This window comes from Aquarana catesbeiana, linkage group LG01, assembly GCF_042186555.1.
Source record: "Aquarana catesbeiana isolate 2022-GZ linkage group LG01, ASM4218655v1, whole genome shotgun sequence".
NCBI classification, from domain to species: Eukaryota; Metazoa; Chordata; class Amphibia; order Anura; family Ranidae; genus Aquarana; species Aquarana catesbeiana.
This window is the reverse complement of record NC_133324.1, coordinates 784611938-784684026: the sequence shown is the minus strand read 5'-3', so window position 1 is coordinate 784684026 and position 72089 is coordinate 784611938.

The window sequence follows — 72089 nt, the reverse complement described above, 5'->3', positions numbered from 1 at the left end:
AGTTCCTAAAAGCACATGGAGCAGCACGAACGTAATAAACATAAAGAATAGGAACACAGCACAACTACTTACTTTTTTGCAGCACTCTCCGGATCTTTCTGTACTGCTCATGTTCTCGTAATTTCAGGTCCGACCACCGCTTCCTGAGCTGATCTTTCGATCGTCGTACCCCGAATTTCCGGTGCAGACTGCTGACCACTTTCGCCATGATCTTGGCCTTTCGGACATTGGGGTTGGGGTGAGGCCCATACTTTCCATCATAGTCGGCCTTCTTCAGGATGTCCACCATTTCCAACATCTCCCCAAAGGACATATTTGAGTCCTTAAATCTCTTTCTGGATCGGGACGTTTCAGGCTCCGGCCTTTCCTCCTCCTCCTCCTCCTCGTTGCTCCAATTATCACGATCATGCTGTCTATCCACCATGTGCTCTTCCCCCACTGCGCCGAACGAAAAGGGACGGGGAATAGACTAGAAAGAACGTCAGGGGCGGGCGGAGTTATACGCATGCGCAGTGTGTATAAAGCGTAACACACGTGCGTCTTACGTACAATCTGTGAGCGGAGGAAGGAGCATCGGAGACGCCGATCGTGATAACGAAGGTAAGATCTAAACTTGGGCCTATACTGCTTCGAAATGGAAGCCTATATTGTAACAAGATTAGGGGAGTTTGGCCTTACATTAGGGTTTGTCTTGTGTTGTGTCTTGCAGAGAAAATGGATGGGTTCAACGACCACAATTTCCTGCCCCTGTTCATAGACAAGTACAGGGAGCTGCCCTGTCTGTGGCAAGTGAGACACCCCCACTATAACCACAAACAGAAGAGGCAGGCAGCGCTGAAGAAACTGCTGGAGTTGGTGAAGCCGGTGGTCCCCACAGCAACCATCCCTTATTTAAAAGCTAAAATTGGTGGCCTGAGGAGCACTTATCTAAGGGAGCGCAAGAAGGTCACAGATTCCCAGAGATCCGGAGCTGCAGCAGATGACGTTTATGTCCCCAGGCTGTGGTACTATGAGAGACTGCGATTTCTGTCAGACCACACTGAAGTCAGGGAATCCCTCTCCACTCTTCCTTCCACGCTTCCTTCCACCCCAGCTGAGGCTTCCGATGTCCAACCTGGGACTTCCAGCCAGGAAGAAGTGGAGGAGCCCAGCTGGAGTCAGGTATAGCATTCTTCTACAGATTTCTGGTCAATAAATAAATGATGTTTACTAGATTTTATTATTGATCACTAATTGCTGATTGAAAAAAGTGTTTTACATATCAATAGACAGTAGTGGGCACCCAAAATTGGGACAAGAATGAAAAATGCTGGGCTCAAAATGATAGTCAGTTATATTTGTTAACATTCAATTTTCAGCAGTCAGGAGGTGAAAATTGTGTGTGATTGATGAAAAAATAAATAAAACTATGTCCCTTTTTCATACACAGGAAGACCTCAGCCAGGAGGAGGTTGTGGAATATGGCAGTCAGGAGGAGGCGGGGATTAGTTGCAGCCAGGAGGAGGCGGGGCTAAGTGTCAGCCAGGAGAAGCCTGGGACAAGTCGCAGCCTGACTGAGTCTCAGGTCCCTCCTCTCCGCCTGCCACATAAACGAGCCAGGAAGACGACTCTGAGTCCCGTGCAGGATTCAGCATTCAGGCTGATCCAGGAGGCTTCTGCGTCCCTCAGAGCCTTACCAACTCCTGAAGAGGCCTTTGCCTGCATGGCTGCCACCAAATTGCAGGGCATGCAGGAGGGCCAACGCAGGCTCTCTGAGGACCTTATTTATAAAGTCCTACGTAAGGGGGTGAGTTGGGAACTAACACCCAAGATGGATGTCATTGAGATGGACGATCCTCCTCCTCCTCCTGCTGCCACAACTCCACCACCAGAGCCACCACGTGGAAGGAGGCGTGGAAAGAAGACCAGAGAGTGATGACCCTGGGTTCAGTCTGGTCTGACAGAAGATGCAGTCTCTCGTATGACCACAGCCTGGGGACACAGATGTCATCTGCTGCTTTCCGGATCTCTGGGACTTCTGGACCACACTGCCCTCCCTTAGATAAGGACTCCTCAGGCCACCAATTTGGCTTTTAAATAATTGATGTCTGCCCTGGGGGTACAAGGCTTCACCCACTTCTGCAGTTTCTCCAGCGTTGCCTCCCTCTTTGTTTATAGTTGTGAGCCCTTAATAAATTTTTTGAGGAAATTCTACTCTCCTGTGTGTGTTTTCCTTGTCAAAAGAAGTTTATTGAGTATACAATGTTATAAAGATACATAAAGTAAGTTTACAAGGATCTATAAAGTAAGCTCATTGTTTTACAGTAGGGTTTATATAGGTAAATATCATGAAATTTCAAATATTAAACATTGGGTTCACGTAAACCTAAATTAAAGATATATATCATTTCCTTTTTACTTTTGTAGGTATTTAAATTATTTATACCTACTATACATATTGTTTACAAGTAGAGTGTATATAGGTCAAATAAATTCTGATAATGAGCTTTAATCATAAGGTGGAGGAAAGGAAAGAGAAAGAAGAAAAAGGGTTGAAAGGTAGAGGTATGGTCCACAAGGTTGTCCCGCTCGTCAGTGTATTCCTGTGTGTGTTTTCATCCAAAAAGGACAGTTTGTTGGTGAGGATTCAGGTACATTTCTAACATAAAATGTGAAATTAACAAGAGACAACAACACCAAACAATCTCCTACAGATTAAATAGAACAACATATCAATGGTGTTGTGGGAACTTGTCACAAAAAACACACTCAAACATTTTCGGGAGTACAAATCAAAATCGCAAAAATAAAAAAAATAAAATAGAAACACAAAAAAAGAATCTACATTAAAGCCCAAAAATATATAAAAAATATACAAAAATATGTTGTCAGATGTGAGAAATCAAAATATATTGAGGGAATCCCGATAAATAGTAACGAAAGAAGTTTGTGAGAAGTGTGTGTGAATATGAGCAGCAAAACTACTTAATTCTTGTCACAATATAAAGAAGAAGAGAGTGCGCTGTATTAAACCATTTTTAACATTGCAGCGTGACAAAAGTGCTGTATCCATTGCGAACGCTAAGTTTACCAGAATGAGCTGTCCCGTCTCGGAATTTCTTCTGAGCATGCATGGCACTTTGTGCGTCGGAACAGGCCACACACGGTCGGAATTGACGCGATCGGATTTTGTTGTCGGAAAATTTTATCTCCTGCTGTCCAACTTTGTGTGTCGGAAAATCCGATGGAAAATGTCCGATGGAGCCCACACACGGTCGGAATTTCCGACAACACGCTCCGATCGGACATTTTCCATCGGAAAATCCGACCGTGTGTACGGGGCATTATAGCAGCACCATCTTGAATTTAAACGCATTGTATGGTGTGCCCCCCAAATATGTTCTTGTATATTGTAATAGGCCCTGACCAGGTTTTTTTGGGCTGGAGCACCCCTCCCCCTCCTTATTACCTCTTATTAGTGGCCACCAGTGTTTAGGATGTATCCCCTTCAGTTCTCCCACATAGAGGAGTTCAGCTCCCATGGTTGAGACAAAGGATCTTCCATTCTATTACTAGTGTAGGACCCACTAATTCGGGGTACTTTGTCGCAGTAAGTGGGCTTAGCACTATATGACCATATAGTGTGACCAAACCCCTGTATTTTTTTAATATGTTCAGGTGTTTTTAACTAGCCCTGCAGGAAATGTCATTCTTGTATGTGTGTGCTGTAAAATATTTTGTACTGTTTGTAGGTCTTATAGCAGCACCATATTGAATTTAAACGCATTGTATGGTGTGCCCCCCAAATATGTTCCTGTTGACTCATCAGGCGTATGCCTAGTTGGGTTCAACTTGTCTGGTAAGCCTCTTTCCTTTTGGTGGTGGATTATCAACAGACAACTAGTTCACAGATTTATCTCGCAAGTCACTTTATATATTGGAGTCACTTTAGGGACTTTTATTCTAATATATATATGCACTGTTGGTTTATGTAAACATCATCATTATTGCTGTTTGTATATTAGAGTAATATTGTATGTATTTTATCTTGATTTATGCACATCAGTAATGGTTTGTTACTAGTTTGATCCCGTCAGGGGAATCTCACTTTCACCTTTACTTTTAGCGCTGCACTTTACCACTTTCCCATTTGTTCACATATTCACAGATTTCTGTTGCGCTGGCAGCTATTATTTATCACTTTAAGACAGACATTTTTTTTCTTTTCTTTTTTCCACATACTTGCAATTTGTTACCTGGATGCCACTCCCCATTGTTCTGGAGGAAGTGTGGGACCTATTAGCCACATATGGTGGTACTGCCCAAAAATGTCAACCTTCTGGAAAGAGATATCGGATCTTATCTCGTCTACCACAGGGATAACCTGCCTGATGCCTCCTGAAACAGGCCTTTTTGGCATTGGCCTAGATAAATGGCTGAGCAAATTCTATGTCTTCATCACCCATGTTTTAATTGCAGCCAGAAGAGCCCTGGCGAGTGCCTGGAGGTCAGATACGTCTCCATCTTCCATTAAAGCCATCAACTTTCTAAACACACATGCTACTCTTGAACAAATTTGTGCACGACTTCAAGGCAAAAATACATTATTCCAACAAAAATGGGCATGCTGAACTATGGACAACAGGAACACGGTCAAACCATGACCAATAACAGTTCAGACTTCCAACATCCAAAGTCCATACTTGACACCTTCCTTATTTTCTGTCTGGGAACCACTAATCCTCCCCTGATATACATTACCAGTTCCTTTTCTTTCTAAGATGCAGTTTTGTCTTTTATTTGATATCTGTCTTTGTAATTTTAAGTAACATACATATGCTGAGTTATAGCATAAATGTTTCTCCCTTTCCTAAGCTTATGTTCACTTCTAATTCAATAATTTTTATTAAGTTTCCATAAAGAAGAAGTACAGAAAAATAGAAAGACAATAAAAATTCCTATAATGCATTAGAACATATAATAGAAAGTTGTTTGAGTGGTTACAATGAAACAACAGAAGTCACGCTTTAAACTTTGACAGTAAGTATAGTATTATTCGTACTGGATTGGTACGGGTATTGACTCCTCACCCAGACACCCCATCTGGGAGCAAGCTGTGTCTTAGGGTGGGAGGCAGCACGGCCAACCTTTACTTTATTTGTTTGTTTAAACAATAGTCTATTATCGATTTTTGCAGTTATGGAAAACATGAGATTCAATCAAACAGTGCAATTAATAGAAACGTTAAACAATGTATGTCATTTGTCGCTATTAACCAGTGTTAACATGGATCAACTATAGAGTTAGACTGGTAACTCCTAAGGAGTAACATTATAACATTCCTTGAGCCTTATATAGCAGCGTAATTTTCCAGATCCTGAAATGAGAGTAATGCTTAATGTGTAGTAACTCTCTTTCTGTGCACCCCAACTGGGAGCATTCTGTGTCCAGGAGGAAGGTCTGCCTGCTAATTCCTCATCTTTGTAGGGTGAGCTACAGACAAATTATTATAGGACCACAACAGGGGAGTGACTACAGTTGCATGGTATACTATTGTGTGTACGCTTTTGTGCTCTCTGGATGAGAGGGACCTATGGTACTCCTAGGTCATATCATTGAAAATATTATAGTCAGGTTTCATATCCAGTTTCTGGATATGTTAGCTACTCTTAAGGCACTTTACCCATGGTTGCCATAGAGCTAAAGTTTTGGTGTGCATACCTCTGCTGAAGGACAATGATATTTCATATGAAGAGTGTGTGTTTACTGTTTCTAATGTACCTTTGACAGTAGGGGCTTGGTTAGATTTCCACAATTTTTTTATGTTTAGTTTTGCTGCTAGGAGAAGATGAGTTGTTATAAGTCTGCATTGGAGTGGTATATTGCCTATTGTAAGGTTTAGTAAGGCGAGTGCTGAGGCCTGTGGTATATTAGTTTTTGTGATATCTCCCACTATTTTGAAGATGTGTGCTCAAAAGGGTTGTAGTACAGGGCAAGTCCAAAATATATGGATTACCTCTCCTTTTGCTCCATTGCACCTCCAACACGAGTCAGAATTTTGGGGTCCAAATGTGGCTAACTTGTCGGGAGTCAGGTACCATCTTAATGAGATTTTATGATACATCTCCCATAGAGCAGTGCAGTGTACTTGAATAATGACCCAATTGCTTCTGTCCTTTGTTGGTCTGAATAGGTTTTGCCCAGGTTTTTTGGAGTGTATTGTAGAGCAGGGATATACCTTTTTGTTTAGGTATTGAATCGGTGAGGTAACTCCAGGCTTTAGTGGGAACGTGATACATTTGGTCAGCTCGATATCTTAAGCAGTGAGATATGCGGATGTAGTTAAAGTGTTCCGAGGCTGGGAGGTGTTGTTCTTGGCACAGTTGGTTAAAAGGTTTCTGTTTCTTCTGTGTTATTCCAAGATCTGGTGTTAGTGTGTTTATGGTCTCTATTGGGGTAGGTGGGGAAATAGAATCCCCTGTGGGTTTTGTAGACTTGGTTAATCTAAGCCATGCATTAGCTGATGCTCTCATTGCTGGAGGGTATGCTGCAGGGAACTAGATAGGATTTCTAGTGCAAGTGGAAGAGTATATGTGGTTGGGAGCGCTGAAACTATATATACAGTGGGCTAAATAGCATCTAGATATTTATGCTCAAACAGACTGAATGTGAACACTGCAGTGTACCATACACAAAAAAATATAAAATAAAAATATATGTATCAAACTTGCATATTACAAGAGAATGACTACCATCCAATCTCTGCATAAATGTCGGCAGCTGATGGTGAAGCTCATGCCAGTTTCCACACATAGAGCGGGGCTTTCATATTAGACGAGCGGTATAGCCTCAGTGGCAGGCGAGGGCACTTCCTAATGTAAGAAGCCATTTGGCTCTTTTGTTTTTAATCATTTCAATAAATGGGATTACACTATTTTGGACTTTCTTGTATCCTTCTATATATTGCCTGACGTTCTACTGGGGGAGGGGAAGAGGTTACCCACAAGGCTTATCCACATCATGGTAGCAAGCCATTTCTTGCTAAAAGCTATAATTGACCTCTTTTTAATTAAAAAGGTCAACATCTTCTGGTAAGCGGACATCCACTTACAGAGCACATCGGGTGTGTTATGCAGCTGGTGAAGGTCGTTTATTAACACAGAGGAAGACTCACCTATGTTCACTATTTTCATCTTGTGTTATTCTGATACAGCAGAAGATTAATGTATATCGATGTGCACCATTTTTAATTGCATGTGGACTTTATTTTAGTATTTTTTCAGCATTAGAATTTTCTTATTGTATTTCACAAAGATAATATTGTGCTATTTATGCAGAGATTGGATGGTAGTAGTTCTCTTGTAATATGCAAGTTTGATACATATTTTTTTTGTGTATGGTACACTGCAATGTTCACATTCAGTCTGTTTGAGCATAAATATCTAGATGCTATTTAGCCCACTGTACATATAGTTTCAGCGCTCCCCACCACATATACTCTTCCATATCAGGATACTATTGAGGATTCAATGTATCCCCAAAGAGTTTTAGGAATAGGTTGGAATCAGTCATGTATTTGGGCTAGAATCAAGGCGGTGTAATAGTCCTCAAAGTCAATATACCCTGTACCTCCAGCTAGCTTATTTTTTGTAAGGTATGAGTGTGCGCAACAAGGTTTTTTCCCCTGCCATAAGAATTTGTTCAGTGTGGTCTGGAGATTTTTGAAATACTGTTTAGTAATAACTGTGAGGATGGTAAAGCAGTTGGGGCAAGTAGAGCATTTTAAATGCAGCCAATCTCCCTGACCATGATAGTAGGATTGTAGGTTGGAGTGGAGCCTTTCAGCGATTGGTTTGGAGTTAGCCCTAAAGAGATTTTTCATTGATTTGGTAAGTTGAGTACCTAAGTAAGATATACTACTATCTGCCCATATATAAGGAAAATTATCTTTTGGTAAGAGTTTGGTTGGGGCATCTAGACCTAAATCTAGTATGAAAGACTTAGTTTCATTTACTTCATAATATGACATTTTGCTGAACCAGTTTAAAGTTTTTTGTATTCCCACCAGGGAACAGGCCGGATTGGTGTTCATGAGAATTACGTCGTCCACAAATAAGCTAATTTTGTGGGACTGTTGGCCTAGTTGGAAACCCGAGATTAGAGGGTTGGCTATGATGTGGGCTGCTAGGGGTTCCATGAGTAGGTTAAAAATAAGAGGTGAAAGTGGGCATCCCTGTCTCCTTCCATTGCTAATTTTGAATGGTTGCGAAAGCATGTCAGAGGAGTATACTCTCACTGAAGGGGTGGTATAAAGGGCAAGTATCGCCGTTAATATTTTGCCTTGGAATCCAAATTTATGGAGGACCTGGTATAGGTATGATCAGTGAATCCTGTGGAACGCCTTCTCCGCGTCCAGTGATAGTAGGAGAGAAGGCGTTCCGGTGGATTCCGCATGGTGGATAATATCAATGAGTCTTCTAGTGGCATCCGATGCCTGGTGTCCTTTTGTGAATCCTGTTTGATCATTGTGGATGAGGGATGGTAGTATATCATGTAGTCCTGTTGCTATAATTTTGCATACATTTTTATGTCTAGATTTAGAAGGGAAATGGGCCTAAAATTTTGGGGGGAGGTCGGCTTCTTCCCTGGTTTTGAGAGTGTTATTATTGTTGCTTGGAGCATTTCAAATGGAAAAGAGGAGGAGGAAGCAGTGTTGTTGAAAATTGTGCTCATATGCAGGGCTAAGATGTGTAAAAATTGCTTGTAGTATTCTCCTGTCAAGCCATCAGGGCCAGGAGATTTGCCTGCAGGTAGTTGTGTTATACGAGATGGTATTTCTTGGGTCGTGAAGGGTGTAAAAAAAAAAAGTATTCTTTTCCTGTTTGGTAGTTATCTTGGGAAGGTTAACATGGTTGAGAAAGGTATCGATATCTTCTAGGGAAGGTTGATGTGTGGATTAGTCTTGACTGAGATTGTTTAGATCGCTGTAGTATGCACTGAATGTGTCTGCTATGTGTTGAGGTTCTATTACTTTGTCTTTTGAGTGGGGGTGATAAAGGTAAGCTATTCTGGTCTTAGTGCGATAACCCTTAATGAGGCATGCTAGTGCTTTCCCTGCTTTGTTAGATGTAGCGTATGATACTGCTTTTATTTTACGTTGCAATTTGTCAAATGATTCTAGGAGAAGTAACCGTAGTTCCTGTCTCAGGTTCAAGATCTTTATTGAGTGGGTATCTTAGGGTTTAATTTTGTTCTGTTTTTCCAGGTCAGTGATCAGGGACATAAGTGAGTCAATATGCTGCATCCTCTCTCTCTTTTTACGTGCTCCCAACTGTATCAGAACCCCTCTGATATATGCCTTGTGCATATTACACACCGTGGTGGAATCGGACACAGATCCCATGTTGTGTGAGAAAAAATCTGTCAGGTGTTTTGTAATATCTGTGGCGTAAGACGGTTGTTGCAGAAGGTAATTATTTACTCGCCACATGAATGTTGGGGGATTTAATGATGCATCTGCAATGGAGATGCTAATAGGTGTGTGGTCCAACCAAGTCACGGTGTGGATATCAGATGATTGGATTTTTTGTAAGAGCCATTTGTCAACCAGAAAGAAACAAAGGTTCTTAGGGGCATATATATTTAGTAAGGTGTACTTTGTGTTGTTGACAGAGCAGATTAATATTGCGTATCGACCGTTAGGATCCAGTGCCGAGTGGTGGAGTTGGAAGGCGATGGAGTCTCTAATGGCAATCAATACTCCATGTTGTTTAGAAAAGAAGGAGGCTTGGTAAATGTGCGGGAAGCTCTTGTTTGAGCATTTGGGTGAGGCTGTGGAGGAGAAATGTGTCTCTTGTACACATTGCATTTGTGGTCTTGGGCAGTCTTCCAAAGAGAGTGACATTTTGCGGGGTGGTTAAGGCCATGTGCGTTGATTGACAATAAATTGGGGTTTAGTCACTCATGGTTTGGCGACAAATCTGTAGGAAGTCCGGTTGTGGAAAGGAGGTTGTCTTTTGAGATGAGGTGGATTAGCTTTACGCTTCTGTGGTTTCGGACATCTTAGCTGAAATGTTGTATCTAGAAAAAAAAAAACTGTGTGACAAGCAAAAATAAAGAAAAAATAAAGAACAAGTTGCCGACGACGATTTGTAAATGTAGTGTGGGAATCAACAGAGAAAATAGTCTGAAATCAGCAAATTCTCTGTGGGGGTAAACAGCCAGGTGCAACAATAGGTTGTGTGAGCCTGAGGCCGGAGAGAACATTCCTGTCAAGATTACAAGCCCTTTGGGCATTAATGTCAGCCTTGTTTACCTTGTTGTTTTTCAGATTACCTTTCCCTTTGCTGTAGTGGGCGCTTCGTCACTGAGAATGGGTTGTTGTCTTGTGGAGGATCTACTACAATTCCCCATGTAAGGAGTAGTTTCATCCCTCCGGTTAGGGTGGAAATAGTGTGAGAGTTCCCATTCCTGGTGACTAGCATGGTCGCAGGGTACCTCCACTTGTATTGAATCTTGTGGTTATTCATTGCTTTCATCACTGGGTTCAGGTGACATTGCAATTGGAGGGTGTATTTGGAGAGCTCAGGGAAAAGTTGGATCCCTTCAAATGGAGCTGGGAGAGCAGGTTTGTGTCTGGCTGTTAGGAGTTTTTCCTTAGCGTGGAAAAAGTTAACTCTCATAAGAATATCCTTGGGTACAGACGCAGCCAGATGGGGTGGTGTCAGGTCACCTGACACCAGGTGACAGATGCACTTTGTAGGAGTCAGGAGTGCACCGCTAAAGTAGTGGACCCTAGGACTGACTGCTGCAGATGGAACCCTGGGAGGTTCAGGAAGCATGTCTACTAGATCACTAACACAGATCCCAGTGGGAGCTAGAGCATAGATTCCCCAGGGCGCGGAGTCTAAGAGCCAGCGGGTGTTCACCAGAGACTCTAGTGGTAAGGATGGACTGTGCTGCAGTCTGGCTCCAGGTCGCGGCCCCCAGGGTTTCACAGCTCATGCTCACGGTAGACTACAGGAGATAGAGGAAGGAAGCAGCAGGCTGGAACAACAAGGATAGTAAGGGGATAAGCCAAAGGGTCAGGGTCACGAGCAGACAGGAATAGTGGAGAACACACCAAGGGTCAGGGTCACAAGCAACAGGGATAGTCGAGAACAGACCAAGATCGTTAACTGGAATCAGACGTAGGAGACACAGCAAGTACACACGAAAGCTAACACACAATGGTTGATCAGCAAGGTTGGCTTGCAATGCACAGGTTAATAGTGTTCCTAATTAGAGGCTGAGGAGGAGCTATGTTGAGGGAAGATTACATATGCAGTCAGGTGAGAGTGGCTGGCCTCTTACGGAACACTTGGAGAGAGGTAAGCTGACAGACACACATTATTGCATAACCATGATAGTACCCCCCTCTTACGAGGCCTCCCCCTCCCCCGCCTGGACCCAGGCTTAAAGAGAAACTCCATATGAAACCTCCTCAACAGATGAGGCGCAAAGATCTCAGATGCAGTGATCCAAGACCTCTCCTCAGGACGAAAGCCTTTCCAATGTACGAGGTACTGAAGAATGCCTCTACGGAGCCGGGAATCCAGAACTTGACTAACCTCGTACTTTAGGTTACCCTCAGAGACTGAAACCGAGGTAGGGAGAGGACGAGAGAACTTATTGAGGACTAAAGGCTTCTTAGGAATGGGTAAGGGCATGAGAAGACCATCAGGAGTCTGAGCAGGGTCCCCCAGACCCTTAAAGATGAGCTGGACATCCAGCACAGGACCATCAGACTGGGCAGAGGTCAGTGGACCCCTGAGGCCATGTTGATTAGAAGGTGCTGAATAAGAAGAAGCAGAAGCTCACTGGGCATAGGCTGGGCTGGCATAACTGGTGCAGAGTCCGACTGAATAGCATCGCCAGGTACAGCAACTACCACAATCACATCGCAGGGTGGAGCGACTGTGGAACTGGGGGACGAGTTAACCTGGGTGTACGTCCAAGGGAGTTTAGGGACAGGCAAAGGTAAGAGATAATGCAAACTGGAATGAATGATCAGCTCAGGTGCATAGGTGGGCTCCTCATCCAGAGTGCCACATGACCTAGAGAGTGTATCAGTCCGACTATTGCATGACACATCCCAGAAATCACTATATACAGCGGGAAGAGCAAAAGATACTGAGATGGTGGCAACAGGAAGTTTCTCTTTTGGGGCAACCTTGAGTAGGCAAGAAGAGGAACAGGAGGAACCCCAAGCTGGGATCTGTCCAGCAGTCCAGTCAACGTGTAGAGAATGGAGCTGTAACCAAGGAAGACCTAATATGATAGGAGGTGAAGCCTTAGGTAAGACAAGGAACGATATCCACTCCTGGTGGAGTGTCCCTATCGACATCTTAACAGGGAGGGTCTGGAAGCAGATAGGGCCCCCTGGGAGAACGGTGCCATCAATCGCCAAGACCACCAATGGTGTTGTGAGGGGTAAAAGGGTAAGTCTCATGGAAGATGCAGTTCCCCAGTACATTAAATTGCCAGCGCTCCGTAATCCAGATATGCCAAGACCGAATGAGAGGAAGCACTGACATGAAGGAACACAGAATGGAGCAGACGAGAAGGTGAAGGTGACATTTCAGGGTCTAATACTCCACCTTCCAGATGTATTAGCCCCGAGCGTTTTTCCAGACGAAGAGAATAAGTGTCACGAAAATGACCTTTGACCCCACACTAGTGGCACAGGCCCAGAGTTCTGTGCCTAGCGCGTTCTTCAGGAGATAACTTAGTCCAGCCCAGCTGCATAGGTTCCTCAGCAGGCAGGGGGTGTTCCTCGGGTCGAAGAGAAGGGACAGGGAGCTCAGGCTGCCTAAAGAACAGGGAGTGCTGGCATCTTTTTTCCAGGACCCTCTCCTGAAAGCGAATATCGATCTGGTTACACAAGGTGATGACACCGTCCAGATCAGCAGGGAGGGATCTTCCTGCTAATTCATCCTTCACTCTATCAGAGAGGCCATGTAAAAAGGTTGCAACTAGGGCCTCATTATTCCAGCTCAGCTCAGCAGTCAAAGTATGAAAATGAAGAGCATACTGTCCCACAGAAGCGGACTCTTGACAGAGACGTAAAAGAGTGCTGGCATCTGAGGAGACACGGTTCCTCGAAGATATTCCAAAAAAGTTTCAAGAAATCAGACAGGCTAGAAATCACTGGATCATTCAATTCCCACAGAGGAGCAGCCCAGGCTAACGCCTCGCCGGACAGGAGGGATATAATATAAACTACCTTCACCCGATCCGACAAGAAGTTTTGGGGCTGGAGTTCAAAATGAATTGTGCACTGGCTAAGGAACCCCCTGCAGGCCTTGCAGTCCCCAGAGAAACGGCCCGGAGCTGGCAGTTGTAATGAATGTGTGGCTGCGACTGGTGCAATAGGTGCAGCAGCAGATAGGTTGTTGAACCAGGGGTCCTAATGAGGCCTGGATCTGTTCAAAACAGGAGGCCAAATCCTGAAGGAATTGCATCACCTGGGTCTGATTAGATTCCTGGGTCTCATGTCTGCGGACTATGCCTTGCAATGGATCAGCTGCAGTCTGGCTCCAGGTCGCGGCCCCCAGGATCTCACAGCTCATGCTCACGTAAGACTACATGAGATAGAGGAAGGAAGCAGCAGGCTGGAACAACAAGGATAGTAAAGGGATAAGCCAAAGGGTCAGGGTCATGAGCAGACAGGAATAGTGGAGAACACGCCAAGGATCAGGGTCACAGGCAAACAGGGATAGTCGAGAACAGGCCAAGATCATTAACTGGAATCAGACTTAGAAGACACAGCCAGTACACATGAAAGCTAACACACAATGGTTGATCAGCAAAGTTGGCTTGCAATGCACAGGTTAATATATTAGATTGTAAACTCTTCTGAGCAGGGCCCTCTTAATCCTCTTGTACTTTATTGTATTATAACTGTATTGTCTCCCTTTTATATTGTAAAGCGCTGCGTAAACTGTTGGAGCTATATAAATCCTGTATAATAATAATAGTAATAATAATATAGTGTTCCTAATTAGAGGCTGAGGAGGAGCTATGCTGAGGGAAGATTATATAATGCAGTCAGGTGAGAGTGGCTGGCCTCTAAAGGAACACATGGAGGTAAGCTGACAGACACACATTACTGCATAACCATGACAGGTGGTTTGGCAATTCTGTGAATCCTGTCTATAGTGATTTCAAGCAGGGTAGCATCAGTCATAATAGCACACATGAGGTCTTGGGAGAATTTAAAGAGAGCTGTTGGTGAAACAGATTCAGGGACCCCCCTTTAGTTTAATGTTGTTACGACGGGATCTGTCCTCTAAATCTGCCAATTTAGATTTGATCCAGTGTTGCTCATCCTTCACATCTTCATATGCATCTACAAGATCATTAATAATGGTAGTGCTGTCCTCCATTTTGGACTCAATGTAAGTAATTCTGTCTCCCATGGTATGCATGTCTGAGGAGAATTTTGAGATTAAGGAGGAGAGATCTGTCACTAGGGAGGATTGAAGAGATAAGAGCATATCCTTTAGCGTTGTGTCTAATACAGGCTGTTCTGTGGTAGGAAATGCTGCTATGGATGATTGAAGGGCCTGATTAGCCTGGAGGGGGTTAAGTAGCTGGGCCATAGCTTGTTTGAAGGATGGAGGGGTATCCATTCTCATCCTAGTCTTTGCAGAGCTGCCTGAAGTCGAGTTACCTTCTGCCTGGTCACTGGAGGATAGCAGGGGCTGGATGCCGTCAGTATCGTCATGGATGACGTCCGGGAGGTCTATATATGCATTACTCTTGGCGTCCGTGCCGGTGCCATTTTGATTCCCACTGACTTGCGGTGCTGGCTTGAAGAAGAAGGCCGTGAGCTTCTTCAGCATGTATTCGCCTTTCGGCTAGCTGGATATCGCTCTCAGAATCTCCAGCACTGTGTGGGATGTGGATGGCTGTGTTCAGGCTGCGGATGCTGTGCTATGTCACTCCGTAGTTCCCTCTGGCCAGCGGAGCACTCGTACTAGGTGGCCATTCACAAGCACCGTCAAACCATGCCCCCCTTATGTTCACTTCTAAAATGTTGAATCAATGTCTCCCTTTGCCTGATCCAATCTCCAATTGATGGTCGATGGCATAAAGTGCACAGAGATATGTATTTTTCTGTTTGATACTATTTGTATTAAAATGATCTCTACAGATTTAGCAAACCACCTGTCTGAATTCTTTAAATATAATACAGGGACGATGTCCGACCACGGTGTGCTATGGAATGCACACAAGGCCTTTATTAGAGGCATCATCATTCAAATGAGTTCACGTAGGAAGAGGGAAAGGACGCAGCGTATAAACTTGCTCTTATCCCAAATCACGGATCTGGAGAAACAAGATAAAGCTAACCCCTAAGAGACACGCTCAAACAAAATTATGTCCCTTTGACAGGAACTACGGATACTTCTCCTGGACTTATTTGACAAAATGCAATGCAAATTAAAGGCCATAACATACGCTACATCCAACAAAGCAGGGAAACTATTAGCCCGCCGTATCAAAGGATACCGCACCAAAACCAAGATAGCATATCTGTTCCACCCTCATACCAAAACCAAACTGACAGATCCACAAAGCATAGCCGACGCTTTTAGCACATATTACAGTGACTTATATAACCTAAATCAAGACCATGCAACACATCAACCCATTTTAACAGAAATTATCTCCTTCCTAGACCAGAAAACGCCCCCTTTATGGGCCAAGAAATTCAGGCCACCATCACAAGCATCCCAACAGGAAAATCACCAGGACCTGATGGTCTAACAGGAGAATACTATAAACAATTCTCCCACATACTGTCTCCCCACATGAGCAAGATGTATAATAATGCTGCTTCCTTTTCTGCACTCCCATCCGAAATGTTGCAGGCAACGATAATAACTCTTCCTAAACCAGGGAAGGAGCCGACCTCCCCCTAAAATTTTAGGCCAATTCCCTTCTAAACCTAGATGTGAAAATATACGCCAAAGCATTAGCATCCCAACTTCTTGATATACTACCTTCCTTAATTCACAATGACCAATCAGGGTTCACCAAAGGACGAAAAGCATCAGATGCCACTGGAAGGCTTATCAATCTAATACACCACTCGGAATCCAATGGAACGCCTTCTCTGCTCCTCTCTTTGGACGCGGAGAAGGCGTTTGATAGGATCTATTGGGTTCCGAGGCAGGATTTTACATGCGATCCTAGCCCTTTATACTGCCCCTACAGCAAAAGTACTTGCATCCGATATGCTCTCACAACCTTTCAAAGATTAGCAACGGCACCATACAAGGGTGTCCACTTTCACCCCTAATTTTCAACCTCCTCATGGAACCACTAGCAACCCATATTAGGTCTAATCCTTTAATCTCTGGATTCGAAATAGGGGAATGTCCCACAAAATTAGTCTATTCGCAGATGATGTAATCCTCATGGTTACAAACCCAGCTTCTTCCCTGGTAGAAATACAGAAGACCTTACACTGGTTTGGTAAAATATCATACTACAAGTTCAATGAGGAAAGTCATTCGTACTAGACTTAGGTCTTGATGCCACAACTAGAAACATGATACAAGCACAATTTCCATATGTATGGGCAGACAACAGCATATCATACCTAGGCACACAGCCCACCGGGTCAGTGAGAGGTCTTTTTGCAGCTAACTACAAACCACTGGCCATTAAAATATACTCTGATCTACAATCTCTCGCTAAACATGAACTATCATGGTCAGGGAGACTGGCAACTATCAAAATTATATACTTACCCCAACTGCTATATCTATTTAGAACGGTCCCCATACCTATTGCAAAAAAATACTTCAAATCTCTCCAGACCATACTGAATACATTCATATGGCAAGGGAAAAAACTCAGATGCACGCGCTTACACCTTAAACATAGATCTGTAGGAGGAGCGGGTTATATTGATTTTGAAGACTACTACCTAGCCTCGGTTCTAGCCCAAACACAAGACTGGCTCCTCCCAACCCAGAGAACTCGCTGGGGACAAATAGAATCCTAACTAATTCCCCGCTCCAACCTAAGAACGTGGATTCTTGGAATACCACTAAGAACACAGATTTCGACAATCCTCCCCAACAATGAGAGCTTTGGCATTATCATGGCAAAAATTGACTAAAACAACATTGCACACACAAGGAGTTACATCCCCGCCCATACCTCTGAATTCCTTAAACCACCTAACACCTGATCTAGGAATTACACACTGGAACAACAAGGGCATTAATCATATACAGGACCTCTATGTAAAAGGGACACTTAAACCTTTTAGTCAGCTCAGTCGGGAATATCAACTTCCACCTTCAGAACACTTTAACCATCTTCGTATATCCCACTGCTTAGGACAAACATCTAACCCACTTTATACTATTCCCACAACAATCTGGCACTATTTCAACCAGATAATTACTAAACAAAAAGGTATATCTCTCCTTTATAACACACTCCAGCAGAAAAAAGAATTCCATAAGCTTAAACCCCATAATCAGTGGGAAACAGACTTAGGCATAGAATTTTCAGACCAGCAATGGATAGAAGCAATTAGGTAACTATTCAAATTCACGTGCTGCTTTACATTATGGGAGCTGTATCAAAAAATCTCAATAAGATGGTACATGACCCCCTACTAAGCTGGCATCATTTGGACCTCAACATTCTGACCGATGCTGGAGATGCCAAGAATAAAAAGGTGACATACATCACATATTCTGGATGTGCCCAGTCCTGCAACATTTCTGGACGCATATATTCAGAATATTGGAGGACATCCCAAAAAAAATATACCCAAATCCCCTGCACTGGCTCTATTACACATCACAATTGGAAACATCCTACACCCACTCAGAACGATTACAAATCACATCCTCCTAACAGCGAAATTGAGCTTAGCTAAACTGTGGAAATCCAACATAGCTCCTACTGTCCAAACTACATTAGAGACAGTAAACATACATTCCACATACGAAATCCTGATGGCTTCCAGTAGAGGTACATACAATAAGACATCAACCCTCTGGCAACCATGGTTGAACTGGCTCCAGACAACAAACTGGACTGATTAGTAAGCACATATAAATACAATTATTTTGTCTTTTGTAGTTAAAAGTCATGATTCTTATAAGAACACCATACTTGCTGAAAACGCTCACAAGAAACACCACAATAAACACAAAATACGCTCACCAGTACAACAACTTTCTATCGCAAATTGCCAAAATGTGGAAGGGTGGTACAGGGCCTCCCCCTGGGCACAGTTTGCTCCCATATGGGGTACTTGGAGAGAGGTCACTGGTCACCACCCAGATGCTGAACTCTAGGACTGAATCTAATACACAGTAGAATGTAATGTCGTAAAGGGAATGTTATATTACCTTGTACAGAAAATATAATTTTCATTTTCATTTCATGAGTTGATTATTGTTAACTAGTTTATGACACATCGAGCAACTGGCAACATTTATCTGTAACTCTGTAATATATGCCTTTCATGAAAAACTTCAATAAACTAATGTTGAAAAAAAAAAAAAAAAAAGATGTCAATTAATATTTTGGTACTGATCCCTGTGAGTTCTTTGGGTTGTGAGGTTGTGGGTCCCTGACAAACTAAACTCACAGAAAGTGGGTTGAATAAAGCTGGGCCAAGGACTGGTGCTAAATGACTGGAACAGTGAGTCTGATGATGACCACCTGGAGACAGGGTGATTATTACAGCCATATCTGCTTTTTTATTTTTACAGATGCTATCCTGCAATTTTTTAATCATCAGTGCTAGAGTTAGGAATTAAGTGTACAGAGCCTTCTCAAACAATGTTCAGTATCTTGACAATGTGCATAATCATCTCAGATATGTAGGTTTTGTTATTAAAATCGCTATAAAATTGATCTGCTGTGGTATTTATCTGAATAATAATATATAATTTATTGCAAAGACATTAATTAGGAAGAACCCAGGAGTAAATGGAAAAATGACACCGATAATACTAATTTGTAAAAATGGATTGGGGGAGACCAATAATAATCCAGGATTCTTAGACAAGTCAAAATTCAGGGATTATGGTGTTGATTTATTAAAGGCTTTATTAGTATTATTATTACTATTATACAGGATTTATATAGCATTAACAGTTTGTGCAATGCATTACAAAGTAAAGGGAGAAATAAACTTATAATACAATTCAAGACAAAGCGTTAGGAAGGCCCTGCTCCTGAGCGCTTACAATCTTAAGGGAAGGGAAAGTGATATAAAAGTATCAGTGTGGAGATGAGTTGTTCAAACAGAGGTGCGATAAGCTTCCCTAAAGCGATCACCTAAAGGCAGAGTAGGAGATAGACTTACAGGGTAGGGAGTTTGAGAGACCCTAGAGAAGTCCTGGACATGGGAGGAGATGAAAAGGGAGATAGAGCAGATCTTGGGATAAGTGAAGTGGGTGGTTTGGTCAATATTTTGAGATGAGTTTAGTGATGTAATTGGGGGCAGTTTTGTAAATGGTTTTTTAAGTTGTTTCTAAAATTTGAAATTTAATTTAATGGGAAGATTGAATTAATTAATTCAGGAAAGACATTGGCAGAGTGGGGTGGCAGACACTGAACCATTGGTAAGGTAGATGAGTCTGGCAGCAGCATTCATGATATAATGAAGGGGGATAGTCTATGTATAGATACACCAGCAAAGAGGGAGTTGCAGTAGTCGAAGAGAAAGATAACAAGTAAGTGAATTTGTAGCTATTTGGTGTCATTAGTCAAGAAAGTGAGCATTTTGGAAATGTTACAGAGGTGAAGGTGTTAAGATGTGGAAAGTTATTGGATGTGGGGCTAAGAGGAGAGTTAGGAGTCCAGAATTACAACTAGCACCCTGGTATAAGGGGGAAGGAAGGAAAGTTGAGCTGTTAATCTTGATGAAAATGTCTAAGGATGGAGCACAGGTAAGGGGGTGAATATTATGAGCTCACCTGTACTGATACAGATACACCTGTACTGATATGATAATTGTTATTATGCAGGAATTTTTTCCCCTTAGCTTAGTGAATGGGGTGAAGCACTGCCAATTTCCATAATCCAATTAAGCACATGCAAATATACCTTGTTTATTGCACATGCATATGATTAAGTATGATTAAATATTATTTGTGATTTTTTTTTTATCACATTCACTAAACGAAGGTCACATTTATTATGATATTAATTAAGCTGTACCTGTGTTAATTTTGAACACCTAATTAGGGATGAGCCAAACACCCCCCGGTTCGGTCACCACCCAGATGCTGAACTCTAGGACTGAATCTAATACACAGTAGAATGTAATGTCGTAAAGGGAATGTTATATTACCTTGTACAGAAAATATAATTTTCATTTTCATTTCATGAGTTGATTATTGTTAACTAGTTTATGACACATCGAGCAACTGGCAACATTTATCTGTAACTCTGTAATATATGCCTTTCATGAAAAACTTCAATAAACTAATGTTGAAAAAAAAAAAAAAAAAAGATGTCAATTAATATTTTGGTACTGATCCCTGTGAGTTCTTTGGGTTGTGAGGTTGTGGGTCCCTGACAAACTAAACTCACAGAAAGTGGGTTGAATAAAGCTGGGCCAAGGACTGGTGCTAAATGACTGGAACAGTGAGTCTGATGATGACCACCTGGAGACAGGGTGATTATTACAGCCATATCTGCTTTTTTATTTTTACAGATGCTATCCTGCAATTTTTTAATCATCAGTGCTAGAGTTAGGAATTAAGTGTACAGAGCCTTCTCAAACAATGTTCAGTATCTTGACAATGTGCATAATCATCTCAGATATGTAGGTTTTGTTATTAAAATCGCTATAAAATTGATCTGCTGTGGTATTTATCTGAATAATAATATATAATTTATTGCAAAGACATTAATTAGGAAGAACCCAGGAGTAAATGGAAAAATGACACCGATAATACTAATTTGTAAAAATGGATTGGGGGAGACCAATAATAATCCAGGATTCTTAGACAAGTCAAAATTCAGGGATTATGGTGTTGATTTATTAAAGGCTTTATTAGTATTATTATTACTATTATACAGGATTTATATAGCATTAACAGTTTGTGCAATGCATTACAAAGTAAAGGGAGAAATAAACTTATAATACAATTCAAGACAAAGCGTTAGGAAGGCCCTGCTCCTGAGCGCTTACAATCTTAAGGGAAGGGAAAGTGATATAAAAGTATCAGTGTGGAGATGAGTTGTTCAAACAGAGGTGCGATAAGCTTCCCTAAAGCGATCACCTAAAGGCAGAGTAGGAGATAGACTTACAGGGTAGGGAGTTTGAGAGACCCTAGAGAAGTCCTGGACATGGGAGGAGATGAAAAGGGAGATAGAGCAGATCTTGGGATAAGTGAAGTGGGTGGTTTGGTCAATATTTTGAGATGAGTTTAGTGATGTAATTGGGGGCAGTTTTGTAAATGGTTTTTTAAGTTGTTTCTAAAATTTGAAATTTAATTTAATGGGAAGATTGAATTAATTAATTCAGGAAAGACATTGGCAGAGTGGGGTGGCAGACACTGAACCATTGGTAAGGTAGATGAGTCTGGCAGCAGCATTCATGATATAATGAAGGGGGATAGTCTATGTATAGATACACCAGCAAAGAGGGAGTTGCAGTAGTCGAAGAGAAAGATAACAAGTAAGTGAATTTGTAGCTATTTGGTGTCATTAGTCAAGAAAGTGAGCATTTTGGAAATGTTACAGAGGTGAAGGTGTTAAGATGTGGAAAGTTATTGGATGTGGGGCTAAGAGGAGAGTTAGGAGTCCAGAATTACAACTAGCACCCTGGTATAAGGGGGAAGGAAGGAAAGTTGAGCTGTTAATCTTGATGAAAATGTCTAAGGATGGAGCACAGGTAAGGGGGTGAATATTATGAGCTCACCTGTACTGATACAGATACACCTGTACTGATATGATAATTGTTATTATGCAGGAATTTTTTCCCCTTAGCTTAGTGAATGGGGTGAAGCACTGCCAATTTCCATAATCCAATTAAGCACATGCAAATATACCTTGTTTATTGCACATGCATATGATTAAGTATGATTAAATATTATTTGTGATTTTTTTTTTATCACATTCACTAAACGAAGGTCACATTTATTATGATATTAATTAAGCTGTACCTGTGTTAATTTTGAACACCTAATTAGGGATGAGCCAAACACCCCCCGGTTCGGTTCGCACCAGAACATGCAAACAGACAAAAAATGTGTGCGAATATGCAAACACCATTAAAGTCTATGGGACACGAATGTGAAAAATCAAAAGTGTTCGTTTTAAAGGCTTATATGCAAGTTATTGCCATAAAAAGTGTTTGGGGACCAGGTACTGCCCCAGGGGACATGTATCAATGCAAAAAAAGTTTTCAAAACAAATGTTTTTTCAGGAGCAGTGATTTTAATAATGATTAAAGTGAAACAATAAAAATGAAATATTCCTTTAAATATCATACCTGGGGGGGGGGGGGCTTTAATCTGCCTGTAAAATCTGCCATGTTTATAACAGTACTGCAGCAAAATAACATTTCTAAAGGAAAAAATTTCATTCAAAATTGCTTGCGGCAGTAATGTATTGTCGGATCATTGAAAAAAATGATGTGGGTTCCCCCCAGTCCATAATCAGGCCCTTGGTTGTGGGGGTCTGCGGGAGGGGGGCTTATCGGAATCTGGAAGCCCCTTTATCAAGGGGGCCCCCAGATTCTGCCCCCCTATGTGAATGGGTAGCGGTACATTGTACTCCTACCCATTCACCAAAAAAGTGTCAAAAAAGTAAAAACGATAGCAGACAGTTTTTGAAAATTCTTTTATTAAAAAAAAAAAGTGTCTTGCGATGTAAATCCATTTTCAATCATGGCGCCTATGGTCCCGTAAAAAAAAAAAAAAAAAAACAGAAAAACTCTGTCTCCCAGAGAGACCCACCGACTGCAGCCTTTTTGCAGTGAGGGCTGTTATATAGCCAAAGGTGGGGCCACCCTGTGATGTAAATGGGTAACCCCACCCCCTCTGACATCACATGACAGTTTTTCCATTTTTTTCGGGACCGTCGGCGTCGTGATTGAAGATGAATTTACATTGCGAGACACTTTTTTAAAAAAAGCAACAGCAGACAGTTTTTTTGGAAGATGGATACACTTTTTTTTTTCTGCTGTTGTTTTTACTTTTTTGACACTTTTTTGGTTGATGGGTAGGGGTACAATGTATCCCATATCTATTCACATGGGGGGGTGGGATCTGGGGGCCTTCCAGATTCCAATAAGCCCCCCGCCCACAGACCCCCACAACCACTGGGCAAGGGTTGTGGGGGATGAGGCCCTTGCCCCCATCAACATGGGGACAAGGTGCTTTGGGGGGACCCCAAAATTGTCGCTCTTTTTTTGAGCAAAATACAGATGAAAAGTGTCCAGTGAACAGCGATTATCCCTTTGATTGATAAGCGTCTTAATCAGCAGGGTCTGGTCCAAAATTGGCATAGAAATTCCCAAACAAGTTGGAAGTATTGACGTTTTAAAATGCCCAAGTAGCGGTCTCCTGACTGGATCGATAGTGAATGTATATGGTTCACATGAAATACTCTGCCAATATGTATCCATCAATCTAGAGGTGAGCAGTTTGGAGTGTTACCCGGATATCGGTGAGGAAGTTCCTTTTCATGATAGATGATGTTTACCTGCTGAAAGGAAGCACCTAGGATTTTGGTGTTGGTGTCATCATGCCTTTTTAAAAAGGCTGTCTGGTAAGCCTTTAATCTTTTCAAGGTGACGGGCGTTTGTTGTGGTGGAAGTCACATACATATTCTGCAACAAAGTCACTTTCATCATATATATCATAAGTTTGTTTATGATATATTTATCCAGCGCTGCACTCTTTTATATATATATATATAAATATATATATATATATATATATATACACACACACACACATACATGCACACACACACACATACATGCACACACACACACAAACACACAAACACACATACACACATACTAGACTTTATATGTATAACAAATACATTGCCACTAGCTAACCTGCCTGCCTAATCTAGCTCTCCGTCCACTATGGAAGCAGCCTTATATAGTGTGGGGTGTGGACTTCGTCCCCCTGAGTCATGAAGGCACCCTCCCTTTGGCCAATTATGGCTCTCTCAGCAGGTCAGCTGCATGCTTTGGCCATTCATCATACAGCAATGCACTGCAATCTCGCAGTGCATTATGGGGCATTCTGCAGCACTCGAATTTCCTGCAAACGCACCATATGTTCCGTTCGTTTTAGAACAAATGAACACCCGATGTCTGTATATAAATTATGTTCAACTCGAACCGCGGGCTCTTCCCTACACCTAATCATGACTGGTTAATTCATAACTACGCCTTATCTACTAATCTTGGTGAACATTTTCTTTGTGACGTGGATGATCTCTATTCATGTAGAATATTTTGAGATATTTTGAGAGACGTTTGAGATGACTTACTAATCTTCACTCAATGGAGTGTAGCTGTATTCACTTTGAATATCCAGTCATTTGCAGATAAAATAAACAGCAATTTACTTTTCACATGCTTTGAGCATTTAAATGAATCTGTACTAAACTTACTGAGTGAGGATTCTCAGCTGCTTTAGTAAATTAGCCTTAATACTATGGATTTCTGGGGTAACTGGGTTAATTTCTTAAAGAAATTGACCATCTTGACACAATAAATTGAATTCATTATAATTAAATAATTATGTCAAAAGCAAATACCTGTTCACATTGAATACTCAATCAAGTGCAGCTGCAATCAAAAACAGGAATTCACTTTTCACATAATTGGATAATGGGAATGAATCATTACACAATTTATTGTGTGAATATTCTCAACTGAACTTTTGCTAGTCAGCCTCCTTATGTCAACATTCAAATATATTAGGATTGATTTACTAAAAGAATAGAGCATGTTCACTATGCGATCATGTGCAAGAAAAATTTAATAAAACAGAGTTTCTGCTTGCACATTATTAGATGGTTGATGTTGGCCCAAATGTGCCCTATATAGTAAACAAAATTAACTTTGCAAAGTAAACATGCTTTCCTCTTTTAGTAAATCAGCCATGTTATCTGTGTATTTTTCATATTCTGAGATATCATATCTTCTCAGAAATATATTATTTCAGAATCTGTAAGGTCCTAAGCTGCAGGTTAATTGGTCAAAAATGTAATTAATAATTTAGCAAATTAATGAACAATGAATTTTGCTTAATAAATTAAAATACACTGTAATTTTGAAGGGGCACATTTATTCTATGGGAGTACTTAGATACTGCAGAGGAGCTCAGATACTGTAGGGTCAGTGATACTTTGGGGGTAAAGTCATACTGAAGGGAGACAGTAATACTGCTGAAAAATAATATACTGTGGGAGCACACTAATTCTACATGGGCATTGTGGTATTGCGAAGGCACTGTAATACTGCAAAGACACTGGTACTGTATGGGCACTGAAGTACTGCTGGGGCACTTTGATTCTGTGCAGACACTGATACAGCTAGGGCACTATAGTACTTGCCGGGCAAATCAGGGATAAGGTGGGCAACTAGTCAATAACAGTACTGCCTATTGAGAAAATGTTCTAAATAAAATTAAAAAATGAGTTTCCCCGCATAAGCTAGAGGCAATTATGTTTTCTATGAGTTGAAATGCAAGCAGAATGACTATTCCAGTAAGAATGGGAGAGGGTGTACAGGTAAATATAGACAGATATTGGTGGTAGGAAGCTCTTATTAGGGTAATGGATAGGGTAATCTGTCACAAAACAGTGTTTGCTAAACAGTTTGTTGTTTATCGGGTGTTCAAGTTTGACACATTTTGGATCAGGTTGACAGATTGTTCAGTGGGACTGAGGAGGCCCGAGCTGTCATGGTACATATTGGTGCAAATTACAAAATTATGGGAGTATGGATCATCCTAAAATGATTTTAAGGACTTGGGTACTAAACCTAAAGCCCCTCTCTGGGATTAAAATGAAAAGGCATGCACACATGCTTGTGTTGCCATATATGTCTGTTTGACTTTTTATATTGTTGTTTTTAACTCAAATGGCATCTTTTAATAAGATACAATAAATCTATGTTTTATGATGTGAGGTTTTTTTCTGCATATATTATTAATTTTTGATCTTCTCATTGGTTTGGCACACTCAAAGTCCCCTCCCCTGTGGATGGAGAGTCCTGTGTCCGGTTGGGTTCTGGTCTCTCTTCTTTAGGGCAATTAATACTGTACGTCAGGAAAATGAAAAGGCATGTACTCTAATGGAAGAAGCCTGGCAAAATAAAAATGGGAGGAGCTGTATCTTAATTCTTAAGGAGGATTCTGACTTTGTATGACTATAAGGCTGTATTCACACCTATGCATTTTTAGTGCTTTTTGCATTTTGCAGATTTGCACTACAGAACATATTCCATAGGAAACCATGTTAAATGCACTGTAGTGCAAATCTGCAAAATGCAAAAAGCACTAAAAATGCATAGGTGTGAATCCAGCATAAGAAACCAGGATTACCTGCTCACAAGACTGGGCTGCAAATATTCAATATTACACTCTCTTTAAAAGGGACAGGGTTAATAGAGGAGATGGCGAGTAATATGCCTATACATCAAGAGCAATATTAAAGTGAGTGTGAGAGAGGATATAAGCAATTAGTGGTGATGTAGCAGAGTCTTTTTGGACAGAGCTGCATATGATTTCTACAGACAGTCAATTAATTATGGGAGTATGCTACAGGCCCCAACACATTAAGTAAGATGAAGAGGAAGAGAGGAATCTACCCTCACATAAAATTAGCAGGGGTATATTATTTTTATAGAGGAACTTAGTTATTCAGACATTGATTAGACAAATGGTTCTGCACTGAAATAAGGCTTCCTGAACACACTGCAGGATAATGTTATGGGACGAATTCTGTAAGTTCCAACTAGAAAAAAGTTCTTCTAGGTCTGGTTATTTCCATTAAGATTGATTTCTGATGTGCTAATTAGGAACAACTTAGGCCAGCCTTTTTCAACCAGTGTGTGCCATGGCATCCTGGCATGTCCTTTTGGAATCTTCAGGGGTGCCTTGGTGAAATGCCTAAAACCTTCCCCAAATGCTTAATAATGTCAACAAGCTAGTGAGTAGATCAAGCCTCCCTTTTTTTATTACACAAAGCTAAAGGTTTTATTGTGCAGCAATACAACCTGGGGTAACATGCAGGCCACTAACATCCTAATTGATGATCCCATTGATGTACAGTAAAGAACATCTGGACAGCCACACATCCTGGAAACCACCTTTATTATCCCTAATTAATAAAACAGCCAATAGGTACAGCAAGAGGGCTGGGCAGGCTATGATTAAGCGCTGGTGAAGCATTACATTCTGAAATGTGTGCCATTTCTCTAGCCCAGAGATATGCAATTAGCGGACCTCCAGCTGTTGCAGAACTACCAGTCCCATGAGGCACAGCAAGACTCTGACAGCCACAAGCATGACACCCAGAGGCAGAGGCATGATGGGACTTGTAGTTTTGCAACAGCTGGAGGTCCACTAATTGCATATCCCTGCTCTAGCCCTTTTGCTGTACCTGTTGACTGTATTATTAAGAATAATAAAGATGGTTTTCAGAATGTACGACTATCCAGATCTTCTTTTACATTTTTACTGTTGCGATTTGAGCGGGCACTCCAACTTTAGTGGTATTCAGTGTGGATTTACCTGCAGCAGTGTTCCTTTCTCTCTAACAACTGATAACATCATTGGTTGATAAAGAGAACATTGGGTGCCTGCACAGCATTCTTGTTTACTTATCCCCTTTAAGAAATTTCTATTGAGTAACAAATGTAAGAGAAAAAACTATGTAGCTGAATCCAATTTAAGGAGAAAAACCTGGTCTTTAAAAAATACAAAACAAAAGGTGAAGCTTTGGCATTTAAGGCCTACAAGGAATGCAATATAATATTCAAGATGGCAATCTGAGCAGTTAAAATTAATTATGAGAAACACATTGCTTTAGAAAGCAAAACTGACCAAAGTTCTATAATTACATCAACAGTAAAAAAGGTAAGGGCTGAACAAGTAGCCTCATAAAGGATAAACATGGTACTTTGGTCACAAATGATACAAACAGGGCTAAAGTGTTAAATACATTTTCTTAGGTTTAAACACACAAAGTAGAGGGGTCTACTGTATTAGAGGGGATAACATTGGTAATGTAAGAGTAACATCATTGGGGTTGTCAGAAAATTAGATTGGATACAAAGTCACCAGGAACTAGTGGCTTACACCCATGATATAATAGGGAGACCGCTAGGTTACTCCTAATTTTAACCACTTGCTTACTGGACACTTAAACCCCCCTCATGCCCAGACCAATTTTTAGCTTTCAGCGCTGTCACACTTTGAAGGACAATTGCGCAGTCATGCTACTCTGTACTCAAATGAAATTTTTATCATTTTTTTCACACAAATGGAGCTTTCTTTTCGTGGTATTTAATCACCACTTTTTATTTTTTGCTAAACAAAAAAATACAGAAATTTTTGAAAAAAAAACATGTTTCATAGTCTGTTATAAAATTTTGCAGATGGGTAATTTTTCTCCTTCATTGATATTCGCTGATGAGGCTGCACTGATGGGCTGCACTGATGGGCACTGATAGGCGACACTGATGGGCAGTGATAAGATGGCACTGATGGGCAGAGATAAGACGACACTGATAGGTCCTGATGGGTGGCACTGATGGGTGGAACTGATGAGTGGCACTGATAGATGTCACTGATGGGCACTGATAGATGGCACTGATGGGCACTGATAGATGGCACTGATGAGCACTGATGGGCACTGGTAGGTGGCACTGATGGGCACTGGTAGGTGTTATTGATAGGCAGCACTGGTGATGGGGCACTGATTGGTGACATTTATAGGTGGCACTGATAGATGACACTGCGGGCACTGATAGGTGGTGCTGGTGGGCACTGGTAGGTGACACTGTGGGCACTGATGGGTGGTACTGTGGGCACTGGTAGGTGGCGCTGGTGGGCACTGGTGCGTGGCGCTGGTGTGCACTGGTAGGTGGCACAGAAGTCTCTGCAGTGGCTCTCAAGATCAGGACTGATGTCCCTCTCACAGCCGCTGGTGATCGGCTTTTTTTTTCTCCTCGCGCTACTAGCTACTACCATCACATGATCAGCTGTCATTGAGTGATTGGGATCAACCCCTTACTCCGACCTGTGATCAGCCGAGTTTCATAGATTTGCTAATCACAGAGCCCCCTGCAGGGGGCATGCAGGCTGCTCGAGCACGGGAGGACGTCTATGGATGCCCTCCCGGCAAATTAGGTCTGTGCTGTAGCTGTCTTTCGGCTATAGCGCAGATGGGAGGTGGTTAAAGACTCCTTAGCTTCCTAACTGATTGGCATAGAGCAAATGTGGTTCCAACAAAAAAAAACAAAATATCTAGATGTATACCAGGGAACTAAAGACCAGTCAACCCAGCAGCAATAGGTTAAAAAGGTGTCTGAGGGGATGCTAAGGGACACTATTAAAAAAACTGTTACGCCAAATGGTAAGTACCGTATTTATCGGCATATAACACGCACAGGCGTATAACATGCACATTCATTTTAAGAGGGAAGTTTCAGGAAAAAACTTACATTTTAAATAAGGAACTTTGAAGCAAAATAAGGGTCAGTGCCCATCTGCAGCCTCACCATTGCCATCAATGCAGCCTTATTAGTCCACATCAATACAGCCTCACCATTGCCATCAATGCAGCAGCCTCACCATTGCCATCAATGCAGCAGCCTCGCCATTGCCATAAATGCAGCAGCCTCGCCATTGCCATAAATGCAGCAGCCTCGCCATTGCCATAAATGCAGCAGCCTCGTCATTGCCATCTATTGACTTCCTATTACAGAGGCTGCCAAGTAAACAGGAGATTCTCACTGTATGTAATCTGATGGCACTCGTCCCCCCCGCGTTGCCTCCGAGTCAGCTGAAATTGAAGTATTGCCGTATGACACGCACACGCTATTTGCACCCGATTTTCATGGTGAAAAAGTCACCCAGGGTTGCCATGTCCAGAGGAATTTATTGTGTGTATCCGATAGCACGGCTGTTAACTTTTCATTAACCATGATATCATTTATCCAGTTTTTGACTGCTTCAAAGCTGAGAGCTGGGGTTTTCCAAGCTTTTGCTATGATCAATTTAGTTGCAGTAAAAATATGCGATGCCAATTGGCGTTCTGGTCGTAGTAGTTCCGTAATCGGTTACTCTAAAAGGGCCTCATACGGATCTCTCTTTATGTTAGTATTAAAAAGGTTGCAAAGGAGTGCTTAGATTCTGATCCACAATCTGCTTACCCTGGGGCATTTCCACCAAATGTGTGCCATTGTGCCTTCTTGAGCACACCCATGGAAACATAAGGGGAAATAGGATGGAATAAAACACGCCAATCTAGCTGGAGTGTAGTACCATCTATATAACACTTTTTATATAACAATTTGTAAGCATTTTCCAGGAATAAGACGTTTCTGGAGCACTTAGACAGTGCCGCAGTCATGACCTGTCAGTCCTGTGGGTCCAGCCGCTTCCCCAATTCTGCCTCCCACTGGAGATGATATGGTCTCAAGGGTGGCTATTTTGAGCCTATTATTGCTGCATAAAATTAAAGAAACTAAACCCGAGGACTGGGGCCGCCATCTGCATAGACTCTCAAAAGGGGTCAATGTATAGGGAGTTGGCCTAGATTTTATGAGTTGTTGGAGAAGTGTTGGATTTGTAAATAACTATAGTGCTCCCTAAGGGGGATGTCATGGGAAGATCATAAAGATGCGAATGTGATAATCTTAGTGGGGGTAAACATGGAGTGAATAGCCACAAATCCGTTCTCGGACCACCACGCAAATTGCAATGGGCTGTCCTGGTCCGGTGGGAATAATGGACAATGGAGAAGGTGGAGTAGAGAGAGATGCGGGGAAATCAGGCTAGCAGAGTACTTAATCGAATCCCATAACCTGAGTGAGTGGGCCAGACATGGACCAATGCTAGTTGGGCGATGGGCTTTGGGGAGCCAAGGGAGGGAGGCCAATGGTATCGGGTGAGAGTCCACTAGATCAATGGTGGCCCACAACGGCATCTGCTGTTTCTCATGGAGATGTGATAACAGGGCAATAGCTGCCGCTGTGTAATAAGCTTGCAAATTGGGGACCGAGAGGCCACCATTGATCCTGCGGGCATACATAACCTGTTTTTTGATCCTAGGTCTCGTAGAGCCCCAAATAAATTGCATTATTTTACGTTGGTGTATACGTATGATGTGGAGTGGGACATGGACTGGCAATACCCTGAAGTAATATAGCAGCTTCGGGAGATAGGTCATATAGATGGTTGCAATCCTTCCAAACCAGGACAGCGGAAGGGCAGACCAAGAGGTAAGCATTGTTGTTAATTTCCCAAAGAGCATGGGGTAATTAGCTTGATAGAGACCTGAGTATCTCGGGGTAAGCTTAATCCCCAGGTAGCGAGTTTAACCATTGAAAGGGAAAGGCAGATCTTAAAGTTTCTAGCTCAGGGGACGAAAGGTTGATCGACATAGCTTTAGACTTATGCCCTGTACACACGGTCGGACATTGATCGGACATTCCGACAATGATGGGGATGGGAATAGTGGGTATAATCCCTCCCTAGAGGATGAAATTCTCTCCAGATGTCCACTAAGTCATGGTTTTGTAGGGAGTGATTAAATGTTTTAGCGGCTGAGGAGGGGAGCTTATGTTCCGATGGGTAATTGTCAAGAGAAGGATTCAATGTTATGTTAGAGTCTCCTGCTAAGAGGGGGGTACCTTTCTGGTGTGTTTTCAGCAGGGAGCAGATGTGGGTCAGGAAGGGCCCTGGATTTCTATTCGGGGCATAATAAGTCATAATGGTTACATTGTTATCTTGAATGGTGCCCTGCAAGATTAAGTATCTACCATTTGGGTCTGCTAATTGTTTACTGCAAGTAAATGGGACAGATTTGCGTATAGCGATCAGGACTCCCCTCTGCTTGGTCGGGCCATTGACCAAATAAACGTGTGGATAATCTGATAATTTGGGGCAGGAGGAAGAGGAGAAATGCGTTTCTTGTAGGCACGCAATATCTATTCTTTGTTGTTTGAGGTATTTAAATACTTTGACCCGTTTTTGAGGAGAGTTCATACCCTGAACATTCAGGGACAACCAGTGGAGGGTCATGGAGTCAGAGGTGTGTTGCTATTAAATGGTCCAGTCGCGCACCCCGGGGATCGAGAGGGAAAGGGGGAGAAGTGGAGGAAAGAAAAGGTAGGGAAAGAGGGGGGAAAAGGAAGCAGAACATGTGGCTTAAGTGTATCAGAAAGGTTTTGTTGTAAAATAAGCATTAATAACCTAAATGCATCATTTTGTGGACTCAAAGGTCCACAGTAGTGTAGGACCTTGACCAAGACAACAGTCCTAGCCAAGTGTCGTCTCATGGGGGAAGCAGTGGTCCATCGGAACCACCGACCGTTCACAAGAAAAATACATTCAATTAAACATTTTGTTAGCACAGAGTCTGGAAAACTAATAATAAAACATTCTTCAGGAACAAGCTCAAATAGTGTTATTAACCTCTAAAAACTATAACAGCGCAAGGTTTAATTTCCTGGGTCCCCCTGGCCCCCGGAGACGACGAGCAAAAGGCCAGCCATTGCCGGGAGGCCGGACACACCAGTTCGACATTTCCCTACACATGGGCCCCCCAAACCATTAAACTGGGGTGGGGAACCCACGGGCAGGAACATGGGCCACAACCATTTTGGCCATCTGATGGAAGGTACACCACCGAAGAATACCCCCTTGTTATCATATGGTAATCCCAGAGGTAAATGTAAAGGGTAAAGTTTTTATTAAAAAAAAAAAAAAAAAAAAGAGAAAGAAAAAAAAAAAAAGAAGTTATCCATAGTCCCCAACTCTGCAGGAACGCGTGCAGAGGTCCACATCCCTGACCACCATCTCTCAGGTGGGGCAGTCCATGGCGGGGTGGTTACCTCAGTCACTGAAACAAGATGCAGGGTAGGGGACAGACTTGTCAGGAAATGTATTTCAAAGTGTCATAGTGCTCCGAGGAAATAAAATTGTTGGCAGACAGACCAAGTTCGTCGGCTGTGGCAGGGGGCCAGGAGTCAAGGAAAAACAAGGTTATACAAAGGTGTTGCAGATGCGGCTTCAACCATTGTTAGATTTATGGAACTGTTGGGCCTGTAAATCCTGCAGCGCCTGTGAACTTAGTTGAGAGTGCTGAGAGGGCTGTGAGGACCGACGAGGAGGCCGGGCGGATCCCGGCCTGGAGGAGGTGGACGGGACATTCGTCGAGGGTGCAGGCAAGTCCAATTGCAGCTCCTGAAAGTGGCATCTCAGGTCAGACAAGGAGGTGGCGTGGAACTGCCGGCCCAGATGGGAGAATGATAGACAAAACAGGAACCCCCATCTGTACCTGATTCCCTGGGTTTGCAGAATTTGAAGATAGGGTTTGAGGCCCCGCAATTTGGCAACTGTGACTGGCGAGAGATCAGCGAACAGTTGCAGGGGGTTAAAAAAAAGGCGGTAGCCATGCCTTGGAGATCAGTAATGTTTTCCGAAACACGGAACGCGGATACGGAGGTTGTCCCCGTGGGCTCTATTTTCCACATCTTCCAGCTTATCTTTCAGGGCTTCAATTTCAGCTGACATTTTATCCACTTCTTCCTCATGTCCCTCCAAGACTGTAGTAGCCAGGTCCATGCGTTGCTCAAGCTGATTAGTGTGGTGGCCTATTTTTTTAGGGCCCCGCACCATATCTGAGGAGAGCTTATGGGAGGCCGCGGTGATCTCATCCCTTACTATGCTGCGAAATCTAGCTAGCATGTTATCAGTGTCTAGAGGGAGAGGACTCACCAGGTCTGTGGGGAACTGTTGCAAACTGTCAGCAGGCGATGCTGGATCCTCTACAGAGATCTGTGTGGCGTCATCTGGCTCCAGAGGGTCAGGCGCCATCTTGCTTCTCCCTCTGCCTGCAGCTGGAGAGGGCCTGTGTGATTGCCGGTTTTTTGGCTTAGTTTTAGCTGTTTTATACATCCCCGAGAGCGGCCTGAGGTGATCCGGAACCCGCCGAGGTAAGTGAGCGGCGTCCCGGTGTGCTCTGTGGTATGTCAGGCCGGTTTGTTGATTCCGACGGAGCGGAGCGGAGGTACAGAATGAAAAATGTAATTGGTTGCCATGAGTAAAATAACAGTACAACATCAGTATGATATTCATTAAGATTGACCAAACAGAAGGACTCGAATGGGGTAAAACACATTTGAGGAATCGTGGCAACAAAATACCCAATTATTCCTGTGCTTCAAGAGTCTCAAGAGGGACTAGAATGGAGAGGAATTTGTAAGTGAGACTACTTATTGCCACCGAAGATATACCAAATGGTGAATTATGTCCCAAATTGATTAAACCATATAACATCCAAATTAATGCCCGCAACCAGAGGACAGATGATAAAGAACAAACATAAATTAGTAATGTGACCCTATTGCACAATATTGAACATAGCTGCGCAGCCCAGGCCCGATAATAGTAGGATGCCTGCACCCTTTGGAAAAATTGGGTATTGCAATAGGTTCTCAAACCTAAAACATAATAGACAACCTACTTATTGGCCAGAGAATCCGGGAAAGGTTCCCAAAACTCTGAGGTAAATTGTAGTCAGTGAGGATTTAGTAGATGAGCACGTTGATGGAAAGGAAGAGAAGCAATGGAAGATGAAGATGGAATATAAGAGAACAGTAGAAGGGGGAGATACCCGTGTGGGAGACACAGCTTATAATGTCAAGATACAAAAAAATAAATAAAAAAATTTGAAAGATATATGCATGAATAAAGGCCAACTTTCATATAGGTAGCCCAGGGTTTCCAAGTCAGCTCAAATTTCTCAACAGAATTCTGTAGGATGCTTGTCATCTTTTCTTGTGACATTATCCAAGATATTTTCCACTTTCCCATACCAAATGATATAAGAGGGCTCTTCCATGCTCGAGCCATTGTAATTTTCGCTCCGATTAAGATAATCAAATTTTGAGTAGATTTAGAAGTTTTAGCTATTCATAGATTGGGAAGAGCTGTCTTGGAATCTTGGGGCACCAAAACTCCAGTTATCTTGCGGATTTAATGGAAGATTTGATTCCAGAACCCTCTGATTCTGGGGCACTTCTAAAAGATATAAAATGAAACACAGGTGCAGCGCTAATATTATATAATTAATAAGGGGTCTTTGATGGAAATATGGAGCAATCTGATGAAATAGGCGGATTGTTCCTCAGACTCAAAAACCTGTTGGTAAATTATCAATTATATGATATTAGCGCTGCACCTGTTTCATTTTATGATTTTGGGTTTTGTATTGCAGACTTTTGGTGCTGGCCGCTTTTTTTACTTGATTTATTTCAAGCATAACATATTTATTTCTAGCGCAGCGTTTGGCCTTCTGGCCTTTTTTATTCTCACTGCCAAAAGATATGCATAAGTGAACCAGAATGCCCACATTCTCTAAAGCATAGAGGGGAAACTGCTGGATATATTTTTGCAAGGCGAGTGGGTACCATGTACCAGCGGGTAATGACTTTCAAGTTTGCTTCTATCAGAGATATATTTTGGATACTCTTAAAAGGTATGCTTGAAACAGTGATGCCATGTATTTATATCCCAGTCAAAATCAAGATCTTGTTCCCATCCTAGCAAGTTTTTTCCCTGGTCTCCGCTAAGGCCGAATAGATCAAAGAAATGCCTCCTCTCGTCTCCAAGACTTTAGAGCTCCACTGTTCATATGGTGTCACTGTTAAAGGTCTGGGTTTCGTAACCAAAATCGAATTTAGAAAGTGAGAAATTTGGGTAAAGCAACAATTCTCCAAGAGTGGCATCTCTAATTTACTAACACAGTGGCTAAAAGAAAGTGGACCTGAAGAGTTGATGACATTCCTGATCCTATATAAACCTGTCTGTCCACTATTCAAATGCTCGTATGTCATTCCCTGGGGGAAAGCACGGGTTGTGGAAAATATGTGCTAGCAGGTGCCATACTAATGCAATTTTAGGTAGCTTGCGTAGGGAATCACATAATTCTATTGAGTGAGACAAAGTTGGGGAGAGTATCGGGGGTCAGGATTTAGGGTCACTCCATATTAGATTGATTGTCTCTCCAAAGCAACCCAATCAGGTTTAGCACCTCTAGAATAGACAATAGAGATCTGAGTCAAATGAGCTGCCTGGTAATACCACCAGAGATTGGGGAGTCCTAATCCTCCCTGAAACTTGGATCTGCATAGTATATGTTTAGAGAAACGGTGTCCCTTTTTTCCCCCACACACATTTGAACTATGTATGATTGCAGTTAAGAGATCTGGACCTTGATAACTGGGATAGGAAGGGAGCGGAACAAGTAAAGGATACGGGGTAATAATGTCATTTTGATAGCATTGATTCTGCCTAGCCAGGAAAGTCCTAGGGATGACCAGTGTGACAGGTCAGAAGTGAGTTTCTTGATAAGAGGTGGATAATAATGCTATATAGCTGGTCTATAGTAAAGGCCAAGTTAATACCCAAGTAGGGGATTGACTTATTGTCCCAGGTGAAAGAGAAATGGTCCCACAGGCGGTCCACCAAAGCGGGAGAGGTTGATATATTCAGGGCCTGAGATTTGGACATATTGGCTTTGAGGCTGGAGACTTGGCCAAATTTATATTTGTAGCATTTTATAAATGTTAGGAGTTGAGATGAGGGGAGAGGTAACAAATAATAGTATATTGTCTGCGAAAAGGGCACATTTATGTGTAAACGGTCTGGAACGGAAGTCGTGGATATCAGGGTGGTTTCTGATTGCTATAGCCAAGGTCTCTATCGCTATAATGAATATTAGAGGGTATGGAGGGCATCCTTGTCTAGTCGCTCTAGTTATAGAAAAGGGTTCCAAGTAAATGCCTTGCATTCTGACTTGAGCAGAAAGATGAGAGTAGAAAGCAACACTCTAGTGAAGTTAGGACTGAAGCCACATCTGTTAAGGATAGAGAATAGGAAGGGCCAAGAAACCGCGTCACAGGCCTTCTGAAGGTCTAAGGACAATAAGTATCCATCCTGGGGAGGGACCCCATCCCAACCTGACTTCATTAGAGAAATCACATCTCAGACTTTTTTCAGCAGCCAAGGTAAGAGCTAGGTTTAAAGCTAGTTTAGCTGTATCAAATTTAGCTAACATGGCTATAGTGGGGTTACGTTTGTGGGTTTTGTTGAGTGATTTGAACTCCTCATCTTGTCTAGGTCTACTTGACGCTCCCATTTTAACTGAGAGGCTAATTGAATAAGTTTACCATGGATCACCACCTTATGAGCTCCCCATAAAGCTCCCGGTGAAATGTCCACCACATCATTTAGAAGGAAAAACTCCTTCATCTCCTTCTCTAACATGGTGCATCTAACCGGATTGCTCAGAAGGGATTCATTGAGTCTCCATGGGTGTGGACCTGAAGGAGAAGGAGCTTCACTAAGCCTCACTAAGTTTCAACAAAATTAGGGAATGGTCTGACCAAGCTATGTCTATGATGATGACCTGCAATGCCGTACGAATCTCTAAGGTGAGGAGAAATATATGGTCTATCCTCCCATATGTCTTATGTGGGGCAGTGTGTGTAGTCCCATGAAAAAGGGTTCATTTATCTCCAGATATCCACCAGACCTAGAGTATGGGGAAGCCATGCTATGCAGAGGCTTTGTTTAGGGGGCTTCACTAGCTATTCAGACACCTCATAGAGAGGTATTGTAATAGAGTTTCCTGATGTATGCCCAGCTGCTTAGATGGACGTTTGGTTTGCCTAAATGACCTACAGTACCAGGGCCTTGCAAACCAAGAGTGCCTCCACTGGTTGTGAGTGGTAACACTTTAAGATTAGCATCTCTTTGAAAGTTTTTTGAAAGGTTGTAATCACTTATGGTGTATTTTGTTAACCACTTCAGCCCCGGACCATTTGGCTGGCCAAAGACCAGAGCGTTTTTTGAGATTCGGCACTACGTCGCTTTAACTGACAATTGTGTGGTCGTGCGATGTGGCTCCCAAACAAAATTTACATCCTTTTTCCCCACAAATAGAGCTATGTTTTGGTGGTATTTGATCACCTCCGAGGTTTTTATTATTTGCGCTATAAACAAAAAAAGAGCGACAATTTTGAAAAAAAAAAAACGCAATATTTTTTACTATAATAAATTACTCCCCAAAAATATATAAAAAAAAACATTTTTTTTCCTCAGTTTAGGCTGATACATATTCTTCTACATATTTTTGGTAAAAAAAAAAAAAAATTGCAATAAGCGTTTATTGATTAGTTTGTGCAAAAGTTATAGCGTCTACAAAATAAGGGATAGTTTTATGGCATTTTTATTTTTTTTTTTTTACTAGTAATGGCGGTGATCTGCGATTTTTATCATGACTGCGACATTATGGCAGATAGATCAGACACTTTTGGCGCTATTTTGGGACCCTTCACATTTATACAGCTATCAGTGCGATTAAAAATGCACTGATTACTGTGGGGTTAAACAGTAGGGGGCGCTGCAGGGGTTAGGTGTGTACTAGGTATGTGTTCTAACTTTGGGGGGATGGGCTACTCCCGATCACAGAGAGCTGTGATCAGTGTCCTGTCACTAGAAAGAATGGGGAAATGCATGTTTACATCAGCATTTCCTCATTCTTCCTCTCCATGAGATGATTGCGGATATCCCCGCGGATACCCGCAATACCCACACTCACAAAGCTTGCGCACGCCCACAATGCTGCGTCTTAAAGGGCAACACACAGGTACGTTAATATGCCTGTACATGCCATTCTGCTGATGTATATCATCGTGAGCCGTTCGGCAAGGGGTTAAGAGAATAAGTGAGGTAGGTAGAAATTGCCATGTCAGCATCTGTGGGGCATTCTCAAATGGAAGGTCGAGGAGCGCAAGGTCTCTAATATCCAGCAGCTCCGTGGTGTCATCATGGAAGAGTGGAAGAGGAATCCAGTGGCAACCTGTGAAGCTCTGGTGAACTCCATGCCCAAGAGGGTTAAGTCAGTACTGAAACATAATGGTGGCCACACAAAATATTGACACCTTTGGCCCAATTTGGAAATTTTCACTTAGGGGTGTACTCACTTTTGTTGTCAGCGGCTTAGACATTAATGGCTGTGTGTTGAGTTATTTTGAGGGGAGAGCAAATTTGCACTGTTATACAAGCTGTACACTCACTACTTTACACATTGTAGCAAAGTGTAATTTCCTCAGTGTTGTCACATGAAAAGATATAATAAAATATTACAAAAAATGGGAGGGGTGTACTCACGTTTGTAAAATATTGTACCTTGTATAAAAAAGATCTGTGTACTTACTTTTTTTTCTGGTTTGGTCATGTGATTCAGCAGCTCTGGCTCCCCCTGTGTAAAGTCTCGTACACACGCTTATATTTTCGGATGACTGAATGTCCGTTTCGTATGACAGAATACAACATCAGAAGTAACATAATGTGTTGAATAGTTTTGTATGTATTCTTTCATTTCTGAGCATGTGTAGTCTTGCTCTTGCAATTTTTTCGTATGAAAACCATACTAATGAAACAAAAATTAGACATTGGGTTCACATCCGACAAAAATGGTATAGTTTGCATATCCAGCTTTTGTCTGACGAAAAAGCAAAATCGGCTGTCTAAAGCACCGTACTAATGATCCGAAAATCGGCAGACAGCTTGTCGTACAAATTTTTCCATCCGATTTTCGTATCGTGTGCACGGGCCCTAACACAGGGGAGTCAGAGCCCCTGGGCAATGTAACTAAACAAGAAATAAATAAGTAAACAAAACTTTTTTAGCTTAGAAAGGAGGCGCTTAAGAGGAAACATGATCATTATCTATAAAATAATTATTAGTTTCATCTGAAATGGAGGGTTTTTTAATTGCCAGAGAAGCAAGAATGCAGAACTCACTTCCTCAAATAGTGGTATTAACTGGGAGTATTGACAAATTCAAAAAATGTCTATATTTCTCAATGAGCACAATATACAGGGATGTGTATACTCTTTGAATCAAAAACCTAAACTGATACACACATACATACGTTGGTCTGGATGGACCTGTCTTTTTCAACCTCTACCTACTATGTAACTATGTAACACTACATTCTAAGCAGCCTATGGCACCAGGTTTTACTTTTAATTTACCAATGTCTGCTAGTACAGAGAGACTTAAAGGAATAACATGTATATAGTACAATTAAATATGTAGTCATATGAACTTCTCAGATAAAGAAGAAGACAAAATAATAGGACAATTAAAGTTTTGTTGACCTTTGTAATAATCTCCCCTATTGTCATGCATTTTTACATCTCACTAGTTATTATTATTCACATCTTTAAGAACTGCAATAAGGCTTTAGAAAACACCATTGTTTCACCTTGCATCTTCATACTGTATTTTATATAATGTATGTATTACATTTGAAAAAAATATTTTTTCACCAACTTCTTTCCAAGGCAACAGATGCTTTGCTCCAAAAAAATAAGCAAGCCTCAGGATATGTTTGGTCTGTAGTAGTGTCAAATTTCATGGATAATTTAATAGCTAATAATTTTAATCACTGAAAACAAAGACATGATGCATAATGATTGCACAAATGTAGGAGAATTAACCCTGTAGGCTAATGGTATTTTTCAAGAGCCATTAAATTAATTCATTTATTTATTTTTGTCAGTGAACAAAGAAATATAATTTTTTATACTGATGGAAAATAAAAGTCTTACATAGGCGAAAGGGCTGTAGCATTATGTAGTTTCTGATTAATCGGTATTACATAATAGTATAATTTTTTCTGGAGGGAAAATAATAATATATTGTATAATTTTTGGGGGGTAATGTTCCATCCATCAAACATTCCTTGCTAGTAAAACAACAAGGGTATGCATTTGAATAATAAAAGTTGGTATAAGATTCTTTAGATATATTTTTGAATTATGCAAGTAATTACAGAGAAAAAGAAAACTGTCACATTTGCATTACTCTTGCATAAAAAATGACACATTAGTTTTGTTATTTGTGCTTCGCATACTGTAGAAATGCAGATATATTTCTAAGACTCTTGAATGTTTAAAATACAGTTTAAAGACAGAAAGTTATTACAAATGAGTGGATTAATTTGTGGGATTTGACCCAGATTAGGCATAGACATACAAAAGAAATTGGCAAATTGTATCTGCTTTAATTACCTGCTGGTATTTAGTACCACTGCTTTTTTTTTTAAATAATATAATATTCCCTCCCCCCCCCAGACTACACTATTCTAAAGCTGGCCATCCATGGTTAGGTTTTTTCTTCAGCCAGTGGGTTAAATGAAAAAAAAAAAATAACCGATTCCCCCATCCCCACATTCGAGGTGTATGGGAGAATCCTCTCCACTGTGCTATTGTATCCTGACAGCGGGGGGCCTCCCCTGCTGTCAGATTACACAGATCAGTGATACAGCAATTAATTGAGTGGCTTTTATCTGATAGGGCGGTTGCACAGAAGTCGATTGGTAGATCAATACCAATCGACCTCTGTCCAACTGCGATGGCAACTGAGATGGTCCCTGATGATTCAACCAAATTTTGATCTGTTTATACCTTTATACTGCCTGATGTGCACTATAGTAGTGGGCATTACTTAACCAGTTGCCTACCGAGCCATAGCTGAATGATGGCTACAGTGCGGTCGGATAACTCGTACTATGATGTCCTCCCAGAATCATGCTCCCGCGCGCACCCAGGAATGTCCGTGACCATCGGGTCCAAAACGGGATAAAGGGCCAATGACAACAACCCTCTACCACATGATCACCCCGTCCAATGACCGGAGCATGTCCGGTTCAGCTCCTCCCCTCTCCTTACACCTATTGGTACGGTGTACGAGAAGAGGAATGAACCGGGTGCAGCAGCACTGTGGGCTTGATCTGAAGTGCCCATAGCGCTGATCTTTGCCCAACCATGCTCCAGCCATGATCATCCATGCTCCAGCCATGATCTTCCATGCTCCAGCCATGCCCAGTCATGATCATCCATGCTCCAGCCATGCCCAGCCATGATCACCTATGCTGCAGCCATGATCATTCATGCGCCAGCCATGCCCAGCCATGATCATCCATGCTGCAGCCATAATCATCCATGCTCCAGCCATGATCATTCATGCTCCAGCCATGCTCATTCATGCTCCAGCCATGCTCATTCATGCTCCAGCCATGCTCATTCATGCTCCAGCCATGATCATCCATGCCCAGCCATGCTCAGCCATGCTTCATCCATGCCCAGCCATGCTCATCCTCGCCCAGCCATGTCCAGCCATGCTCATCCATGCCCAGCCATGCTCATCCAAGCCCAGCCATGCTCATCCAAGCCCAGCCATGCTCATTCATGCCCAGCCATGCTTATCCATGCCCAGTCATTCTCATCCATGCCCAGCCATGCCAATCCACGGCCAGCCATTCTCATCCATGCACAGCCATGCTCATCCATAGCTCATCCATTCCAATCTGTGCCCATCCATGGCTCATCCATGCCACATCAGTGCTCATCCATGCCACATCAGCTCTCATCCGTGCCACATCAGTGCCACTACAGTGCCCATCAGTGCCCATTAGTGCCTCTAATAGGTAGTCAAATTAGATTTGAAATGTATGCCCTTAGAACGTCTCATGGTGCTCCCTGCATTTTGGGCCTCTGTATGTAGCCAGGCTGTGGAAAAGACTCACACATGTGGTATCGCCGTACTCAGGAGGATTAGCAGAATATATTTTGGGTTTAATTTTTGCTATGTACATGCTATGTGTTACAAATATCTTATAAATGGACCATTTTGTTTAAAAAAAAAATGTGTTTGCATTTTCTTTCCCCATTTTCCAAAAACACGTGGAAAATAAAATGACATGTTCAAAAGACCCATTATGCCTCATAAATAGGGATTAGATGAACACCCCCCAGTTCAGTTCGCACCAGAACATACAGAACAAGCAAAAAATTTGGGCGAACACCGTTAAAGTCTATGGGACATGAACATGAAAAATCAAAAGTGCTCATTTTAAAGGCTTATATGCAAATTATTGTCATAAAAAGTGTTTGGGGACCCAGGTCCTGCCCCAGGGGACATGTATCAATGCAAAAAAAAAGCAGTGAGACAGCAGGGTGCCACTGTCTCACAGCTCAGCAATCCAGTGAGCATGGAGGAGCAGAGTGGAGAGCTGCTGATTGAGAGTCATCAGCTCTCTGCTTAAGGAGCTGTGAGAACCTAGCCATCAGCGATGTTCGATCGCTCAGTGTAGAAGCGCCGGGGGACAGATGCAGCATCGGATCGATGCTGCATCCACCCAGGTAAGTATGATGGGGAAAACCCAGAAACCCATACTTCTCTTTTAAATGTGTCATTTATGTCCTTAGAATGCCTGATGGTGCTCCCTACATGTTGGGCCTCTGTATGTGGCCAGGCTGTGTAAAAGTCTCACACATGTGGTATCACCATACTCAGGAGGAGTAGTAGAATGTATTTTAGAATGTAATTTGTGGTATGCATATGTTGTGTGAGAAATAACCTGTTAATAACAATTTTGTGAAAAAAAGAAAAAAAAATTTCATTTTGCAAAGAATTGTGGGAAAAAAATTAGAACTTCAAAAAACTCACCATGCCTCATACTAAATACACATCAGGTGTGATCAGGTGTGATCAATTTTCAGAGATTGGCACCATAACTTGTAGAATCTATAAGTTTCACAAAGACCAATATACACTTATTTTGGTATTTTTACCAAAGATAAGTAGCAGTTTAAATTTTGGCCCCAAATTTATACAAAAAAATTACTTAATTGCTAAATTTTATAAACAAAACAAAGAAATATGCATTTTTCATTTATAGCGCAAAAAATAAAAAACCCAGTGGTTATAAAATACCACCAAAAAAAAAGCTCTATTTATTTGTGTGAAAAAAGGGACAAAAATGTCATGAGTACAATGTTGCATGACTGAGTAATAGTCATTCAAAATGTGAGAGCACTTAAAGCTGAAAATTGGTCTGGTTAGGAAGGGGGTTTAAGTGCCGACTGGGCAAGTGGTTAAAAAGGGCATGGAGATTAAACTTCCGCTCACCCCTCCTTAAGCACAGCGTAAGTGCTGATGGCAGAAAATACCTAACACACCTCACCCATTTTTTGTTTTCATTTCAATGGTTTTTTATTGAATTTTTCACAGAAACAAAAGAAAATGAAACAAGTGTGAACATTGTGTGTCAAACAGTTGACAAGTAAGTTGAATCATTCAGTTGAATACAAAGGACAGAACCCGGGAGCAATTGAGTGAAGGTTGGAAAAAATTAAATTGCTAAATTATCAGGTAACAGGTGTCTACTCCCTCCCAGACACCATGTGGGATCAAACTGTGTCAGAAAGTGGAGACAACACACTGACTGTCATTATCATCACTTCTGATGTAGCTAGTAAAGTGATGTAGAGACAAAAACTAAAAATAAGAAATAATAAAAAGAAGAAAGACTGAAAAATAAAGGAACAGGAAATAGATATAATTAGTGTAGGTAACAAGATGCACCAGTTGGTAGAAGAGTCAGTATAACAAAATACCCCTTGTTATGTTGTCGCTATAAACATCCATAGGTACTTGCACTGGGTATGAATGTGGGTAGGAAGGTGCACTTGCAAACTGGGAGGTGAGAGGAGAGGGGAAGTGTAAAAAGGATAGTCACCCTATGTTAGTCATTATATATAAGAAATAAAAGTATATATAAAGTATGGATTGGGTTATTAGTTCATGGTGAGCAATTTATCATTCTTTGACTGTACATTTTGGGTTGGATAGCCAGCAATCCCAATTAGCTCTAAAGGATTTGCTCTTGAGGTCGGTGATTGCTAACAGTTTCTCCATCTCCCATTGGTGGTTTAGAGTAAATATAGCATCAGTGGGAGATGGGGATTCGGCTGTGTTCCACAGCCTTGTGATAGTTATTTTTGCTGCTAAAGTTGTGCAATCCCTACTCTCAATTTGGGTGAGAATTTGTGTATTGTTAGATGTAATAAAGCAAATTCAGGGTCGTGATCTATATGTCGGTCGCATATGTCTGACAATATTGGGAAAGTCTTGTTCCTTATTATTCATTCTATGAATTAAGATAAAAAGCCTTCTGTGTGCAGCAGCCTCCCCAGCACCCCCTAATATTTACCTGAGTCCCCTCTCTGTCCAGCAATGTCCATGAGTCCCTCGGCCATCCCTGACACTCCCCCCTGATTGCCTGAGATACCGCAGTGGTGCCATTGGCTCCCGTGGCTGTCAAAGTCAGTTAGCCAATCAGTGGGGGGGGGGGGAAACGACAACTCCATGTCTGAATGGATACACAGAGTTGCAGTTCGGTCAGGGGTCCCCAAAGCAAACTGCTTGCTGTGGGGGCACTCAACAGGAGGGAGGGGCCAGGAGCAGCGAAGAGGGACCTGAGCAGAGGAGGATCTGGGCTGCCCTGTGAAAATCCATTGCAACAGAGCAGGTAAGTATAACATGTTTGTTATTTATTTATTTATTGTATTTTATTTCCTGTAAATTTACTTTAACTTCAGTTTTATTTGGCATGTACTGAGCATTTTTGCTTTATGCAGTAAATACTGCATGAAACAATAGTGAATTAACATTTTCAGGATTGCATGCGGTATTTGGGAAAACACCTAAATACTGCATGTGATCTACTTTTGTGAATGCAGCCCAGTGTTGTAAATTGCAATTTAAAGTAGCATAGTGCTAAATAGCAAAAAATAGCATGGTCATGAAGTGGTATAGATCCTTATGAAGGTAAACTGGTTAAACAGGTGAAGGCATTTAACACCATCTGTCACCCACATATAACACATTTCACATCCTTACCCTAGCAATTTGACAACAATTCACATCTTCAAGCATACAACGCAAACACTTAGTACCTATCCCAGATGTAATGGCACCATGGTGACTGGTCTTTGGCAGTATAACAGGGTGATTTCACTAACTTTTACACCCAATATTCTGGGAAATCAATATTTGCCTTGACACAATGCATAACACTATGATAATTGGATTAAGGTAACTGGGTTAACTGCATGGTTACAAATACTAGGATAAAGCCCTGACACTGATTAGAACCTCGGGAATTCACCATGGTAAGTGGCAAAATATTTCTAACACTGCAGAAGAAGTCATTATGACTATTACTAATTAGAGCATGGCTTGATTTTATAAAATCTTCACAGAAGTAACAAAAGTAATGTTTGCTGATTAGTATCGTGTATGCTTGTGTGTCAAGTAACTACCCCCACAACAGTGCACCACTCATGTAAGTGTTAAGATTGAACATATTTTTACTCACATTTATCAGGATTGTACACTACAGTCTCACAAATTTTGACAATTACCTACAAAAGAAAGGAAATGGTATAAAATCAATAAAACAAAAAGAAAAAACAAAACAGTGTCCTAATTATAGGATGCCCTTTCTGTAATTATTAACAACAGAATCTCAGAATTACATTGCCTGTAAGTTTTAAATTAATTGAGTATATGGCAGTTTTCAGATAGACCTCTCTAAATGGAGCTGCTTTTTATTCATTTTTAAGGGACAATACTTAAAATTTGTCATATGTATTTAAATGTATTTTCTAGAAAAAAAAAAAGATTTTACCATATTGACTATTTTATATTTATATTAAGATTGTTTTATTAATGTAGACAGGCTTGTAAGGAGTTCTTTATGATTGCTGTATTATAAGCATAGAATCTAGGCAGAGTAGAACAGCCAATTTCATCAATTCTGTCAAACAACCAGTGCAAATCAGGTACAATGGGATTAATAAAAGTTATATTTACTATAAGATTGTGGCTTGATTCATGAATGTCTCCATTTATTACTACACATTATTTATTTATGTATTATGTATTTGCACTGATTTGCACTGATTCTTGTTTGAAAACTAATAAATGCAACATTTCTGAACTGGGGATGATAACAGCACACATAAAGCACATAACACATTCTGCATATATTTGAAAAAGGGATGTAATATTCTGTAATTTCCAAAAACGAATAAGATTTTAGTTTGCTGAATCCACCTCACTGATAAAGTAACAACCAGTGGTCACAGTGCTTTACATTGTTGAAAAATCCTGCTTTTGCTTTAAAAAGCATCTCCATGCGAATACATAATATCATATGCACATTTGTATTTAATTCCTGGTTTACAAATACAATTTATAGTTTATTTGTATGTATTATTTGTCTTTGAATGTTCTGTTCTCTTCTGCTCTGTGTGGGCTTGCTGCATTTATCAAATGTAATCTACTATAAATATTTCAAACAACATGAATGCAAGATATTAACATTTGTTCTGTTCATTAGTTACAATAAAGGTTGTACATCAGTGACTATGAAGTTCACAAACTTATGGATGAAGACTTATGAAATCATTCTTATTTAGTTCAACTGTGCTCTAATTTAATATGCGGAATGCGCTAATTACTGTAACTTTGTCAATGTACAAGAATACACATAAAAGTAAAACATAAAAAGCTAATTAAATTTCATAGCCAGTTTGCAAATGCTTCATTTGCAGTTCAGGTACTTATGTGAAAATTTTAATTTGAAGGTGTTGTATCCCAATTTTAAACTTTTATACTTAACCAAACAGAAAGGTAATTAAACCATGATGTGTTTAAGGTACTAATTTTCCATTTTATATGTGAGGTACCTGTAGCTAGAAAGTCTAATGAAATTTCATCATTTGCAAAATAACAGATCGTTTCTGAATGGATAGTTATCAAATCCCATCTGTTTAAAAATAGTGTATTTGCTGCAGTTTTGGACATACAGTACATTTAACACCTTTGCTGCCAGGCCTTGCTCTCCACTTTTAATCCCAGGTGGCCAGACCAATTTTCAAATTTTTCACTGGCTTTCCTTTTTAATTTGTACTCATAGCTTTCAGAGTTTGTAAAAGATGCTGCGCTCCACTTACCCAGAGCAGGCTGGATGATGTACATGTACGTCATCCAGCCTGCCCGTGCTGTTTCCCCCACAGTACATTTACTAGGCGACTAGTGGTTAATAAATAACAATATTTGTAGTCAGAGTCTTCGAGTGAGAAAGTGATACTCCTAAGCACCAAGGCCTGAGTTGTGCCTTGGCCTGGCTGGTCAGTATGCCTGAAAAGAGGGCATACCCTGAATGTAAGAATAAGAAAAAGTATTATGAGTATGTATGAAGACTGGGGGAAACAGGTGGGTGGGAACCCAGAAACACCGATGAGCCCTGGCCTGACAGAGGAGGAGGCTTAAATAGCCCTCTCAGACTCCTCCCACAAATACAGGCTAGCCTTTACACTTGTAGTCAGAGTCTTCGAGTGAGAAAGCGATACTCCTAAGCACCAAGGCCTGAGGTGTGCCTTGGCCTGGCTGGTCATTATGCCTGAAAAGAGGGCAAAAAGACACAAATTTAGGTGAAGAAGGGAAGGTAACAATCCATCAAGTGGAGTAGCGCGTCCCAATGGCAACAGTATATATCCGATAAGTGTCCGCTATGACAGGAGAACCCCCCCAATTCCTGACTTGGTGATGAGACAGAACCCCCTATAGAACCTGCGAAGCTACCCAGAACCCAACTAAATGTCCGGTGAGCGATTGGATAGAGCCTGAAGCCCGAGACGACCCAGCCATGAGAATGAACTGCTTGTGAATGAGAGGATGCATGGGGGAAGGGGAGCAATGGCTGTCCCGAGGAGCCCCTACAAAACGAAAGCCGAGAAAATCGAAACTTCAACCGGACACCAGTGAAGTGCTCAGTGAAACCCCCCCCAACCCCTGGCCTACCCATACTGCTATGGGGAAGTGCAAGGGTGAGTGCCAAAGGACAACTGGCAGGAGTTCAAAATGCTGATGACCTGAATGATGTGCTGGAGTAGGTGGATGAGGCCCATGCACTATGGCAATAAGCATTGTCAACCTGGAGAAACCATGCCAGCCACAGAATACTGGTCCCACCTGATTCGATCGGGTCGTCCTTCAGCCTGTGACCTGGCGACCGAGTCTGAATCCTGAACCGAGGAAGGAGGGCCAGACTCCACCCCGGGGAAATAAGTCCCATGGCATGAAACAATCGTACCCAAAGTGACTGAAACTCCCCTACCTGGAACCGGCTGGGGAACTGAAAAGATGACTGGACTGACGTCCCTGCGCAGTCTTCCAGGCCACATCCTAGTCAAGGGATCAGAGCCGAGAGTGTAATCCAGAATCATGACGACGTTTGCCCAAACCTACCACTTAAGGACCAACAAGGGGATGATGGAAGCCAATACAGCCCAACCTGAGAACATGAACAAGAGAAATGACAGACAACAAGACATAAGAACAACAACGCCCCTCTGTGCCTACCTAAGTATGAGAATATGAGCAGAAATGTCAAGACCACTGCGCGTGAATGAACCTGATGATGAATCCCCCCTCCTTGTGTAAATGGTGAGTGAGCCCGAGTAACCAGTAGCGCAGAGACAGGTAGATAAACTGAAAACTCAGGGCTGGTGTACCCACAGACCGTGGTGGGTGATTGTACAGGTGTGGTGAATGAACGTGCATCGTATGACGTATGGTATACAGGCAAGAAGATTGTGGACAACAATTATTAACACGAAACCTCAGCCCGTATGGATCTGTAGACATGACAGATCCTGACATGTGAGCCCTAGCTAACTGACCCAGGTACAAACATGAACAAAGATACGATGAGACATGACAAACAACAAAGATAAAAACAGCTACTGGAGTATGCCATGACTAAACAACAATGCCCCTCTGAGAAATGGTGAAGGCTGAAACACCAAGCCTGAAACGCTATGACCGAAATGCTGAGACTGAACGCTGAGGCAGAAACGCTATGACAGAAATCCTGGGGCAGAAACACAAGGACAGTGACGCTATGACAGAAACCGCTTATGACAGAAATGCTGAGACTGAACGCTGAAGCAGAAACTCTATGACAGAAAACGCATGGACAGCAACGCTATGACAGAAATGCTGAAACTGAACGCTGAGGCAGAAACGAAATGACAGAAATCCTGGGACAGAAACGCTATGACAGAAACGCTGAAGCCGAAATGCCATGACAGAAATCCTGGGGCAGAAATGCAAGGACAGCAATGTTAAGACAGAAACGCTGAAACTGAACTCTGAGGCAGAAACAAAATGACAGAAATCCTGGGGTATAAACGCTATGACAGAAACACTGAGACTTAAACATTGAAGCAGAAATGCCATGACAGAAATCCTAAGGCAGAAACGCTGAGGCAGAAATGCCATGACAGAAATCCTGGTGCAGAAACGCAAGGACAAAAAACATCCCTGGGAATTACAGACCAGTTAGCCTCACATCAATAGTATATAAACTCTTGGAGGGGATGATAAGGGACTATATACAAGATTTTAGTAATAAGAATGATATCATTAGCACTAGCAGTAATCAGCATGGATTCATGAAGAATCGTTCTTGCCAAACCAATCTATTAACCTTCTATGAGGAGGTGAGTTGCCATCTAGATAAAGGAAGGCCCGTAGACGTGGTGTATCTGGATTTTGCAAAAGCATTTGACACAGTTCCCCATAAACGTTTACTGTACAAATTAAGGTCCGTTGGCATGGACCATAGGGTGAGTACATGGATTGAAAACTGGCTACAAGGGCGTGTTCAGAGGGTGGTGATAAATGGGGAGTACTCAGAATGGTCAGGGGTGGGTAGTGGGGTTCCCCAGGGTTCTGTGCTGGGACCAATCCTATTTGATTTGTTTATAAACGACCTGGAGGATGGGATAAACAGTTCAATCTCTGTATTTGCAGACGATACTAAGCTAAGCAGGGCAATAACTTCTCCACAGGATGTGGAAACCTTGCAAAAAGACCTGAACAAATTAATGGGGTGGGCGACTACATGGCAAATGAGGTTCAATGTAGAAAAATGTAAAATAATGCATTTGGGTGGCAAAAATATGAATGCAATCTATATACTGGGGGGAGAACCTCTGGGGGAATCTAGGATGGAAAAGGACCTGGGGGTCCTAGTAGATGATAGGCTCAGCAATGGCATGCAATGCCAAGCTGCTGCTAATAAAGCAAACAGAATATTGGCATGCATTAAAAGGGGGATCAACTCCAGAGATAAAACGATAATTCTCCCGCTCTACAAGACTCTGGTCCGGCTGCACCTGGAGTATGCTGTCCAGTTCTGGGCACCAGTCCTCAGGAGGGATGTACTGGAAATGGAGCGAGTACAAAGAAGGGCAACAAAGCTAATAAAGGGTCTGGAGGATCTTAGTTATGAGGAAAGGTTGCGAGCACTGAACTTATTCTTTCTGGAGAAGAGACACTTGAGAGGGGATATGATTTCAATTTACAAATACTGTACTGGTGACCCCACAATAGGGATAAAACTTTTTCGCAGAAGAGAGTTTAATAAGACTCGTGGCCACTCATTACAATTAGAAGAAAAGAGGTTTAACCTTAAACTACGTAGAGGGTTCTTTACTGTAAGAGCGGCAAGGATGTGGAATTCCCTTCCACAGGCGGTGGTCTCAGCGGGGAGCATTGAAAGCTTCAAGAAACTATTAGATAATCACCATAATGACCGCAACATACAGGGATATGTAATGAAATACTGACACATAATCACACACATAGGTTGGACTTGATGGACTTGTGTCTTTTTTCAACCTGACCTACTATGTAACTATGACAGCAACGCTAAGACAGAAATGCTGAAACTGAACGCTGAGGCAGAAACCCATAACAGAAATCTTGGGGCAGAAACGCAACGACAGAACGCTGAGGCAGAAATGCAATGACAGAAATCCTGGGGCAGAAGCGCTATGAAAGAAATGCTGAGACTGAACGTCGAGACCGTAATGCTTGGGCAGAACACCATGACAGAAAAACGCCATGACAGAATTCCTGGGGCAGAAACGCTATGACAGAAATCCTGGGGCAGAAATGCTGTGGAAAAAACCCTGGGGCAGAAACGCTATGACAGAAATGCTGAGACTGAACGCCTAAATGGAAATGCTGGGGCAGAACGCTGTGACAGAAATGCTGGGGCAGAACACTGTGACAGAAATGCTGGGCCAGAACACTGCAACAGAAATGCTGGGCCAGAACACTATGACAGAAATACTGAGGCCGAAAGCTATAACAGAAATGCAGGGGCTGAATGCTACAACAGAAACCCTGGGACAGAAAATGCTATGACAGAACTGAGGCAGAAACGCTATGACAGAAACCCTGGGGCAGAACCGCTATGACAGAAATGCTGAGCAGAACCACTATGACAGAAATGCTGTGGCAGAAAATCCTATGACAGAAATCCTGGGGCAGAAAAATGCTATGACAAAAGCTGGGTCAGAACCGCAGTGAACATAAATGCAGGGGCAGAATGCAGTGAACATAAATGCAGAGACTGAACGCCAAGACAGAAATGCTGGGGCAGAACGCTATGACAGAAATCCTGGAGCAGAAACGCAGTGGACATAAATGCTGAGACAGAAATGCTGGGGCAGAAACGCTATGACAGAAATGCTGGGGCAGAAAATGCTATGACAGAAAGCCTGGGGCAGAAAAAACGCTATGACAGAAAACCTTGGGGCAGAAACGCTATGACAGAACTGGGGCAGAAAACGCTATGACAGAACTGAGGCAGAAACGCTATGACAGAAACCCTGGGGCAGAACCACTATGACAGAAATGCTGAGCAGAACCACTATGACAGAAATGCTGGGGCAGAAAATGCTATGACAGAACTCCTGGGGCAGAAAAATGCTATGACAAAAGCTGGGTCAGAACCACAGTGAACATAAATGCAGGGGCAGAATGCAGTGAACATAAATGCAGAGACTGAACGCCAAGACAGAAATGCTGGGGCAGAACGCTATGACAGAAATCCTGGGGCAGAAACGCAGTGGACATAAATGCTGAGACAGAAATGCTGGTGCAGAACGCTATGACAGAAATCCTGGGGCAGAAAATACTATAACAGAAACCCTGGGGCAGAAAAAACGCTATGACAGAAAACCTTGGGGCAGAAATGCTATGACAGAACTGGGGCAGAAACGCTATGACAGAAACCCTGGGGCAGAACCGCTATGACAGAAATGCTGGGGCAGAAAACGCTATGACAGAAATCCTGGGGCAGAAAACGCTATGACAGAAATTCTGGGGCAGAAATGCTGTGGAAAAAACCCTGGGGCAGAAACGCTATGACAGAAATGCTGAGACTGAACGCCGAAATGGAAATGCTGGGGCAGAACGCTGTGACAGAAATGCAGGGGCAGAACGCTGTGACAGAAATGCTGGGCCAGAACGCTGCGACAGAAATGCTGGGCCAGAACACTATGACAGAAATACTGAGACCAAACGCCACTACAGAAATGCAGGGGCTGAACGCTACAACAGAAACCCTGGGGCAGAAAACGCTATGACAGAACTGAGGCAGAAACGCCATGACAGAAACCCTGGGGCAGAACCGCTATTACAGAAATGCTGAGCAGAACCACTATGACAGAAATACTGGGGCAGAAAACGCTATGACAGAAATCCTGGGGCAGAAAAATGCTATGACAAAAGCTGGGGCAGAACCGCAGTAAACATAAATGCAGGGGAAGAACGCAGTGAACATAAATGCAGAGACTGAACGCCAAGACAGAAATGCTGGGGCAGAACGCTATGACAGAAATCCTGGGGCAGAAACGCAGTGGACATAAATGTTGAGACAGAAATGCTGGGGCAGAAACGCTATAACAGAAATGCTGGGGCAGAAGATGCTATGACAGAAAGCTGGGGCAGAACGCTATGACAGAAATCCTTGGGGCAGAAAATGCTAAAACAGAAGCTCTGGGGCAGAAAAAACGCTGTGACAGAAAACCTTGGGGAGAAATGCTATGACAGAACTGGGGCAGAAACGCTATGACAGAAACCCTGGGGCAGAACCGCTATGACAGAAATGCTGGGGCAGGAAACGCTATGACAGAAATCCTGGGGCAGAGAATGCTATGACAGAAATGGCGGGGCAGAAAATGCTGTGACAGAAATGCCGGGGCAGAAAAACGCTATGACAGAACTCCTGGGGCAGAAACGCCATGATATGAACACTGTATCTAAAGTGGTGCATGCCTGGGAGGCGTGCGGGGATTTCCCCCCCATGATGCCCCATGTGAGTACCGGGAGATGAGCAGGCGGGTGAGCGCCCCCCCATGAGAACTGGGAGGTGTGCGGGCATCCCCTCCATGCTTGGCATAGTTCCAAGGAGGTGAACTGGTGGGTGAGTGGCAAGTGGGTGGGTGATGGATGGATGGACGCCACCCCCCATGAGCGCCGGGAGAAGCAGGCGGTCAGCTCCCACGATGCTGGCAGGAAACAGGGATGAAAAGGGGAAGCGAGCGCCCCCCACCGCTACCATGCAGAATTGAGCCAGGCTGAGGTGATGGAAGGATGGACAGCCCCCACCCCACCCCCTGCATGAACGCCAGGAGAAGTCGGCAGGCGGCACCCTGGCCAGATGAAGCCGTGGGTGGTTGGAGGATGGATGGATGAACGCCCCTCTTCCCGCTCCCCACCCCCCGGCATGAGCGCTGGGAGAAGCGGGGGGGGCGGCTCCCACGGCACTGGCAGGAACACAGGGGTAAGGAGAGAAGCAGGCGGCGGGATTGAGCTCAGCTTATGGGATGGATGGATGCCCCCCCTGCTCCCCCCGGCATGAGCGCCAGGAGAAGCGGGTGGGCGGCTCCCACGGCACTGGCAGGAACACAGGGATAAAGGACAGAAGCAGGTGGTGGCGGGATTGAGCTCAGCTGAAAGGATGGATGGACGCCCCCCCGCATGAGCGCCGGGAGAAGCGGGCGGCCAGATGAAGCTGTGGAGAAAGTGGGTGGAGGAAGAAAGGATGGATGGACGGTCATATGGCCCCCCAGGATTGAGCCAGGCTGAGGTGATGGAAGGACGGACAGCCCCCCCCACCTCCTGCATGAACGCTGGGAGAAGCGGGCGGGCGGCACCCTGGCCAGATGGAGCCGTGGGTGGTTGGAGGATGGATGGACGAACGCCCCCCTTCCCGCTCCCCACCCCCTGACATGAGCGCTGGGAGAAGTGGGCGGGCACCCCCCCATGATGCTGGATGGAATATGGGCTGAAGGGGAGGACGGGCGGGGTGGCCCCCATGATGCTGGTGGAACCCAGGGATGACGGGGGGATGGGCGGGCGGTCCCCTGGTGGTGTTTTAAGAGAGGAAGCAACATCATAGCGGCAGCCGACTGCCGCTCTGTAAGGAGGCTGGAAGTGAGGTACGTCCACCCAGAAACCCCTACACTGCCCCCTAGTGGTTAACCCCTTCACTGCCAGTGTCATTTACACAGGAATCAGTGCATTTGTATAGCACTGATTGTCATTTATACAGCAATTGTCCCAAAAATGTGTAAAAAATGTCCGATGTGTCCGCCATAATGTCGCAGTCACAATAAAATTGATGATCGCCGCCATTACCAGTAAAAAAAAATAATATTAATAAAAATGTCATAAAACTATCCCCTATTTTGTAAACTCTATAACTTTTGCGCAAACCAATCAATAAACGCTTATTGCGATTTTTTTTGCCAAAAATATGTAGAAGAATACATATCGGCCTAAACTGAGGAAAAAAAATGTTTTTTTTAAATATTTTTGGGGGATATTTATTATAGCAAAAAGTAAAAAATAATGCGTTTTTTTCAAAATTGTCGCTATTTTTTTGTTTATAGTGCAAAAAATAAAAACCGCAGAGGTGAACAAATACCACCAAAAGAAAGCTCTATTTGTGGGAAAAAAAGGACGTCAATTTTGTTTGGGAGCCACATCGCACGACCGCGCAATTGTCAGTTAAAGCGACGCAATGCCGAATCGCAAAAAATGCTATGATCAGGAAGGGAGTAAATTCTTCCGGGGCTGAAGTGGTTAATGCTGGCTGCTCAGTGATCTAATGTTGCTGGTGGACAAATCGACAAATCCTCACAGGGGAGGGGTATTTTGTTAAAAGGGGGGTCTATTGTTGCTGGGGTGGATCCATTGTTGCTGGGGGGTTATTTTGTTGCGGGGGTCTATTGTTTCTGGTAGACAAATCTTCTCTGGGAGGTATTGTTGCTGAGGTGGATCTATTGTTGCTGGGGTGAATCTGTTGTTCCTGGGGTGCATCCGTTGCTGTTAGGGGGTATTTTGTTGCAGGTGTGGATCTATTGTTGCTAGGGGGGGTTATTTTGTTGCAGGGGGTCCATTGTTGCTAGGGTAGATCTATTGTTGCTGCCGAACAAATCCTCTCGGGGTGTATTGTTGCTGAGGTGAATCTGTTGTTACTGGGGTGATTCTGTTGTTCCAGGGGGGTATTTTGTTGCAGAGGTGGATCTATTTTTGCTAGCTACAGGGGATCTATTTTACTGCTTTTCATGTTAACAAATTCAATACAAATTACTTAACACCACAAAATGATATTTCACTCTGTATTCTCTAAAAGGGGTGATACTGGGTGGTGGGTAGGGAGTGGAACCAAGGAACGGTGGTGGGAGATGGGTAGGGGGCCGAGACCAAGGTTAACTCAGAAGGAGGGAGTACCTACACCTGTTCCCTGAAAAAAAGGCCTGGTACTAGGTGCTGTTCTATTTATTCTATATGTAAGTGATATAACTAAAGAGTTGGTGGGTAAGGTACAGTACAGTATGTATTTTTGCTGATGACACAAAGGTGTGCAATAGGGTTGATATGCACCTTGGAAAAAAAATCCCCTGATAGAGTACAATATTGAGGGTACAGTGTTGGCCAGCACCACAGAGGAAAAATATTTGGACAAAGTTATTTTAGATGATTGCAAAATAAGCAAAACATGTGATCAGACAGTGGGAAAAGTGTATATAATTCTAGAATACACCAATAGAGGGATTACAAGCAGGAGGACAGAACTCCTGATTGCCCTATATAGATCCTTAGTTAGATCTAATTTAGAATTCTGTTGTATAGATTCACTAAAACTGAAGAGTGCAAAATCAGGTGCAGCTCTGCATAGAAACCAGGTTGCAGGTTTTTTTTTCCGTCAAAGCCTAATTGAACAAGCTGAATTTAAAAGCCGATTGTCTACCTTGCACAGTTGCTCTGTCCAGTTTTAGCAAATCAATCCCTGTGTCCAGCTCTGGAGACCTCACTTACAAAAAGATATTGATAAGTTAAAAGAAATCCAGAGACTGGTAACAAAAATGGTGAAAAGTCTGGGGGATGAAATATATCAAGAGAGACTGCAGGAACTGACTATGTACAGTCTGGAAAAAGAAGGGAAAGATGAGACATGATTAAAACCTTTAAAGCGTTTGTTACCCTAAATTTAAAAAATGGATCCGGTTCCCTTAAAGCATGTTATACAGCACAGTGCTTGTGCTGTGTAATTTGACCCCCCGTATCACCTGAAATACCTGCCTGGTTTTGCCCTCCCCTCTGTTAACTGACCATAGTTTATCATGGCTGCTGAGCCCTGACACCGTGGTCAGTTTACGTGCTTCTGTTATCTGCAGCCCTGATCTCCTGTATCCTCCTCTGTCCTCCTCCCCCCTCCCTCCCTGCCTGTCAGCTCCATCCACTCCACGATCCTCCCCTCCTGCTGCTCTCATATCTATTGTATAAGCATGCCATCCCCTCTGTTATATAATATAATATAATATAATATATGTGCCTGGGCTGTATAAAAAAATGCAGATTATACCTTATTTCAGAGCATCTGCTGGTGCTCACATGACTCCTCAGATCTCTCTCCTCTCTTCTCCCCTCCCCCTGGCTGATATCAGTGGCAGTGCTCAGCCCTGCCCATTATAGCTGTCAGCCAGGCAAAGGAGAGAGTCGGGAGTCATGTGAGCGCCAGGAGATGCTCTGATATCAGGTATAATCTGCATTGTTTTTATACAGTAGGGGCGCATAGCGTTATATAACATAGGAGATGACGTGCTTATACAATAGTGGATTAACATCCACTTTAAATACATCAAGGGGGTAAATAAGTTTCTTATTTTCGTATTTTAAACTTGAACACAGGGACATGACCTCAAACTAGCAGGTGGGAAGTTTTAAACTAATCTGTGTAAGTATTATTTTACCAAAAGAGTTGATGCTTGGCATAGACTTCCAGCAGAGGTAGTGAGTCAGTCAACAGTAAGTGGATTCAAGCATTTTTGGACAAACATAGATCTATACTATAGATCAGCTGTCATTAAATGGCGGCCCATGGTCTGAGTACGGACCAAGCAATGCTCCTGCCCGGACCGCCAGTGTAGTGCCGAGTTATAGTAGTCACTGATTTGCTGGGACCATGGGTTTCCCAGCAACCAGTGATGTCATGTGTGTGTGCCCTGTCCCCTGCTCCTGACCACAGTTCTCCCTCCCAGCTCTCACTCCCAGCCGGGCCAAGAGTCGGGGGTGTGATGTCTCATGCACATCCCACTCCCTGCTGATCGTGGCTCCCGTCTCCTGGATCTCACTCCTTGTAAGGTATATCTCAAAGCTTCTGTCCCCTGTAGCTTGTCAATTGTTCTGACTCCTGCAAGCAAGGTATGTGGGGCTTATTTTTTCCTAAGGTGATTGCTGATGGGCATATTTTTTAATGTACACACTGATGGGCATTTTCTTTAATGTGCACACTGATGGGCATATTTTGTTATGGGGAACACTGATGGGCACATTTATTTGTACCCATCAGAGTGCCCCCTAACATAAAGTATGCCCATCAGGGTGTTCCTATCAGCACGCTACTTATTTTATGTTAAAGGGCACTCTGATGGGCACATTTTATGTGAAGGGGCACGCCGATGGACATTTTATTTAAAGAATTTTGGATGAAACCCTGTGAGCTGCTATAAGCTGCTATGAGCTGCTCTGTGATAATACAGAATATTTAAAATTTAGTGCAGAGCTATTACAAATATCAAAGAGTGCAAAAAAATATATACGTAATGTACTCCTCACTTTACACTCTGCCTCTGGAAAGGCTTATAATATCCACTGTCGCTGGTTTTCTACAGAATTGTCACCTATACCTTTCCATCCCTCACATATTACGGGCTTTAACTGATTGTATGTTCTGCTTATTCTTTCTGTACACCTTGTAAAACTCCAATAAAATGTTAAACAAGAAAAAAAAAAATTATATATATATATATATATATATATATATATATATATATATATTTATGGTCGGAGCCCTATGTCCGATATGGACATAGATAACACTTATAATAAAGATAAGACTTACCATCGGAAATAGACCTGGAAGTGTGGACTTACCATATGAAATGGACCTGAAAGTGTGCCTTGGTCTAATGGCCGGTATGCCAAAATAAGGGGGCATACCCTGGTTTTAAGAAATGATTATTCTGTAGAGAGAAATGAGATGAAATGAATGAAATGAAATGAATGCCTTGAAATGGGGATGGGAGGGTGGGTATCGCGCACAGGAAACCGACAAGCACCACAGGTGAGCGGGCTGCTTAAATACCCACCGGGCTCCTCCCATAAATTCAGGCCACCATACTGGCCTTCCTACTTATGGTCGGAGCCCTATGTCCGATATGGACATAGATAACACTTATAATAAAGATAAGACTTACCATCGGAAATAGACCTGGAAGTGTGGACTTACCATATGAAATGGACCTGAAAGTGTGCCTTGGTCTAATGGCCGGTATGCCAAAATAAGGGGGCAAAAACATTCAGGTAGGGATATAATATATAATTGGTTTTCAGGTATTCATTGAGCCAATTTGGAGAATGCCTGTGCCATCTCTACTTGAGGATTGGGTATATACCGGGCGACGCAGGCTGATTTCCATCTGCCTAGTCTTTTGATGATGTGGTCTGGAACCCCCTGGCGGGTTGCTGCGGAGGCTGCTCCGATGCGGAAGGAGTGTCCGGAGTACTGACTGGGTTTAAGGTGAAGATTGCGGAGAAGTATCCTTATGTGTTTTACAAAGTGACATGCGTTTAAGGGTTTAACTGGGAATGGTAGAAGAGGACTGGTGTCCGATTGTTCAGGCAGGAGTGAGAGGAGACGGTTAAGTACGGTGACTGGACACCAGCTGTTATTGGTTCTGTAGAGGTGAAATGTCCACTCCAGAGCCTGTTTCCTGGGTTTAAGAAACCTCGAGGTGAAGGATGAAATGGTCTTGGTGGCGAAGCAAGTGCCGTCTGCGTAATACTTGGTCTGTGGGGTGGTTATAGGTGAACCCGTAGTAAGCCAACTATATGGCTGCTTGTAGGACCATGCTGGGCAGCAGACCGAATGGCGAAGTAGCCAGAATAGTCGACATATCCCTGAAGATGGGCCCCGTAATGGGTAAGCGCTTAGTACTAATCACTGGTTGTTGTTTCTGGATGCCCCTTAGGATGGCTCGTATAGCGTGTGATGAGAACAGTGAAGATTTTGTGGGGTCTTCCAGGGTCACGAAATGTTGTATGCCGGCTAGGTATAGCCGAATGGTATTGTAAGATAAGGCCAGCTGAGTGTGGCAGTATGAAATGAAGGCCAGTACCTGTTTGACATCTATTGGTCCTTTACGGCAGGATGTGAGAAATTTATTGAACGCCTTTCAAGCTGTCTGGTAGGCTTTGAGTGTGTTATGAGAGAGTGAGTGATTGATGAGCTGCGTTGCTCCTTGTAAATGTTAAACTAGTCCAGGGTCAGTTGTGACCAGGCAGGGATAGGGGCCGACACTGGATCGGCTCCGGGAACCTGTTTGAAAAGGAGGTGTAGTTAGAACGTGACAGTGCGTCAGCAGCTAATTGTGTCTGCCTGGAATAAATGCACAGTGTATGTTAAACTGATGCTGTAAGAACAGTTGTACCAATCTGCGCAGGAAGGACATGACTGCTGGGGAATTGGACCTGCCTTTGTTGATGTCTGCCGTGGCCTGATTGTCGGTGGTGAAGATTACGGTTTGCCCTGTCCAATGGTGACCCCAGAGTTGTGCAGCTGCCACCATGGGATAGAGTTCGAGGAGGGAAGATGTTTTGAATAAGCCGGGTATCAACAGTATCTGTTGAGGCCAGGGTCCTGAAAACCAATGATGGCCAAAAATTGCAGCGAAACCTGTGGTGGCTGCAGCGTCTGTCACCACCTGGGGTGACAGGGCTGAAACCATGGGTATAATTAGGGATATGCCATTCCGGGAGGACGGAATTCGTCCCACATAGATAGGTCCGCTATTGCTGCGGAGTCTAGATTTAAGATCTGATCGGGGTCTTGTGTTTCTGGCAGGAATCTCAGCAGGCGTGACACGAAGGTGCGGCCTTGTGGAATAATTCGTATGGCGAAATTCAGCATTGCCAGGAGAGATTGCAACTGCTTCTTGGTACACCCCTTGGTGTGGGTGAATTTGTGAAGGACCGCCTTAATGCGGGTTAGTTTGTCGAGGGGGAGACTGGCTTGCATAGCGCAGGTGTCTAAGTTGGCCCCCGAGAAAGGTGATGTTATGTGCTGGGCCTTCTACTTTGTGCTCGGTGATGGGAAGATTGGGTTTTCCGAATATCGCTCTGAGTTTGTCGAGGTCTCCTGGGGGCTTGCTGGGAGGTTCTATTAGTAGGAAGTCGTCCAGGTAATGGATGACTTTTGTCACTGAGCCTTGTGTAACAGTGTACAAGCAAGAGACTGAGCGAATGTGTCGAAGAGCCAAGGGCTGCTCTTCGAACCGAACGTCAGTTTTGTGGCCAAATAATATGCCTCCTTCCACTTGATGCCACGCCAGCACCAAAGGGATGGATGGATAGGCAGGAGCTTAAAGGCATCCGAGATGTCGGTTTTGGAAAGCCAGGCACCTGTACCTGCTTTGATGACTGCTTGTATCGGCATGTCTACGGAGGAATATTTTAGGGAGAATTCTTCGGAGGGAATCAGGGAATTGAGACTGGGGATGTGGGAAGAATGAGGCGCAGACAGGTGGTACCCCAAACGTAATTTATTTGTGAATTTGCCCTTGACTAGCCCCAAATAGGGCTGACTCTCCAAGTGCTGAAAGGGGGCTGAGTGAAAGGCCTATAACGTACTCTCGGTCTAGTTCTGTTTGTAAGAGCCGATCTATGGTTTGTTCGTCGATGGCTGCTGAACGAATATTCCCACATTCGTACGTACTGTGAGGTAGTGAAATGAGGCCTGTGTGAAAGCCGACAGAGGGGCCGTGAAGTCTTCGCTTCCGGCCTGTGACATGATTTGATCTGATGAGAATATCCTGTTTTTGAGCTCGTATATTTTTTTTTTTTTTTTTTTTGTGAGAACGAAATGATTCGAAATGCTTGCCTTGATGTTTGAAATGACTGAACTGCATGACAAAGGTCCGGCCTGGCCGTGTCGTGACTGATGCGACCGTGAACCGGGCCCTGGAGCATGCACTGAAACGAGGCAACAGAAGAAACATTGGTGCACACCGGGACGAATCGGTGCTTGTTTGATGCATCTGGATTCGAATCGGAGCGCAGCATGAAATGAAATGAGAGAAATGTTTACCTTGACCGAGGCTTGAATTGGTTGTGCCGTGTTTTGCGACTGGCAACCGACCGAGCTCTGGTATAGGTATGGATTTTTTTTTTTTTTTTTGAGGAAAATGAAAAGGTGACAATTCGTGAAGGGATTGCTAAGTAACTTGAAGCAATGATTTGTATGATGCTTGCAATCTTGTGACAATGAAATGATTCGAAATGTTTGCTTTGATTGTGAAATGAATGAACTGCATGACAGAGGTGCGGCCTGGTCGTGTCACGATTTGTTCGACCGTGAACCGGGCTCTGGAGCATGTATTGAAATGGGGCAACTGAAAATATTGGTGCTCCTGGGACGAATCGGTGCTTGTTTGATGCATCTGGATTCGAATAGGAGTGCAGTATTAAATGAAATGAGAGAAATGATTGTTTTGACCGCGGCTCGAATTGGTTGTGCCGTGTTAGCGACTGGCAACTAACCGAGCTCTGGTATAGGTATGAAATGCGATCGGAACCAGTGATGCATGCCGTGACGAATCGGTGCACCTCAGATGCGACTGGTTTCGAAACGGTGATGCGTTGTGGGAGTGAAATGGTAGAAATTGCATGACAGAGATGTGGATCAATCCCCCGATGTCTGCGATTAGCTATGATCTGGACTCTGGAGCATGTGTCAGAAATGTGGCCAATCCTGGGCACGCCGAGACGAATCGGTGCATTTTCATGCGACTGATTTCATGTCGGAATGTGATACGTGGAAATGAAATGATAACCATGACAGAGGTACAAATGACTGATAACGTAACTCTGGAGCATGTATAGAAATGAGGCCAATCCTGGGGCACGCCGAGATGAATCGGTGCATTTCATGCGACTGAATTCATGTCGGAACGTGATACATGGAAATGAAATGATAACCATGACAGAGGTACGAATGACTGATAAAACGTAACTCTGGAGCATGTATAGAAATGAGGCCAATCCTGGGGCACGCCGAGACGAATCGGTGCATTTTTCATGCAACTGAATTCATGTCGGGACGTGATACATGGAAATGAAATGATAACCATGACAGAGGTACAAATGACTGATAACGTAACTCTGGAGCATGTATAGAAATGAGGCCAATCCTGGGGCACGCCGAGATGAATCGGTGCATTTCATGCGACTGAATTCATGTCGGAACGTGATACATGGAAATGAAATGATAACCATGACAGAGGTACGAATGACTGATAAAACGTAACTCTGGAGCATGTATAGAAATGAGGCCAATCCTGGGGCACGCCGAGACGAATCGGTGCATTTTTCATGCAACTGAATTCATGTCGGGACGTGATACATGGAAATGAAATGATAACCATGACAGAGGTACAAATGACTGATAACGTAACTCTGGAGCATGTATAGAAATGAGGCCAATCCTGGGGCACGCCGAGCTGAATCGGTGCATTTCATGCGACTGAATTCATGTCGGAACGTGATACATGGAAATGAAATGATAACCATGACAGAGGTACGAATGACTGATAAAACGTAACTCTGGAGCATGTATAGAAATGAGGCCAATCCTGGGGCACGCCGAGACGAATCGGTGCATTTTTCATGCGACTGAATTCATGTCGGGACGTGATACATGGAAATGAAATGATAACCATGACAGAGGTACGAATGACTGATAAAACGTAACTCTGGAGCATGTATAGAAATGAGGCCAATCCTGGGGCACGCCGAGACGAATCGGTGCATTTTTCATGCGACTGAATTCATGTCGGGACGTGATACATGGAAATGAAATGATGACCATGACAGAGGTACAATTGACTGACAATAACGTAACTCTGGAGCATGTATAGAAATGAGGCCGTAATAACTGGGGCACACCGGAACGAATCGGCGCATCTTTGGTGCGACTGGATTCGAATCGGAGCGCGGTAGGTGACTGAAATGAGAAATGATTTGAAAATGTCAGAAATGAGTTCAGAAATGTTTTCAGAAATGAGAAATGATTTGAAATGTCCGAAATGAGTTTAGAAATGTCTCAGAAATGAGAAATGATTGGTATCAAACTAACTTGATTTGATCATTTACAAAATTGCGACTGGCTATGGCTGTCTACTGATACCGGCATGCTAGAAATGAAGCGACGTCAGCGTCGCTGTGCTATCGAATTTGTAACATATCGAAAGTACGAGCGATATACATTGCAGTTTGTGAGATGCGGGTGAAACGAAATTTGAACTCACGGTTTAGTGACATGATATGAAAAACGAAAAGTCCGACGGGACCCTACCTGCGACAGCCAAGCCAGACGCGTGGTACGAACGATACGGATCGGTAAACACTGACACTCTCGAGCACGAAATAGCAAATGCGGGAACTTCGCGAGACAACGACTTACGGACGTTTGGTATTCGGATAGTCGGTCTAGTGACGTAACGTATCGCGCACAGGAAACCGACAAGCACCACAGGTGAGCGGGCTGCTTAAATACCCACCGGGCTCCTCCCATAAATTCAGGCCACCATACTGGCCTTCCTACATATATATATATATAAAATGTTAAACAAGAAAAAAAAAATTATATATATATATATATATATATATATATATATATACACACACATACATACACACACACACACACACACACACACACACACACATATAATGTCAAGTGCAATACTCTATTAAAATGCAATATTTTTTTTTTTTAACAGAAAAGTACAATGTGCTCCATATTCCACTCAGTGTGTTTATAAATTCCAATAGATTGTTTTTTGCATTAACAGTCCTTTTGTTGATTTGTGGTATCACTATTCATGAAGATAGAATCTTCAGATTTATCCACCTCTGTGCATCTTCAAATATCCTCATGTCACCGCCACCAGTTGTGCCCTCACCTTATAGGCTTATTAATAGCGTCTTAGATCACAATCACTCCTCTGATTGACTTCCTTAGATTTTCCTCCTTCAAATCGAGCCTTTCCTTCCGCCCTTGAAACCAGATTACTGTGTGAAGCAGGCCATGAGAGCAATCCTTACAGACCAGCCGATGATCTGTACGCCTCGTCTCATTTATATTGTGACCTGCATGAAAAGCATCCTGCCGTTTGAAGACAAGTGCAAGTACCCTTTCATTGCTCAGCGGAAACAAGCCACAAACAACAATGAAGCTAAAAATGGAATATAAATTTCCTTAATTATTTAGTGTAAATTTTTTTTTGTCTCGTGATTAGACTGATCTTTTATTGTTGAACAGTCAACACATTTTAAGACTTATTAACTCATCCGTTTTTACGTCTCACATCACAAGGTGTACTGCTTCCTTATTGTTAACCACTGGCCTCCACTCACATCGCCCACATTTAAGGTACAAAGCTTACAATAAAGCTTTACCATTTTATAATTTATTTATAAAAAGCTAATAAAAAAAACAAGCCTTGGTTTATGTATCCACAAGTCCTGGGACGAGGTATCACCTCACAGCCGGATCTGTAGCCCCGGTTATCAGCGTTCCCAAGTCTTTTATACTGGCTCTGTTTTCCTTCTGTTACTTCCTGGTTCCTTCCACGTCAGCCTCCCAAGCCCCTCCTACTAGTTTTGTCATTCCTCGTGACTTTTTTTCCTTATTATTTGTTATAAATATTTTATTTTGAGAGCAACACTGGTGAGCACATGTCTGATGAGCACGAGTACCACTGTCTGTTCAACAGAAAAGGTTGTTAGGCTGCATCCTTTCAAATGGTCCTGCTGGAAAACAAGCATTCGATCAGTGCTTGCAGCCAATAGCTGCAATGCTGGCAAAGTATTCTGATGGGAGGTGGCCCCCATTGTCAGAATACAATAGCATGGCAAGGAGATTCTGCATCCACATTGCTTGCATAAAACAATGTATTATATACAATGAGCAAGCCCATAAAACCTAGAGGGGCTGATTTACTAAAGAAAAATAGACTGTGCACTTTTGCAAGTGCATTTGCACTCTGCAAGAGCGATTGCTCCAGAACTTAGTAAGTGAGGGAGATCTCTGTTGATTTCCATCATCCAATCACATGCAAGCAAAAATGCTATTTTTTTTATCTTCCTTGTATGTGATTGGGTATTCTTTGTAAAGTCAAGCTTTATTTCATTTACTAAGCTCTGGAGCAACTGCACTTTCAAAGTGCAACTGTATGTGCGCTTTTGCAAGGTCTGTTCGCCTTTCGTAAATCAACCCCAATATGTCTAGCTAATTAAGTATGTATATATATTTCATATTTTTCAACGGTGGTATGATAGTAAATCGGGAAGTTTTTTGTTCATCTTTTATAATTTTTGCTGTAAACTCTTAATTTATTTCTATCTAGTTTGTTATTTTACAGTGGGAGTACAGGATGGCAAGTACGGTATAGGGTTAATGTACTATATTCTTTAAACATTTCAATGAGCCATTGATTTTTTCTTTTTTTAATATGCCATGCCTTAGGAAGAAGTGGTAAACCATTTCAAAACACATTGCATAATAAATCTTTATTATGATGTATACTTCACTCTGGGGCCTTTGTAAGAGTCCAACCAAGGAATTCCATTGCTTGGAGATTGGCTCATTTGCCAGTAACAGTGCATTCTCAGACATGCTCATGCTTTGTATTTTGCTATTTTTAGGTGTCCGTTTATGAAGCAGAGAAATCTATTCACTGCTTCCTTCTCCGGCATTCACAGTGAAGATTTTTCTCCTCTGTGTGCCAGTTTATGAAGCTTTGTAGATCACTTCACCTTTGGAGGAGTGAAGAGATCTACAAACGCTTCCAACAATGGAGAACGGCCCCTGATACTGGAATCTCGTGAGACTTTATGAGATTACAGTCCCAGAAATAGAGAGATGTCAGTTTATTAAGCAGTGATAAATTATCACCGCTCAATACATGGACAGACGGCGTGAATTACTGTTAATAAAATAATGAGTCCCCCTACATTATATACATATGTATACACACACACACATTATATATACATGTATATACACATACATTATATATATATACATATACACATTATATGTATATATGTATATATATATATATATATATGTATACACATAAATATGACAGGGGGACATGCTTACAGTGTTCGGGGGTCTGAACGAGGCATAAGGAAGTTAAAAATCTTCCTCCTTCCCCCTCAGATCCCCCCAGATTTCCTCTTCACTCCCCGATTCACCACCTCTGAGCTGGTGAACCTGGGAGTGTGAATTCTGACACAGATCGCCAGTGAAGCGGTGACATCACCGCTTCATAAACTGGCCGTTACTGTGTCATTCAGTGATGATTCTCCGTGTGTAGAGATAATCGGCGGGAGAACAAGTTCAAACATGTTCTCCCCCAATTATCACTGTTTCATAAACTGTTTATGGACTGTGATCAGCGGTGATCCTCGGGATCACCGCTGATCACTGCTTCATAAACGGACACCTTAGTTAGGTGACTGTAATTTTCAAATTTCATTGAAAACATTTGAAAATAACTTTAGAAACGATGGATCTTTATCCACATATTTTAGCTGTGTGAACTGAGCCTAAAGTGCATTATGTGAAGCAAACTAAAGTAAAAAATTTACTTTTGGGCTTCTAGACACTTCCTAGTGTCATCCATAAAAAGTAACAGATTTGCACAGAAATACTTACAGGTATTCTATAGTGGACCCCCTATGAGTTTATAGAGCCACGAGCCATATGCTGTATGAGTGATTTGGTCAAGGATAGGTTGTAAAATGTGGGCAGAGGTTATTGCTAAAACACACAAGGCACAAGGAGCAATAAAAAATGTCAGCAGTTTTAACCCGTCTCCTCTGTACTGAAAACATGCTTTTGTTTTTTCCCTGCATTTCTGTTGGAAGAATTTCCTATTATATTGTATTATATGCTGTCCTGAGTGAAAAAAAGGGTAAATGTCCCTTATAATGACACATTAAGCAATATAAACCCAGCAAAGGCTTTAAGCCTCAACCCACCATCCCAAATAAAATAAAAGTTGTTTTTTTTTTTTTTTGGACTTAGGCTTTAAGAAACACACTTTGTCCCCACCAACAGCAAATAACTTGATTTTCACATCCAAAGAGTTCACAAGTTATCACATTTTACTACCTAAAAAATGGGAGCAATCTTTGTACAAATCTCAAATTTCACATATTACCATATAGAAAATAAAGACACTCATGCATGGTAGAGACAATCAGAAGGGGTAGAAGTATCTCAAATAGTGTTGTAGTCATTTACTTTTTATTTCACATTGCAAGTGCTGTGGGAAATTGTTGCTTAAGAATATGTTAAGGTATAAAATGCTAGTTTTATACAATACACAGTCTACAACAATTTCCCTTATTCTTTAAAAGCAAGTGCATTTTTCTATAACATGGTATAATGATATTGGGTGATTTTGTTTTATGACTGCCTTGCTCTTTGAACATTACATAATGTGCAACACTGCTGTGATGTAACTACTTTGAGTACAATAGCAGATCAATTTACAACCTACTCTTATAATTTAACCAAGGTAGTAGGAGAACATTTTCACTGACCTTGAGCAACCCTAAATAAACTTGGTCTAGAAACTTTGAATGTTATTTATTCTGATTGCAAAGATTTCAAATATACACATTGAGATTGATACCTCTTAATACATGACTATTTGTCATTTATAATGCAAACATTTTCTTCAAAACTATGTTTCTTATTGATCTGAATTACCATACATTTTTAAGAAAAAAAATGATATGGATTAATGTTTTTAGTCAATACATTGAGTGTGGCATTGTTTTTGGAAAGCATGGCTTGTAATAAATGCTTAACATGCTGTGAAACATTGTGACTACACTGGTCAACAATCTATTTCTTTTTATCCTTGGAAACTAATTTTTGCTGCAGTCAAGTGTAACTGATGAGAGATGTTTTTTTCTTACTCAGTCACCAAATGTACATTTCCCCATTTGCTTTACAACTGATTAAATCCATGTGTTATGTATTACACATCAGATCGGAAAAAAACATTATTTATGACTTATGCTCGGTACTGTTCATTCTGTTCACCACCATTTATTTAAAAGCAATACTTTGCAGCTGAAAATTGAAATTAATTTATTATTGTAGAAGCCATTGCAGCACATAGGTGTTGATGGCTTGCAATCATTTTAAATATGAACATTTTCATAAAAAGCAAAATAGACATTTGTGTATTGGTGAAGCAAATGGTATACAACAAAGAGTATGGGAATTATTAGCACATCAAGATAAGGTAAGGTAAACATCCTGAAATTTTAAACTAGAACTGGTTATAGATATATAAATATTTATATACTCTTGACAAGCAGTAAAAACATTAAAACAAACACTCACTGATCTCTTTAACTGCAGCTACTGTGGAGAAATTAATCTTTACAGCAGAATCAAAGTTTTTTCTTATTAATTCAAACTTGTGCAGACATTCACACTTTGGAAACTATAGGGGAATTCAATAAAGCTTCTGCTTTACTTTTCTGGTGTAAATTGCTTTTTTTAATGTCTTGCGCCAAATTTTTTCAAGCATCTGCAACACTTTTTGTTCTGATAGCGACTTGTGCACCAAATTTAGATCTAAAATGTACCACTTCTACATTGTGGTACATTGCATGCCCTAAATTCAAAGTAAAATACTGACAGTGTGCATAATATAAAAGTGGAACTAATTAAGATCAACCTTACAGAGAGAGACCCTGTTGCAGACAGATCTTGCAAAATTGTCTCATGCGCATTCTAAAAGTAATTCAACATGTAACAAATTCAAGTACAAGTTCTGGACTGGTACATGAATTTGGAGCATGCAACACCACTTTTAAAACACTTTTCAAGACACGTTTGCAAAATCTGTCTGCACCAGTATTTATGAATTTTAGGGTATGTGTATTGTGGCTTTTCCAGAAAGTTGCTCAAAAACTGTGCATTGCACACAATGAGATTCTTTAGGGTCTCTTGGTTTCAGTTTTGTTGGCTGAACAACTCAGAGGTCATGGGCTTTCCAAATATCCCTCCCTGTATGTATGCTAATATATTTGCATAAGATGAAGTAATCATAACTTCACAGATCAGCGTTATTCCTCAAAGTCCTGTATTGCATTCTCCTTTCTCATTTGCTGACAGATGAATTTTTAAAAACAAGTTATAAGTGGCTGATAAAAATAGAGGGGATGATTACAATAATTACATCACCTCTTTCACCAACTCCCACTATGTTAATGACAGTGGTGAAGTTTTAGGATGGGGGGCCCCAGACCCCACCCTTCCTTTTTGACCCATCCCACTTCTCATAAGCCCCACCCCTTATAAAATCCACCCACTCCATCCCCTGTATTCCACTTGCTTCCACTCATAGTGTTAGGCGTATACAGCTCAGCATCACAGGTCAGAGTATATAGCCCCAGCATCACAGGACAGAGTATACCTCTCAGCCTCACAGACCAGGGTATACATCTCAGCCTCACAGACCAGGGTATACATCTCAGCATCACAGCTCAGGGTATACATCTCAGCATCACAGCTCAGGGTATACAGTTCAGAGTATGCAGCTCAGCCTCACAGCTCAGGGTATACAGCTCAGCCTCACAGCTCAGGGTATACAGCTCAGCCTCACAGACCAGGGTATACAGCTCAGCCTCACAGACCAGGGTATACAGCTCAGCCTCACAGACCAGGGTATACAGCTCAGCCTCACAGATCAGGGTATACAGCTCAGCCTCACAGATCAGGGTATACAAATCAGGGTATACTGCTAAGGTTCATCACAAATTAGGGCATACTGCTCCAGGTATACAGATCAGGGTATACAGCTCAGTACCCCACTTGTAGAACAGGGCTCACCTCTGACAGCTGATTTTTTTTCTTTTTTGATTTTTTTGTACCTTTATGCACGCCTAATACCAAGTATTGATTACATTTTGGTGGCATAGCATATTTTTATTCTTATTTAGAATTTTTTACATGTCCCATGTAGGTGACACCAAAAGCATGTATAGATCAATTCAACTTCACCCACATCCACTTGTATTTTTTTATGCTACTAGCAGATGTCTTGGGTGAGCCTCCTTTCCCAGCTGAAGACTATTATGGAGAAACTAGTTGGGTGGAGCGCATTGTGAGACACCTAACTGTTTGAGCTGGCTGGTGCAAACCACTGCTCTGTTTTTTATGTGCATTTATTTTTGCTGATGTTTGGCTGCCTTGATGTAAGTGTTTAGTGTGCTGTTTAAATAAACCCTTTTGTTGAAACATATTGCGCTACGAGGCTATCCTCTTCTTCCCTTATGCTCTGGGATTTATCCTTGAGCTGCCAGATTGGATATTAGCTTTTCTAAATATACCATGATTCCTGTGTC